This window comes from Populus alba, chromosome 3 (genome assembly GCF_005239225.2).
Source record: "Populus alba chromosome 3, ASM523922v2, whole genome shotgun sequence".
NCBI lineage: Eukaryota > Viridiplantae > Streptophyta > Magnoliopsida > Malpighiales > Salicaceae > Populus > Populus alba.
The window spans coordinates 15,047,456-15,108,403 of record NC_133286.1 but is presented as its reverse complement, the minus strand read 5'-3'; the positions used below and the strand labels follow the sequence as shown (position 1 = coordinate 15,108,403).

The following is a 60,948-nucleotide window of genomic DNA, read 5'->3' as shown; positions in this document are numbered from 1 at the left end:
GTTGTTTTTTTTTAAATAATAAACATAATATAATATAAATAGAGGTTAACTATTTTCTCTCTCAATAAATTAGAGTATTTATTGGTTATCACACTTGACAGTTCATTTGCTTTGAATGTGCTTTCAAAAGCTACATCAATAAACAATAACACTATGGACACATGCCCATCATCCACATGGGTTGCCTTCCATCAACGTCCAACGACATATCTGTGGTCCCCACTCGACCTCACCAGCCGGAGAGAAAAAAGAGCACCCTCGGTGGTGCACAAAACCCCATACCAAGCCATTACAGGGAAAAGAGAAAGACCAAACAAGGCTTACCCACGTGACAAGTTGTGCTGCCACCAATCGATTGGCTAGTCCCTATGTTTCATTGTACGGAAAAAAATGACGTGTCTTTAACCTTGTACGGACCAAAAGGGTGCCCCGTTAGGTGCCCAGATCTTACATGCTACCACCTTGGGAGGTGTTTTTAAACTTGTCTGAGAGAAACTGGCAACCGACAGGAATGTTCATGTCTTTCCTTTCACATGGGCGGGTTGCCTCTTAGTTGGGTACCGGGAATGGGAAGTTGTCAGTCACTCTTTAGGCCAGGTGTCGCCACATGACATTATGGTATCAAACTTTTGGTGCATCTAGATGTGTTGTTTAATAGAATGGGACTGATAATGGGGATCACATGTTGATAATTTTTTGCTTTTTACATATGTATTATTCCCTCTTTTCTTATTTGGGAGGCGTCTGTGTTTTTTCCTGAATTTACCAAAAGAAGAAAGAGATCAGGTTCTTGAGAAGTTGCTCTCCTCTTTATTATTTTTTTATTGATTTATATACCCACTAGGGTTATCTTGCTAGAACTAGGGTAATCACTCATCAAATATCTCAGCTAATCCTTCCCTTGATGATATTCTTTCTAGGGTTTGTGTGATCCTTTCAATTCTCCGTATTGGGTCTCTTGAGATTTGAAAGTTCACAAGCAAGATTTTCCTTGTCTTTCTGCTTCTTAACTGTTGCCCATAAAGGTTAGTTGTCAGGTATTTCCTAATTTGTTCAGATTTAGTTATCCCTTTCTATTTTTGGAAACCATAAGCGGGTCTTGCCTAGTTGTTTGCAATCTTTGATATCAATCAGTTTCACTTCACAGATACCCCAAATCTGCCATTTTGTTTTCCGGTTCTTTCCATCTTCATTTCTTTCTTTCTTTCTTTTGATTTTATTTCTTTTTTTAGGTATAATAATGGTGAGAGGGAAGACTCAGATGAAGAGAATAGAGAATGCAACAAGCAGGCAAGTGACCTTTTCAAAGAGAAGGAACGGACTGCTAAAAAAGGCCTTTGAGTTATCAGTTCTTTGCGATGCTGAAGTTGCACTCATTGTTTTCTCCACTAGAGGGAAGCTCTATGAGTTTTCCAGCTCTAGGTAAAGTACTTGATTTTCAGTATTTTTATTTTTTACATGAACATGTTTATACTACCGTGTGTGTTTTATTAATTGTTGTCTCACGGATTCTTTTATGTAAGCATGTGATGATGCGTTGAATTGTCCATCTCAAGAATTTGTCCTCCTGTCTTGTTGAAAAAATTGATTGAGTTTTAATTCTAAATCTGTACAAGCTCCACTAGCATGGCAAAGCAAGTACTCTTACAATAGTACGAGCTCTCAGACTTTACCTGTCAAGATGAAGGGTTCCGATCTCACCTATTCTTTTCTTTATTCATCAAATCTAACCTGGTGTTTTTATTCCGTTGGGTTTAATATTGATTTGTCATAATCTTCTGATTTCTGTGTCCTACATATTATACGATCTCGCCTTAGGGTAGGGCATACTTATTAGATCTCTCGAGGCCGAGCTTTAACTTCCATTACCTACTGTGTCCATCAATGCCGTCAATCTATGTTTGAAGATATGTTAGAGATCAGTGTGCTTCAAAACAAATATTTTCCACTAGGGTTCATGTGCATGACCTATTGATTCCTTCGTTTCGAAACTCACCCGAAAAAAACCGATGATGATGAATTTTTTCCTTGGTGTTTTTGCCACATATACTAATTAATTATACAGATCTCCCGTGCGCTATTCTGTGCTTCATCAAGAAGTATAAACAGTTTACGTACCCAAGCATGTCAGTGAGTACTGTTAGCATGGAACCGTAACATATTTTCTTTTTCATGATAAATTAATTGACGGTGATCCTGTAATCATACAAGTCTACTCTAGCTGAGCTCTAGAAGAGAACTTGAAAAAGGGTTTTAATGACCGATAAAGACTGACAATAAGTTTATAATTATCATGCCTGAGAATATATAAAAAAATGGAATTTCATCTTTAACCAGGTTAAAGGAAAAAAAAAAAAACTTGGAATCTAGCTGACTGTTGGAAGATGGGGTGGGGTGGGGGAGCTTGAGGGCTCTGAGATAGAGGTGTACTTTGTGTTCTTTATCTTTCACGGTTTCCTGCCCTTTTATGTGTTGTATTTATATTGCATTGCTTCTGAAAAGAAACGTACTGCTTTCTCCAAGGTAAGCACTGTGATCACTATATATTGGTAACAGTTTTCTTGTTCTTGATGTTACTGTACTCGAGTGTAATTTTCTGATTAGCGACCACATGATTAACCAGACCTAGTAAATTAATAATGAGGAATTTAATTATCAACTCAAACGAGACTTGCTTCCCGATAACTTGGGACAAGCCACACGTATGCTTAGTGAACGCTCATTTCTCCAAGTATGAATATATAACTTCTTTAATTAAATCAATGGCATGTGTTTTTCCTTATTGCTGGTTGTGCTTGTGCGCGAGAGAGCCTCTCGAGAAGATATGTCATGTTTATTAGTTCTTCACGAAACAGTTGTTGCTAGCTTATTCAAGATATCTCTCCTGCTTTATTGGGTCAATAGCTACGGTGTTAGAGTCGCCAAGGAGCAAATGCACGTAGCTTGTATCAAGTGATGCTTTCTTGGTTTTGTTTTTGCAATAGGGTTGGACATCTGCCAAAGAAACTGATCATATCCAATCCAGAAGTTCAAAATGTTATTTCTAGGTGTGTCAAAACGACTGATTATATAGGCTGTTAATTTATAGGTGAACATAAGAGAATCGTGCTACTCTGCCCATTCATAAACAAAGCTTCTCTTCTGCGATATTTTATTTAATTTTCATGATGTATATAAATATGGAATTGATTAATAATTAAACAAACAGCACCGTGTTTATAATTAAGGTGCGCAACAGGTCAGGTCATGTGTTTATGATCCAATCATTCATTTTAAGATCAAATTTTAAATTTTTTAAATACATTGAAACTCAAAATTAACAAAATCTGAAGTGTATATTAGCTAGGTTAATGCATATGATCCCTACCATGAGATGATCTTTGTTATAATTAAGCTATTATATTGATTATTCAACTAAATTCTTTTATTGGTTGCTGCATCCTAATATAATGTCATTACTCCACAACTCAACTCAAGTTAATAATGGAAGGATCGTTCCTTTTATAAAAATGGCCATTACATCACTGTGTGCATTACCTAATGAAGACCCAAATTCTCTCATCCTTTCTGATCAAAGATGTCGTTATTGCACAGAAGTGAGGAAAAATCATTTTAGTAAAAGCAGTTGTGATTGCTTCTGTCTCATATATGATGTATATTAACTGTGTATTTACTCCATTGTAGCCAAACAACAAAGCCCAACATATCCTAAGCATATCCTTTCCTTAGCACAAGTTGTATGGTGAGCTATCTTATGCTTTAGGTTTCAGAATAACCAGTCTTTTCATGCTTATCTTGATTAAGTTCTTGCTTTATTAGGATAGAAAAATAGTTTCATTATGATGATGCTCTTGCAAAAAATAGTGTACGATATTAGGTGCAAAAATAATTTATATCATTCAGGTATTGGAGAATGTAGTACAGACCGTGCATACTTGAAGCTTCATCTAAGAGCTTAAGTGGTATAGGACTTGGGATATGGTAGGAAATTAAAGGAAAGGGTAGAAAATAAGATAGATAACAACTTAGAATGAACTAGACAAACCTTTGAACATATCCAAGAGAGGCTTCTTTGAATCCACAAGGAAATTAGGGTTAATGAATTGACACAAGAACAAATAAACAAGAGAAGATCCACTCTCATTGCAACAAGTCAAAGTCTGAACTTTTTTTTCAAAAAAAAAAAAATGATTTGATGGTAATTGATGTCATTTGACTAACTTGTACATCACTCAAAACTAAATATATATCCACTTCAAAAGATTTTAAGGATTCACGTTTTATATTTGTCAGTGCTTTCGAAAGAATAAATCTTATTAGATGCTAACTTTAAAGTTTGACTTTAAGAAGTTAAAGAGGAAGAAAACCTTCTACACTATCAAACCTATCCTTTAAGATGAATTGCCTTAACCTTTTTAATTCAATCATAAAACTGCCTTTAAATACAAAGAACAAGTGTGCTATAAATAAAAACAAAATCCTAATTAAAATAGGAAATAAACCAATACTCTTACCTTGTATTAAATGAACTCATGCTCCAAAATAATATAAAAACTTCTAAAACATGATCTAATTAAGATATTTATAAAATTTAAAATAAATTCATAAAACACGCTGATATTGTTCTTTCAATACTGCACATTATAATTACAAAAAAAAAAAAATTCCTCAAAGAGCAAACCTCTAATGCCACCCACCATTAGATCCTATAAGAACTTTGAAGTTAAATGTACTTGGGCTAGAGAAGTACTAGGATGAGTGATCTCTTGGAAATTAATGTGCACCTCAATCCACACGCAAGTGTACAATCGCTAATGAACCTTGAGTTGGCAAGCTCGTCCTCTTGATTTGGTTTTGAAGAGTAGCTACTCGTGGATGGTGTCTAGGAGTGTGTCCAGGACAATAAAATAACCATATAAAAAAAAACCACTACTAACCAAAACCTCGGAACACACAAACACACCTATCCTTCACCTTCAATCAATCATTAAATTCACCTCATTCTCGCCTCCACCTTCACCTTCATTGCTTATAGCATCCATGTTTATTCCTAAACAACTATAAAACTCTATACTATTAATGTGGAGACAACCCTTCTCTCAAAACCTAGACTTGAAAAATCATATCAGATAAACTTTTACCACAAGCATTGCCCAAAACAATTTGTTTCTTAGACTTTACCTAAAATCTCTACAGCATCTATTAATTGTTTTTCCATGATGTATTAATGCTCGTCTTGAAAATAAATTCAAGGTTCTAGCTAGTTTTTTCTTAGTTTTAGAAATTCTGACTTTTGTTGAATTTTACTCATTTTCCTTGTGTTTAAACTAGCCAGATGTTTCATTCAAAAGAGAAAAAAACCGAGCTAGATGTTGATTTTCTCATTACCGAGAATTTATTTATGATTGCTATACTTCACCACCATGTATTACATTGAACCTAAGTTTTTAAATTTGTTTAGTAAGATTTAAATTAGTTGGTTATCTTTGTCTAATGCGCACTTTTAGTTGAGATGTAACTGTTTTATTTTCTTTTTATTCAATGAGAGAGCTCATAAGCATTGGACTATTTATATATAGAATAACCTTTCGACTTTCAGGTAGCAATCCTCATTAATTTTAATTGCTGTGGCGTTATGTTCGGGATGATAACAATCATGTTCTCATCCTCTACTAATTTCAAAACTTTACGCATTATGGTGACCTGAGTGTGTATCTCTGTACTTGAATGGATTAATATATGCTAAAAGTATCAATAACCCGAATTCTACTTGGAGGAAAATATGCAACTTCAAGGATTGTTCAACAGCTTTGGAAGTGAACTGAGCGCGTGATCTTTTTTTTTTTTTTTTTTTTTTTTTGTAGTGATGATTTGTATTGGATGTCATGTTTAAATATTTACTAACTGCTCGGTTATTTTCCAATTGTTCTACTATGGATCCTTCAGTATTAATAGAACAATAGAACGGTATCAGAAGAGAGCCAAGGACGTAGGAATCAGCAGCAAGATGGTTCAAGACAATATACAGGTATAAACCAATTAGCTCTCAAACGAATTAAGTTTGTGATGAAATTGAAAAGTAAATGTAATATGAACTCTCTCCCGTTAAGGTCAATATAGCTACAATGACATGGTTGTAATATCATGCATTTTCTATATGAAGAGCACACCATCACCTTTTCTTTCCTGAGATATTCGGGCAGAGAAGGATCTAATGACTATCGTGTTTGATGATCAGATGGCAAAGTTGGCCATACCAAAGTCTTCACTGTGCATGAAAGCATGGCATTTTCTGTATATATTGAACCATGCATGAAAATATTAATTCCATTTTGTTTCCTTTTTTATTGGGTCAGTTTTTCAATCCTAGTTGTTGATTTTGCATGCAGCCTGTGAAGGAAGATACATTTACTCTGGCCAAGAAGATCGAGCTTCTTGAAGTCTCTAAAAGGTTTCAAGGCTCATTTTGAAACTTATTGCGTCTAAATTCATTACTTATCTGCTGTAATAAACAACTAAAAACTTGGATAATTTGCAGGAAGTTCTTAGGAGAGGGATTGGAAACATGTTCCACTGATGATTTACAACAGTTGGAGAACCAGTTGGAGCGAAGCTTAACAAGAATTAGGGCAAGAAAGGTATGTCCCATCAATTAATCAGACCGCACCATACTTAATTTCCTTGAGTGATTAAAGTCAATACCAATTCTGTGTTTTTATTGTAATTACTGGATTCGGCAAGTGTCATTTTGGCTTTTGTTTTTCGGTTGGGGTTTTGAGTGGTTTACTGCTTAATTTGTCTACTCAAAACGTCAAAATCCCACCCATTTGGATACCAAAAGTCATAGATAAATCTGATTCCGAAACTTCATTCTCAAGTTTTAAAAAGTATCTCACGGTACATGGAACATTGGTGTCATTTATCAAAGTAATATTCTTTTCTGGTCCAGTGAGCCTAGAAGGTCTTCCATTTCTCTAGTCTTTCATGTATATAGCGTGAGCACCACTCAAGGGACTACAATTATTTATGAAAACCTTACCGGACATTTGATTCTCTTTACTTTGTGCACCTGCAGAACCAGTTATTTAGGGAGCGGATTGAGAAGCTAAAAGGCGAGGTAATTCCTTATGATTCGTAATGTTTTTATGTGCATGCTTATTTCAAAAATATATTAGATGTTGATTTGTTTAGAGATTCCTGATTCGCTACCATCTTTCTCTTTTGACGCATCTCAGGAGAAAATCCTGTTGGAAGAAAACACGAGGTTACGGGAGAAGGTAAATAGTACTTTACATGTTCTATGAACTCTCAAAAGGACTTTCAACATATATTTTTACAATGCCGACAATATTTTAGAATTTTATGTGAGGTGTCAATATGATATGTGGAGATGAAAATTTTATTCACACGGAGGATGAACTTATGATGAGTTGTGGATGGGGCACAAGAGTAGTTTTTTCTTAATTCCACAGGGACCATTACATGTCAAAATGTCAAATTTGTATGAAAGATCTATTAAGCTAGGAACAGTTATGATTTTTTTGGTGGTCGTGGCCGCCCTCCTTCTGGTCCCCGGATCGGTCGTCGGAAAATAATTCAGGGACATATTCTTTTGATTATGGTGGTAATAATTTTGTTTGATAACTGATTTTGCAGTGTGGGATGCAACAGCTTGACCTCTCATCAACCAGGAAGCAACAACTATTAGAAGACCGACAAGTTACGGAGGTGGAGACAGAATTGTTTATAGGACCACCAGAGACACGGCTTGCCCCAAAACCATAAGACTTGAATAATTGCAGTTTCAAATTTGCAATATAGTTCCAGCTTCCCAAGTGTCAATGGTTTTTTCTTTTTTTCAAATCATTTGCATCTGATAGCTATTGTCGCGAGTCAAATAAACTTTCCCAAATATATTACATAACAAAAAGGAGTTGAACAAAACCATTGTGTGATGAGTTAAAATATCTGTTGGAAGATTACTGTACCATATTGTAATTATATATATATATATTTGTGTGTGTGTGTGTATATATATATATATTTGTATGAGAGAGTCAAAGAGAAGCCTAAAACAAAATGGTTTTTTGTATAATTTGACAAAAATATCGTGGAAGCATTATGTTTTGAGTGAGATGTGAAAACTTTTATAAGAGAGGTGACAGCTGAGTCCTTTATACTATATTAAAATATAAAAAAACTAATCGGGTAACTTGTGTTTGGCAAAGTGAAATGTTTTGCTGTTCTCAAATAAAATTATTCTCTCTTTTTTTAAGGTCTATTTATCATTCTTATATTGATTAAAGAAAAATTTGTGTTTTGACATGTTAGATGCACATTTAAAGCAAGTAAATTTTTTTAAATTTGGGGTCAGGGTTGTTTCGGTTTTTTATATTTTGTTGGCACAATAAAATGAATAATATTGTTCTTAAAAGTTAAAAAAATTAAACTTAACATCCAAATGTTTTATTTGTATTTTTATCAAAACTTTTTAGTTATAATTAATGGGAATAAAAAGTAATTTAAACTTTTATAAAATATAAATATAATTTAAAAAAATTGATGATGTGTCCTCTGCATGTGTTAGGGTGTGGGAAGCTTCCATGCTTAGCCTCTTTCTAATGATCAAGCTTGTGTGCACACCTAGTGAATTTTTTCTCTTCCTATTTTTTTTTTTCCTCCTTACCTTAAATTTCATGTTAATACTTTCAAAAATCAAATGTATTTTTCAATTTATGTTTGTATTACTATTTATTTTAGATATTTTTTTTAGATTTGATCTTTGTTGTTTTAATTACTATTTATTTTAATTTTTAATGATTAAGAATTTGCTTTATAATTTTTTCGTATTTGTTTTCTATGAGATAATTATAATCTTATGACTTGGGTCATTAGTTTTAAAGATTAGCTTGATTTAACTTTAATATTTTTTAGATTATTTTTTAAAATTATATATTTTTTATTTTATCCTTCAACATTAAGTTATTGAACCTTGAACTTCGTTTATTTTTTTTTCTGCATGTGGTTATCTTAGTCTCACGACTAGGCCATGAATACGACATATTAAATCGAATATGGTTTATTTATTTATTTTTTAAGTTTGTTCTTTAATGTTTAATTTTATGGATAATTGAGCGTGGATTTTCTTTGTACTTTTTTATTTATTTATAATATTATCTAATTCTCATTCAATTCACATTAAGAAATTGAAATGAGTACCATTTATCTAGTACATGCCTTTATCTAGTATATGCCAAGCTGTGTGATCACGGGTTCAATAGGAACTGGATATCGGGCACAGTCTCTCTCGAAAGACTAAACAATTTCCATTTTCGATGTAAAATGTCCAGGTCTATGGTGGAGTTAGTATAACATATCATTTGATGAGAAGAAACATACAGGGAAATGGTTTTTTTTTTTTTTTTTTTTTTTAACCAAGAAACGAAAAGATCAGGTATCAGTAATGGATAACGAAGAGAAATGTACCTTTTTTGTAATAATCAAGGGGAAATTGGAATGAGAATAAATATAATAAGCCCAATGGGTCTTGTTTCTAGTGATAAAAACTAACGTCACATCTCTTATTCCTCCTCCCTTGTGTTATTTATTTATTTATTTTAATTGTTTTCAGGATAATATTTTGACTCTTCTCCGAAGTATTGCAGGTATAAGGCCTTTCCACTCACTTATTTGTTTTGGTGAACACAAAAGTATTTATCTAGAAGCGATCCCTTGAAGTCTTTTTAAGCTCTAATTATGCAAGGATTCTTGATTATTGTTTGCTCTTAGTACTCTGCTGTGCTGTATCTCGTTGTTCTTTGACTGTTGAGCTCTGTTGTGTTTGCTGTGATGTTTCATGGGGGGTCACAGAATAAGTAAATTGTTTTAAAGATATAAAGGACACATTGATTTATGTCAGGCCCTTTTAGAGAGATATTGTGAAATATATATATATTTTTTAAGTGTTTTAAGATATAAAGGACATGAGATAATATTAAGAATAATTAATTTTTAAATAAAAAATATTATTTTAACATATTTTCAAATAATGTTTTTTAAAAAATAATAACTACCATATTTTTATATATATATATATAAAAAAACCATTACAAAACCATATAAATAATAATAGAAGAACAAAAAGAAATAGAAAAACAGAACAGTACCTTCTGATAATTACTAGAGAATCCAGCTGTACAAAGACGTTCAGAATTCAAATCTGAAGTATCCAGAATTGTACAATGGTCTGCCATGCTAATGGACAACGAAACAATGTCCTTGGTCCCTTTGCTTTTGCTAGGTTATTCCACGTTGAAAAATAAAATTAAAACGAGAAAGTTAATATTCTTGTTTTATTCCCAGGATTTTTTTTTTTTTATTATTATTTTTTTTTTTTTGTGGTTGCCGTCGTAAACTCACAATTGAAATTTACAAGTTGATTTATATCATATTATTTATATAAACTGTAGCACCCGCGTGATGGAAACGATGTTCCCCTTACCTAAGTGCTACTGGCAAGATTAATTTACCAGGTAAGTTAATACGTTCTCATGTTGTATAGTTTTGTAAAATTTTACCTCCCGCCACCGTTGTTACAAATATTTAGGTATTTTACTATTTTAACGCAGTCCGGTAAAAATACAGAGAAAATAATACAGGTTAAAAAAAATACCAGTATGTAAAAAATAATTTTTTAATATATTATTGGTGATTTATTTTTTTCCCCTACCTTTTCTTTTCTTATTTCTCTTTTATGCTACATTAGCTTGTTTTTTTTTTTTTCTTGACTATTAGATCTTGAATACCATATTTTAAGCATTGAATCTTTATAAATATTTATGTTAATTTATGTACATGTTAATTGATTTGCTATGCAGATTTGATTTTTGAATAAATAACAGCAGTGTTGTTCTCAATTGTTACAAAACTAATATTTGAAATTATAATTATATTAAAACAATATTATTTTTATAATTAGTGTTATTTTTCAAACCAAATCCCGAATGTTTAGCAACAGCAGACATCGGTTGGTAATAAATCGTGACATGCATAGCTGCTAATAATAGCAGTTAATTGCACGGCGTGTTCATCAAGCATTTTTTAATTATTATTCGATATTTTTATTTTATTTTAGGTGGTTTCAATTTTTTGATAAATAATATTAAGAAATTCATGGCAACCTTGCAAGCAATTAGCTCATTTTGATAAATAATTATAATAATAAAAAGAAAGATAAGGACCGCTGACTTTAGCTAGTCTCCCTATATATCACTTATCAAATTTGATATCTAAATATATATTAATATTAGCATGAGTGATTTGACATATTTGGATTCCCATATCATTTTTATTTTAATATTATTATTTTTATCACCATCTTTATGATTAAAGTGTGGTTCAAAGGGAAAACGGAGATTTCCATGATCAGATGTCTACCCCCCCCCAATTTGGTTCTCAGTTTGATTTCTTGTTTCAGAACACTTACGAATAACATAAATATGTTTTTTTTTTCCTTAAAAAAAAAGTCTGTATATTCACAGCAACTCCTTAATTCAAATTGGATACTCATATATAGTCGGAAAACAAAACACCTAAACACGAAGTAGTTCTGGATATTTTTTTTTTAAGTGTTTGGTATTGTAATAATAACTATTTTTTAAAGTATTTTTTTATTTACAAATATATATTTTTAAAATTTAATTTTTATATAATACATCAAAACAATTTAAAAATACAAAAAAAAAAAAATTCAAGTAAAAAAAAAAATTGAAATATATTGGTCGGCAAAAACAAATACTAACAAATGTATTTCTAACTACCAAAGTTTCAATTTTGGGTCAGGGCTGAATTGAACCAGCCGTTCGGGTATCTCTGTCAACCAAAACCACATTCAACTAAACCAACTCGGACGGTGAGTGTGATTGTGTTACACGTGTGATAATTGCATGAGGCCACAACGTGGCAGTCTTACATACAGGACCTACAAGAAGTCTTTTGCTTTAAGAAACTGTCTCGCCGCTATCAATGCTAGAAAACAGCTATTATTTGAGCCTAAAGTCTGTTATTAGCTCAAAAGATAGACTCCATCTTCTTACTTCCTGGGTTGGTTTTTTGGACCACGGCACCACGCCATTGCTTTTCTGTTCAAAACTCGAAATCCTCTCAAGTTAAGGCATGCAAGCAAAGCAAAAGCGAAAAATATCCCCCAAGTTTCAAGTCTCCTAAACTTTCTCTAGTTTTTTTTTTTTTTTTTTTTTGCTGACTTTAGAGAGTTAACGCTGTACTTTGCAAGTATTTTAGCTGAGCGTCCTTCCAATTTTCTGGGGTGCCTCATAAGTCGGAGTTAAGGTCTAATTGCAGAGAGGAATTGGAGATGGGCTCTCTGGCAGTTGCTCCCTTTCTTCCTTCAAAGCTAAGACCCTCTATACTTGATCAAACAGGCTCTCTCTTTCCTTCAAAGAAAAAACTCAAGAGGAAGAACCAATCTATCAGTCCTGTAGGTCTTGCTTCTCTTGGATTCTTTTCATTTTTCTTCTCTTGGATTCTTTTTGTTGTTATTCTTCTTATTGTGTGTTTTGTGCTGTTTTGATCGTATCAGGTGGCAAGGTTATTTGGGCCATCTATTTTTGAGGCATCAAAACTGAAGGTGTTGTTTTTAGGGGTTGATGAGAAGAAACACCCAGGGAATCTGCCAAGGACTTACACGCTAACACATAGTGATATTACAGCTAAACTTACTTTAGCCATCTCACAAACCATCAACAATTCTCAGGTAATCCTGTTTTACTATACCAAAATCCTTTCTGGAATTAAGAGATCATCAAACTTATTCAATCTGCTAATTAAACTATATTTTCCCTTTAAGCTGGAATCTTAAATTGCAGTAAAACCGGGGGGGGGGAGATGGGAAACTTTATGACTGGAAGCACATGATTTCACTTTTAAATCAACAGGATCTGAGTTTCTAGACAAGATAAACGGAGGGAACAGGGGATTTTCAGAGCTGCTTGATTTTGTAGATCCTTTTCTTAATAAGATTAATGAACTGAAGGATAGAAAGGAACTGGGGTTTTCTTGCAGTTGCAGGGATGGTCCAACAAATTGTACAGAGATGAAGTGGTGGCAGAGTGGAAGAAAGTAAAGGGAAAGATGTCTCTCCATGTTCACTGCCATATAAGTGGAGGCCATTTTCTCCTAGATTTATGTTGTAGACTTAGATATTTCATCTTCCGCAAAGAACTTCCTGTGGTATGTTCAATAGTTGTTTCTTGCTTCTTTTGTCAATTTTGATTATAGTAAGTAGCCTCTCGAATCACATGGAAAAAAATATTGGGATGCCTAGGTATTGAAGGCCTTCTTTCATGGAGATGGGAATTTGTTTAGCAGCTATCCTGAATTGCAGGAGGCTTTAGTTTGGGTTTACTTTCATTCCAACATTCCAGAATTCAACAAGGTAGAGTGCTGGGGTCCACTCAAGCATGCCGCAGCACCTTATACTGCTGAATCTGGCGGGGCCCCTGAGAACAAGGAGCAAGCAAGCGACTGGAACTTGCCCGAGCCATGCCAAGAGAACTGTCAGTGTTGCTTTCCACCAATGAGCTTGATCCCATGGTCCGAAATGGTTCCCCAAGAGAACAAGAATAATCCAAGCACCCAGCAGGCCTTTCAACAAGCTCAACAACCCTAAGGATCTACCTATTTGGACTTTGTTTTATTTTCTCACGAGATGTTACGTAACTAGGAGGGATAGATTGTAAATATTACCCAATCTACTACGACTTTGAGCAATGGGGTTGAGACACTTGTCTTTTGTTCTTTGCATCCCAGAATCCCTAGTTATACATGAACTTGCCATTGTTGTAAGACACTGCGACTGGGTTGCAAGTCGTTTATCCAAAAAAAGAAACAAGGGTGCTACGCGTCATGTAAAGGTGATATTTGTTTATATTCAAACAAGCTGCGATCATACATTGAAATTATAACGCCTTGAAAGGATCATTCTGGGATTTGCAAAATTATTTTCTATATGCGAATGAATTCGGATCCAGCAATGCAATTTTTCATTGATAGATGGATAAATGTGGAAGAAATAATTATTTACATAAACTATGAATAAATGGTAAACCGACACCTCGAATCATCTTTTACTGTCATCCGTCGATATACAATGCAAGAAGCATTTAATGGTAAATGCCATGCATCAAACGGGGAGAAGAAGGAAGCTCATAATTTCCCGAGAATCACATGACAATTCATCACCTCCAATGCCGCTTATAGCATTTTCATGTCCTGGGCTGGTTCGAGAAAACCAAACTGATGAACTCCATTCGCACGGAAATAACCTCCAGGTTATGAGCACATTTTCCACCTTCCTTCCCCATGCTAAAACAGCCCAAGAAACTCCGGACTAACAAAGTCTGCACAGCCAAGAAACTCTCGGAAAGCAACAGCTGAAGGAGTCACCGGATTGTAGTTCTACCGAGAGATGATGCTCCAATTTCACTCTCTGTGTTCTACAATAACAGTCAAACCATATACTGAGTTAGTCTTCTGCTGGGTTAGGGTACGCAAAACCAAAATGTTGACATGGCATGTCTACTCTTGACACTTTCCTATCCTTAATCTTGCTAGCACACATTATTGATATGAGGTATAGAAAAGTAGCCACTTACTAGAAAGAACATGCACCTGGGTTTCCTCCCCAAAGAACAAATTTAATTAAGTATGGGTATAAATAAGAGCATGGACTCAATTAATCATTATCACCATTCAATGAAAACTATTACCTGAGATTTAGGGGAAGGGAACACATTCCAAAACCGCAGCGTTTCATCTCCAGCTCCAGTGACAATTGTCTGAATCGGTTAAAAGTTGTTACGGTTAAGAAAAGAAACATTAAAACAAAAGAATTGGTTGGCATGACTGCTAATTTATTGGAAGAAGAAAAGCTACAGTTATCAAGAATGAAGAACCAACTACCTGTCCGTCTGGTGAGATGGCAAGATAAAGAACTCTGTATGTATGGCCTGTCAGAGTTGCCAACTGCAAGAAAGGAAGAAATGTTAATAAAATGAGTGATGAGAGAAAATATGCTATCATCACAAATACACCGACTTCAGTACCTTTGACATGGTGGGGTATCTCCATACTATTATTTGGTTTTGGGAGTATCCATGTGTGCTGACTAGTTCATTGACATTCTTAGACCACACAAGATTGCAGACCTGAAATAGATGAAAACTGGTGTAAAAAGTTTTGGTATGGGAGAGAGAGATGGGGGTAAATTTTGAGTAAAATTAGGATATAATACTCCAAGACTACATGCACGTAGAAGTATGTGCACTGGCAATTTGCCATCTTATGGTATGGGACCACACTTTCTTACTATATGCTCCATCGATCATTGAACACTTTCTTATGTTACTTTCCAAAAAAAGAAAATGCAGTTATGAGTTGCCAGTAAGGATTTTCTAACCATGGACATTTCATATCATATCTAAGAAGTACAGCTACTGTGATTAGCAAACATATATTTTACCTGACTGCCGGTGTCCATGCAGCTGAGATGTGAGTTGGTGGTTGTATTCCAGAATCGTATACACCGGTCAGCAGTCCCACCCCCAGATGCAAGAAGTCCATGAAGATGGGGTGACCAAGCAATTGCTTTTACAGCCGCTGTATGCTCACAGTATTTTAGCACAGGTTGGGTTGAATGTTGATTCCAAACAAAAAGCTGCATATAGATGACAACATATTAGTCTTCCATGCAGGAAACCATGAACACATGTCCAGCGATCATAACAATATGCTGTAGAGAAAAAACTACTCACTCGGTTATCATTTCCACCTGATGCTAACTCACGGTTATCATAAGACCACTTCAGTCCACAAACCTAGATCCCAACAAATTGATTATTAGGCTGAGAAACATAAAAGCAATACACATAATAAAATAGAATAGATAGGTTATAATATGTAATAACAAATGCCCGCTACTAGCATTTACAGAATGGAGACAAATGCAAAGGAAGAATGATAAATCTAGGGAAGCCCAAAGTAAACAGCATAAAATGGTTGACCAAAAAGTTAAATCAGTGTGAACAAATGTAGGGGAGTCCAACCTCTGACTTGTGTCCAGAGAGTTTACTAACAAAGTCTTCTTGTGCTCGTATATCTCGTTGAAGAATGCTCTTATCCCGGCTACCAGAAGACAGCATTGATGAACTCCAGGCCAAGGCCCCAACTCGCAATCGATGACCCTCCATGATTCTAATCCTTTTACAGCGTGAAGCATCCCAAATCTACATATAAGTTGATGAGAATATCATCAACATATTGCTAGGTTGATCAAGCAATGTACTAAAATCTAAAGGTGGTTGGACACAACAACACTATCCACTTCCATTCTTGCATTACAATTAACCGCAACAAGATGCAGTGGACCAAGATGCCAAAACAGTAAGGGATTGAACAATAATACATTAAATAGAGAATAAATATCAGCTGAATTGTGAGGACGTCTTGCTTATGGTATGCATTAGCAGCCACATCATGCATGTAAAAAAGCTACCTAATAATGGTTGGGATTTTGAAAATTATAATTTTCCCTTCTTCATGTCTCCTCTCTAGAAAAAGATCTAGAGCATCCTGCATGCAAATATTCAGTTTGATGATAAATTTCTAAGATATTCTGGAGATGGTGCCCTAGACCTTTGTATGTCTAGGTTCAAGTATGGCCAAGAACATGATCTATGGGCACAAAACACCTAATGCTTCCAATAAACCATACACCCCCTAAACATCTAGTTCAGAAACCCCCTACAGTTTTACCTGCCTGTGGCAGTGAAAACTGTGAATAAAACCCCTCAAGGCCCAGCAAATCAACACTTCTGAGACAGACAGTCTCTTCCAGCCACATACCAAGTTGAAATTTGTTGACCCTAATTTGATCGACACCCATATTTCTTACTATTTACTTACCTCTCACCTATGTTGCTAATGCAATAATCCTTGACCACCACATTCTTTTGAAATATCACTTTCTTTTCTTATCCCCCCTATAGACTCAGCATTTTTTACATTCATTTTGCAATCATAAAGCATTTCTATATCCATAAACCATATTGAAATCAACAAAACAAGTACATGTATCAGAAGCTCAACACAAATGCAAACTATAACTAACCTGAACTTTCCCATTGCTGGTTCCAACAGCAAGATGTGTACCACGATGAGCCCATCCTACTGAACATACACCATCATCATTCCCCAAATCACACAATTTGGTCACCTATATTACACCGTAAACCAACTTTAGAGTAAAAAACCCATCAAGAAAAACCTACGAGGAAAGAAAAAACATTAAACTTCATAACCCACAACACTAACCTTGCTACTACAAGCATTCCATAAATACACACAAGTCCCTAATCCCACTGCCAACACATTATGCGACGACCAATCCACCAAATTCAAATAAAAATCATCATGCAATGCAGGGGCATCCAATACCTACAAAAAACGCATGATCAATCAATAAAACTCATATTTCATCAAATCTCAAGAAACTCAAAATTCGACAACAATTTACGATAACACCAACCTTATAAGGTGATCTAGAAACCTTCCTAGGAGCCTTAATAGCAACATTACTAACACCAGGACCACTTAAACCATCAAACCCGAAAGGCGAAAGCGAGTGCATTGACTGCCTAGTCTCCGTCTTGTACCGGAAAATATTCCTCCCACCCGCCCCTGCCCCCCAGTCTTTCTTATCCGGAGTCTGAGGACCAAAAAGTGCATTCCTGAGTAACGCCGCATACGCATTGGGATTGTCCTCCTTCCCTCCGTCCCCCGGCGAACTACCCGCGGTTGCAGAAGGCGAGGGCAAAGAGATGTTGAAAAGAGCGAAATTCGAGCTGGATCTACAGGGAATAAACCTATCGGAGTAAATAGGTCTCGAGGGGGAAATATAATGATTAGAATTAATCAGACGGTTGACATGTTCCGATGATGACGGTGATGGAGCTAGGCTTTCAAGATTTAAATGATGTTGACGACGTTGCGTCGTGGAAGCTGCAACGTTGAGCTGCGATTGGTTTGGCGGTGACATCGTGGGATCGGCCATTGGGAAGAAACCCTAAGAGAGAGGCAGGGAGAATGGAGAAGATGATGATGATGTGTCGAAGGAAGTAAATTTTCCCGGGAAATAATAGAAGGTGAGTAACAGACAGTGCAGTAATGGTGGGTTTTTTTTATTATTATTTTTTATTGCGAGCGAGCGAGCGTTTGGTTAGGTGTAGTGAGCTTATATAGAGGATTTGGAATGAAAGAAAGAATACCGTTTGATTTGTGGATTTATCATTGTATTTTTTTGAATATGTTTCCGTGTCAGTTTCGGAGAAGGATAAGGTATGTTAGTTTTGGAAACTTGGACAGGGGATTACTTCTTTCAGCTAGGGTTGGGTTGTTTAACCTTATTCGGGAAGAATTAACTGAGCCCACAGACCCTCAACATCTCATTAGCCCAGACCCAACCACTGATAAGTTAGTGATAGGGTGATCAAAGTATTCAAAAATTGGAATATAAAAATTAGAAAGCAATAATTTTAAATTTAAGACGATAGCAATTTATTAGTTTACTAGTAATCATCCCCACTGTGTTGCCACGCTATGATTTTGGTAGGATTTCAAATTAATTTTTTAATATATAAAAAAATGGATAAAAACAAAAGATAAATATGAATATAAATATTTTATAAGTATAGATTATATAGAAACGATAACATAAATATAATAAATTATAGAATATATAAAGAGTAAAGGAAGTGAAACTATTTTTTTTATATATAATTATTTAATTCTACACCAATTAAAATAAATATTCAAAAGTAAAAGGATTTAAATTATGGAGGAAAAGGTATATTTTTTTTAGTCAAAATCCTTATTTTTTTTCTTTTTTTTTTTAAAAATGTCTTTTTCATTAACAACATAAACTTTAAGGTAGTTAAAAAAAATATTTCCAAGGATTATAGTAACTTAAATTCATTAGAAAAAAATTGTGACTAGCAAAAGTTCATCTTGGCACAACATTGTCAATTACATTTAGGTTAGTGTTCTGTTTTTTTTATTAGAACATTATATATATTTCGATTCCGAAGTATTTTGACATTGTATTCCTGGGTAATGTACTGTATATACACACACACTTTGACAATATACACGGGCAGTATATTTGAATTGAAGTGCCAACGTTCTCTCCTGCAAGAATTGCATGAGCAAAAACTTGTGCTTTTAAATTTCATTCCTTGAACTTTATTTTTATCAATGAAAAAATATAAAAAATCATCAAAAAAAATTAAAGAATTCATCCAACCATATTTCAATCACAAAATATATTAATCCTGATTTGTCTTATAAAAAGGAGTTCAATAATTATGTTTTTTCCCCATCAACCAGTTGAAAACGGAAAGTAAATTATGGATCATAAAGATATTTTAAATCCAGTTTGAATTTTAGTTTTTTTATGGTGATTTTATAGTGTTTTGAGATTAAAAACAGGGTAATTTAGATTAGATTTCTACAATGTTCTAAAAGTGTTTTCTAGTTAAAATTGGTTAAAAAAAAGCTTTAAGGATCAAACAATTTGGCCTTATTTTCACCTATTAGAATTGCCCGAATAATTATGGTTGAAAATAACAAACTGTCTACTATATTTTTTTAATATCGAATAAATATCTACTATATCTTTTTTAATATTAAATAAATGATTCAATACAAAAGAAAAGAAAATAACAACGTCAAACGTGTGAGCGTAATTTAGGCCCACGCACGCCAAGCCTAATCTTTTATACTTGGAAAACCTATTTTTAAAATTTTAAATTAATAATTTAATGTTATTTAAAAAAATCATTCTGTTATGTATATTTTATAAAAAATATTAGTTTGTACTGCAATAATTTTTTTAATAACTATATATATATATATATATATATATATATATATATATATATATATATATATATATATATATATATATATATGATCATGTTAAGCAATAAATTGTAAGAATAAATACGCCAGAATATTCAATGAATTTTTTATTCTTATTTTATACATGATCTTTGTGAATTAATTATTTTTTAATTTTTTTAATATGGCCACATAAAAAAAACGTAAAGACATTATTTTTTAAGTTTTTTTTATTTGGAACTTGCTTTTTAGATTATGACTAGCTATTTGACCCGTATATCAACATAAATAGAATATTTGTTATTCCAACTAAAAAACCTAGACGTATAGGTTTTTTTGATGTATTTTTTTGCATAAAAAATATCAAGTGTAAATTGAAAGGTTTGTAAGTATATCTTATTAAATTAATCATAATCTTCTATATCAACAAATAGAAAAAATTATTAACAATAACTATATATGTATCTACTAAAGTCCAGAGGCGGATGGAAATCAAAATTTTGGCATCAAAACATGGTTTATTTAACCAATTGTGTTTAATGATTGTTTAATAAAATTATTTTTTTTATTTAATCAAATGATAGTAGAAATAAACACACATAAAATTGATTGAATAAAATTAAAAGAAAAAAAAAACTATCGCAAGGTAGCACTTATTAGAAAAAAAATCCAAAAATAAATAGTTTTTGTTTTTTAAAATAAAGTTCAATTATATAAAATATAAAAATATTGTAGATGAATAAGAAAAATCTATTAAAAAATTAAATATATACAAAGTACTTAAAAAACAACCACTCTTTTTAAAAAATACTAAATATAAAAATAAAGAAAAAAATAGAGAGAAGGATATTAATTTAAATATAAATTAAAAAGAACTTGTAAAAAGCATGATTTTTACTTAAAAACAAAAATTACAAAAAAAAAAAAAAATCAAGCACTGCTAGACCTGTCCAATTTAAAAGGGCCCAATTGCGAGCCTATTTTCTTTAAAAAGATATAATTGGGGTGGACGACATATTGTGCACCCCAATGTTTTTTTGAAAAAAAAAAAAAAAAACCAACCAACGTGTTACCTGATTTAACCTAGATTCTAGCCACTATTGTTTTGAAAAAAAAAAAAACCAATAAATGCGTTGCCTGACTTAGCTCAAATTGTAGTCATTGTGGTGATTAGAAAATTGAGGCTAATTTTTATTTTTTTTTTTATCAAAAAACTTGTTTTTCAATCAAAACATTTTAGAAATCTTAATAGATCTATCCATGACCTTAGAAAAATTCAAAAAGTTATTTTCAATCTCAAAATCAATCCAAACTCAAATCTTTTTAGACACTCTCAAGATAAAAAAAAAAAAAACCACTTGAATTAAACTCACCTCATCAAATAAAATCATTTTACATTAAAAAAAAAAAAAATACCCCCCCCCCATACTAAGAAAATCCCCATTGTAACAATAAAGATATAGGTTTATCAATAAAAAATTAATTTCAAACCAATCATTTTCCCCTCTATACTGAAATTTCGGGCATAGCCTATCTTTGCAATTCAAATCCATGCCTGTCATGTAAATTCATGATGGCTCCCATGACCCATCCATTAAGCATTAGCTTACTGCGGATTGGTTGTTTCTCCCTATGAGTGTTGTTTTGGTACAAATCAAGGTCTGCTGATGCTTTCATCTTAGTTAATTTTCACCTCTAATCTCGTTGGCCTACCAATTTTCTGACACGCCTAAGCTTAACTCATACGGGTAATAATCAAAATAAGACCACTTCTAAGCAAAGTTTCATCTTAGGTTTTTATTAACATACTTTGAAGAGTTTTTGTTTTTGTTTTTTTTACTTCAATAGTTGAACTTGATAAATAAAATATAAAACATTAAACAACATTAAAACCAAATGAAATAAAAATCCTAGGATCATAGAATCCACAACTCATCAATAAATAGAAAACATTTACCTTAAAGCTCAAGATTTATCGACCTTCAAGCCAAAACAATATATTTTTTTGAGATAATTAGATTGGTTCTCGTATAATTTGATTGATTTTTTTATTTTTTTTTCATGGTTTGAAAAATTATATATATTTTTTAATTTTAATAACTTCATAATACTTTTCATTCTCTTGTCTTAGCGTAAAAAGAGTCAATAAAAAAAACTTATATTATTTATAGACTTGTCATTATTATATTTAATGTAAAGAGTAAAGTGACTCTAATAATTAAAAATAACAAAATTACCACGATTTGGCTATTATTTTGAAAAACTAGTCATTGTCACAATGTCTTAATTGCTCAACAATTCTTAACCATTTCAAGCCAACAAAAATATCAAATTCTAGAGCATTGGTTAAAGGAATTTCTAGCAACAATTATTCATATTTTCAGCAATAATTCTTCATCGTCTTCTACCACAATTTTTCACCACAAACCTTGCAAACACACTGCCCAAAATTAATAACAACCCAAAACTGATTCCTGGTTATCATTTAAGTTTAAGCTATCCGAAACCTTTAGGCTAGTTATTGTCATCAATTTATTCGAAATTTTTATGACGAATTCGCTTCTTGTTTACAAGCACCTCCCAGTTACCCTTACTCCAGCTTTGGGCAGATAAGGACAACGTCGAAAAGCATACCTCTGTTGCAAGAAGAGGTTTCACAAGCTCACTTTGAGATGATACTGCAATTGAAACACAATTATGAAGCTGCTCAAGTGTCATAGAAAGATTAACATACAAAAGTACCAAAATCCAGAAACTGTAGTGGTAAACTCAGAGGCACACCTTTTATGGGTTTCCAATCAGAAATGCGCCTTTTTCCATGGACGCCTGTAAGAACCTGCATTTATAAATTCAAAACCTTTTAGCAAATTACTGGAGCACATTTCAAATTCTAAAACATTTTGACTGGTCATTCTTATAGTAACTTTGATGTTAAGTGGGCCAATATCGACAGCATTTCTGAAGTGAAAGCAAGAAGGCAGACAAAAGTTTGTGTAAGGTAGTAACTATACTGAACGCTACCTGCCACAGTGTTCAAGTATGAGGTTTGACTTTTCCTCAGATCACGAAGACTATTGCAAAAGTCTTTTCTCTATGCTCATTCTAAAAGGTACATCGGACATGTCTGTGCTGCCATGATATTTGGAGACATTATCTTAAACAGCATTATAGTGTGTTGCTTTTTCTTTTTCTTTTTACCTCTCAAACAACTATTACAGTATTAGGCGAACTTTGACTTTAGCAGCTTTACCCTCGCCCACCCGAAAAGAAGAAGAAGTAGAAGAAGAAGAAAGGTTACAATTTTTCATTTCTGAATGCTTAATGAACTTGTAAGAAAATAGACAAACAAGTGAATCAACAGAGAGAAAAAGAGACGAATTCTGCATATTATTTGAAGATTCAAAATTTGAATTGGTTATTCTGATCTAGATATTGTCTGCCGTAAACCAAGGTTATTGCCTCATTACCTTGTATGAATCATAAAGGGATTATATTCTAAAAACAGGATAAAAAAGAGAAGGAATTAAAGGGAGAGTAAACAAATGAAAACGGAACTCAAGAAACAGAGTTTGTCTCTGCACCCATATAAGGAACTCAAAAAGAATTTGGCTAATCTATCCTTCTTCTCAATACAAATTACTTGTCCTTGCATCTAATATTACAAAAAGAATAATGATCATAAAGAAAATGAACAGCTCAAGAATGATAAGGTTTAGACCCATGTTCAATTATAGGCGTCGTCCAAGTAACAGTTGCTGTAGGAGCCCTGACATGTCCAACCATCGATACTTGAAGAGCTTCCTCTTCGTAAGCTCTTCTCTCCATTTCCTCCATTCTTGCTTTCTTCTTTACCTGAACAAACATTGCCACAAAAAGCATCCCCAATAAAAACACACCCAATGCAGTCCCAACTGAGCTCCCAACCACCACTTTCCACAAGCTGATCTTCCTTTTTATCATCCGCATTGATGGTGGTGGCGCTGGCGGTGACTTGATCACCAAACCATAATGCCCATGTCTTTTAGCTCCACAAACAAAAAGTGATTCTGGGCCTTTAATTATCACCCTACCATCATTTTCAAAACTAGCACACAATGGCCTCACTCCCGATACATTGGCAGTAGTTGATGCATTGCTGAAGTCTATAGTAATTGGTTTTTCTCCAGCATGAATTCCGATCTCAAAAGAGTCGCTAACGTTCACATCACTACCAAAATTGTAAGCTAAAAGGCCTAAAATAGGTGACACAAGTTGATATCCTGATAAATCATAGTTGGCATAATATATAGGGGACCAGTTAAGATCCAAGTTTTGTCTAATTACCACGAGTCTCTCAGCACATGGCTGCAAGGTTACACCAATACCTAGATGGAATTCCTTAACTTGAGCACCGTATCTTCTTAGACTGCCACATCGAAACCTCACTGCATCGACTTTGATGCCGGAGAAGTTTGCTGGCAAGTGTACAGTGTGTACCATACCTGTCTTGAAGCGTACGCCACTGGACTTAAGTGCGTAGTCTCTGATGAGTAGATCAAGTAAACGAGCAGATCTGATCCCTTGAGCTTCAACTCTCACTGAAGTTAATGAAAGAAGAATAATCAATGTGAAAGAGAAGGGAGAACCCATCTCAGAATTATGAGATAGGTTTAGATGGAGCTGTAAAGCAATGCAGTGTGGTGATTATCTTTGCTGATAGATAAAAAGAATTAGAGCTCAATCTCTGGATCAGCTACTTTCTTTACCTGTGGATGTAACAGAAGTGAAGTTGCAAAGAGGAATTAGGAAGATTTATGATGAAATGAACTTTTGGAAGATTAAAGAAGAAGCAAAAAGGAAAAGAGAGTTCCTTTTATTTTACTTTTTTTTTGCTTTGTATATAGTAGAGAATTGTAAAGAATAAAAGTTAGGTGGTTTTGATGGAAAAGAGGGTTCATGCCAAGGTGGCGATTTCCACAGCATCATAGCAGTAACAAGGAGAAATGTCCCTGCAAGTGAATTGTGAGTGCTATATGTATCAAACCATGCCTGAAGATTTCTTCTACTTTTTACGTTACTGCAGGATACGAGAATGGTCAAACTGTAAGCAAAAGTGGGTTTGGCAGATGTTCGATATTTACTACTTGCTCTCTTTCAAATGTGATTGAATCATTCAGCGGGGCCCTTAACTTTCTTTTCTTTTCTTTTCCTGTTCTCCCTATTGATTCCCATGCCAAACCTTCTTCTCTTTCTTCAAACCGCCTTTTCAATTTGATTTTTTTAAAAAACATTAATCCTCGATGTTTTTTTTTTGTTTAAATTTATTTTATTTGATATAATTTATAAAATTAGAATTATTTTTTAATTTTATTATTCTTTATATTTTTTTATCTATCAAACTTCACTTTCATTATTTTAATTACTATTTTTTTTTTATTGTTTTCTCATTTTTTTTATTTTTTAATTTCTTTGCCCATATTCTTTTATTTCATTTAATATTAATATCAAAATTGGTCCTAATTATTTTAATCACAACTTTTTATTAATCTTTTTCTTGGATTATTTTATTTTTTTAATTTCATTCCTCTTTATTTTTATTTCATTTAATCTTTACTAGATTTGTTTTTTATTTTTTTGATTGCTATTTATGTTTTTCTTTATAAAATTGGATGACTTGGAATTTTGCTTTTTTATTTTTTTGGGTTTGTCTTTATAAGATAACCTGGTTTCATGACCCGGATTGTGAGTTTTGTAGATAGCCTGGTTTGACTTCAGTTTTTTTTTTTTTTTTTAATTTCATCATTCAATATTATATTATTGAATCTCCAACTTCATGAGTTTTTACTTTTTTTTTAAAGTTTTTTCAATCTTATATATCGGGTTGTAGGTTAGTAAAATTGACTTGAGCTGACTCAAGTTTTTTTACAATATTTTTTTTATTGATTTTTTTATTTCATCTTTTATTTTTTTATTCGATATTATACTATGTTTTTTTTGTTATTAAAACTGATTTTTTTTTAATTTATCATTTAGTGTTTGATTTCCTGATAATTGAGCTTCTATTTTTTTTTTTATGATGTTATTTCGTTATAATTCAATTTTTGTGTTGCTATCAAATAAGATCTTCGAAATATTTTTAAAATATTTATAAGACATATTATAATACTGGAAAATATTAATTTTTTTTAGTCATTAAGTTATTTTTCTTGATTTTTTTTTATTGTAAACCAAGTTAAATAAGCGAGATATGAGTAGTAGTATCTTTTGTTGGTACGTAATGTAGGCTCTAAAAAGTCAAATACACCTTAAAGAAAATATATGTTTTGACCCCCCCCTTTTGAGGAGGTAAAGCGGGTTAAGTGTCAGGTCAGAGGGTAGGGGAGAAATTGATACGGAGCGCGGACTGATGATGACGCCGGCTGCCAAAAGGAAATGAAAAAAAGGGAAAGGCGTGCTCAGGGGAAAGAAATGAGGGCGTCGTCCCCTCTTCAAGGCGAGGCTCCATGCTCTAAAGCCTCTAATGGTGTTGATGACATGTCTCCCACTTCAACAACTCTGTGGGTCTCATGGTAGCTTGGCTAGTCATGACATTCCAGTTTTTTTCTCCAGGTTCAAAAGTCAAATGGTGGACGTCCCATGAATTTATATAAAAAAATTATCATTTAAAAAAAAAAAAGATTTTGCACACCTACAACAAGAAGAATTTGTTTCTTGCAAAGATTTTGCAAGTTCTTTTCTTGTAATATTGGTGTCCTTACATGCTAAGTGATACAATTGGCATTACTTAAAAAAAAAAAAAAGCTCTTAATTAAACTTCTTGTTATTAGCTACAAAAAATGGCATTTCTATTTGCATTGGTGACTAATTTAAGATACTATCGATGACATATTTCTTTCGTAGAGCGACGAAGCTTAAAATCCAAAGTTTATGCTTATGACATACAATCATTTAATTTTTTATTTCTTAAAATTCTTACAAATTTAAATCTATAAACATGTGAGATGATAACTTATGACAAATATATTACTAATATAAATATAACACTAGCATGCATGTTAAGTATATATCCAAACTTATGATTAATATTAATTCAAAGTTTTAGTACATGCATACTAATAAATAAATATATATATGTTTAAATTAAAATAACAAAGGTATTTACTTGTTGAAATACTTTAAAATAATGAAATTTTTGTTGTTGCAATGATGAATTATTTGTCATTAAAGTTTTATTGCTTCTTACTTGTGTAATTAAAATGTTTGCAATATGCTTCTCAAGATTTCGACAACGTCATCGTAGTTTATATGTACTTTTTAAAAAAAATATTTGAATTAAAGATTATATAAATCAAATATCTTCCTAATGAGATGAATCTAAGATTTAGATCCGGAAGGAATATCAAAACATAAAAGGATAAGAAAAATACTAAAAATAAGGTGAAGAAAAGTGTGTAAAATCTGAAAAATTCAAGCTAAATTTTTTTATATATATAGTTAATTATAAAAGATAAATGGTTAAATAATTAATTCTCACCATATCAACATTTAATTAATCATCATAAATTAAGAATTAAATATAAAAAAAATATTTTTTGAATAGAAAAACCAGAAATTTTTTGAGATTAATTTTTCATTCATTAATAAATTATTTAATTAAAATAAATTTTTAACATGGAGTGCAAGATATGTTATTATTACAAAAGGTCCAAGTTATAGTGCTACTGCAAAAAATATTTACAGAGCAGATGTAGACATTTAGGTAAAGGTTAAGTAGAAGTTGGAGAAACCAATTTCAAGTACTTTTAACGCGTTAAATGTTTATATGTATAATGAAGTATATGCTCCCTTATATCTAATTATCTATAGCTTATTTTTCACTCGTAATTGAGTCTTTTACAACTGGAGGAGATTAAAGTAGGGCATGTGGCTGAAGATTTCATGGACCGACTTGATAGGCAGAGGCCTAAAAATACAACCTGGAAGGGAAAACACACATTATTGCTTTAACAAGCCTTAATTATTATTTTTTTTCAGCATGTGGCTAACTAGGGAAGACTATTTAAACTATAATTTTGATATTGAATAATTAGCTGCAAATTATTGTTTTTTTTTTCCAAATAGTATTATGAAAAATTGTTAATAAACATTGACTCAGACATCAAAATTATATATTAACATTAAAAACCAAACAAGTGAAAGCTTTAATTTTAGTAAACATATAATTTAAGGGATTGATATGTAATTAATTAGGTGCGTCTCATTCTTCTTTGAATACTTGAATTCGAACCTTAGAGATAACATCTAATTTGTTTTTATTAAATTCATTTGAATATATATATATATATATATATATATATATATATATAAAAGAAAATAAAAAAAAATCTAAAGAGAGGGGAGGGGCTTAGGCTTAGCAGAAAATAATTGGCCCATGAACAAAAAGTGGGTCACCAAAGACGAGAGACCTAGGTGAGAGCCCATAATACAGTTTTCAAAACTGTAGTCTTCGTCCTTACCTCTTCAAACTTCAAGGTGAGGAAAGAAGAAAGCAGAGAGGGTGAATGGAGAAGAAGAGCAGCAGAGACAGAGACGGCGAGATGGGTGGTGGCGCAGCCCATGCCAGACCCCTTCCTCCTCCCAGTCGGGCCCATCCTCCACCTCCTCCTCCTCGTCCCCGCATCGAACCTATCGATCGTGAAAAGGTCTACCTTAGCCTATAAGTACTGTTTGTTCTCTCTTTCAACAGTGTATATTTTTGAAGTCGTGGACTGATATTTATGTTTTTTTTTTTGTTGAAAATGCAGACTTGCCCTTTATTGCTTCGAGTTTTCACTAAGGTACTTGCAATTTTTTTTTTTAATGGAGATTTCGACTTCGATTTTTAGTGTTCTATAATGCTAAGAAAGGCTTTTTTTTTTCTTTTCATTTTTCTCCGCTCAAAGTAATTTAAAGCTACAACTGCATGCATAATGTGTTTTCTGAGATGGGTAAATAACCGAAATTGCCTTTGTTTTTTTAAATTCTAGGGTTTAGTTGTTTAGCATCTGGTTATGCCTTATTTTGAAATTAAGGCATTTGATGATGGATTAGAATAATGGAGAATTGGAGTGATGCAATCTGTGTAGGTACTAGGGTAGAGAAGCTGTGGATTCTAGTGAACATTCCAGGAATTGATTTAAATGCAGTGAAAATTCCCCCAGGAAAGCTTAATACCAAAGCCATTGGAATTGGTTCGTGAGATATATTTCATGAATTTTAAAAGAATTTGGATATTAGGTATTATTGATGGTAACTTTCCCTTCCAAAAGAATGCTCTAAAAGAACTGGAGGCAGGTAGTCAGTTCAAAGAACATTATTTCTTTGAACCAACAATGTATATAGCTTTGGGTGATTATATTGTAGTGCAAAGGAATTTGCTTTGCTATTACCTTTAGCGTGAAGTAAGGTTTAGTTAAGGGGTTTCCCGTCGTTTTCTTTTTCTTCCCCTTCTTCATCAAGCTCTTCAAGGATTATTATGCCATTTAATTTAGAGTTAGTGTGAGCAATCTCACCTTTGGATTCATAAGAAATAGCTTGGAATCGGATCAGAGATCAGTAATAACACAGCCAATTTTTTGAATTGTGATTTATTAATGAATAGATACCAAGAACTTGTTGTTGAAATAACCACATATTATCTGACCTCGTGAATAAGCATCAAGCTTGAATGGAATCACTTCCTAAATTGATGAATTCACTTTGTATCTGATTTTCATTCTAATTTTCTGCAGATTGGAAGTCATCATAAGCCAGAAGATTTTGCTGTGAGAGGCAAGGAACCAAAAGACGAGGTTCAAATTTATACATGGAAAGATGCAACACTTCGCGAGTTAACTGATCTTGTATGTTGGTTCTTATCCTTCCTGTTTACCCCCTTTCTAAAATAAGATGGATAAAGAAAAAGAAAAAACAAAGACCTTCCCATCGATGGTTGAGAGAGCAATTTTTCTGCGCAGTTAATTCTAGTTTTTCTTTATCAGGTCAAAGAGGTTGCTCCAGAGGCAAGGAGAAGAAATGCAAAGCTGTCATTTGCTTTTGTTTATCCTGATAAACATGGCCGTTTTGTGTTGAGAGTGGTATGTGCTTCTTTTTTAACTGATGTTTCTATTTCCCCAAATCCCCTATTCTTTTCCTAGTTCTGAACTATCTCATGCCATGTTTTACCTGCCAGAGTTCTGGGCATACAGCCCCACTCATTAATTCAAACAAATCACATACTACAAAAGTTAATTTAAACACACATGTATAAAGAAATTTCCCAATTGTTTATAGAAAATTGTCTACCTCATTGCCTTTCACTTTATTGTTTTTAGGTGGGGATGACACATTCAAGTGGGAGACGACCAGATGATCTCAAGGCATTGGCCGAACTCAATTTCCAGGTAAAAACTAAAATGTTCTAGTTTGCAGAATCATCCAAAAGCTTAATATGGGGTTTCTCATTGTTTCTGTTCCCATACTGTAGATCGGAGATTACTTGGATGTAGCAATCATGTGAGGTGGAAGAATTTTTATGAATGAAGTACCAATGCGATTGTGCGACTGATTTTCGAAAGGCTAGCATTTGTTAGAGTTTCAAGGTGGATTGATGCTATTGTACCAGAACAGGTGTCCATATACTTCATTTTGCTTGTGTTTGGAATATGAATGCTGAAGGGATGTTACAATGAACTTCTGTAAGAATGCTAGTATTGCAATATTATCACATTATGGTTTGTCTATAATAATAGCCTTCCCACAAGTTGTACCAAATTTTTTTAAAACATAAAAAAATTGTTTGGTTTTTTTTTTTTGGCATGGTTATGATCCAGTAAATTAAATTTGAAAACTCGTATGAGACCTTGTATTTTTTGAAACTATTTTTAAAATTTAATACCATAATAAAAACACAGAAAATGCAAAATTAACGATATTTTATAAATTGTAAACATTGTTTCTTCAAAAAAAATTCTATTATAGTCTTAAAAACAAATTTAAAATGAAACATTCAAGCAAAGTTTTCTTATTTTTGTGTATAATTGAAGAAGAAACAGGTATTTTGTATATGATTGAAGAAAAAATATTTATAAATATGATAAAATTATATAAAAAATGTATTAAAACTCTTGAACAACACAAACAAATTTTATGTGTAATTAAATATTAAGATTTTTTTATTCATATTAGGCATATAATAATTAGAAAACTAAATTAAAATTCCTATAAAAACCCATAGTATTTTGTGAGAAACTTGACAAAATTGAAAATAATTTTTATAGTGTATTTAAATCCAAATCCAAAATAAAAAAAAAAAAAAAAGTACTAACATCAATTAACGAATACCAAATACTTGTTACTTGTTCTAAATGAATCCATCCATAAACATAAGGATACATTTCACGTTTTAAATGGATCCATTACAAGATTCAAAACGAAGGATTTGAAAGAAACATTTAATGGACTGATTGTGTTAATTTCAGCTAAAGTTGAACTTTAAGATCTTTTGGAGCATAAAAAAAAACTTTAATATATTTAATCTACGTGTAAAAGAATCTAGTCCACTCTTATTTGGACCATGAAGTTTCGACAATAAAATTATTAATTTTATATCGGTTTTGAATAACCTAATTCTGTAATGTTTTTATGTGTTTTATAAATTCCTAATTAGTTTTAAATTTTTTATTATGTGTGGGAACATTAATTATTTATTTTAAATATTTATTATTTTTATTTTATTTTACTTGTTAGGTGAGGAGAAAAACATAATAAAAAAATCTAAGTTAATTTAGAAAACACAAGGTGGTGATAAAAAGTAGCATTAAATGCAGCATCCTTGTTGAAATTAACTAAATATGAAGATTACAATGAATATTTGTCATTGAGGAGTTCAAACCGGTGATATCAATACGCTAAGAGTTGTTATTTAATGATTAAAAAAATATATTAACCATTTTCACTGAACAGTGAAACTGACCCAAGCCAGTTTATGTTTCAGGGATTCTTCAAGTGTATGGATTCTCATGGATAAATGATGAAGAAATACTTGAAGTTGCGCTTGACGTTCCGGCACTGTTATGCTTACAAACTGTTGGCACCAAGGAAATCGATGAACTTGTGAAAAACATTAGATTTTTCATCGTTCTAGTATTGGTTGTTAGCTGTGCCCGGAAAAAAACCCAGCCAAGCAGCAACTGTGGTGTTCCTTTGCCGGAGATAACAGCAAGAGAATAATTCATTATTCCAGCACACACTCAACGGATTATAGAGCTCTTAACATACAAACTGCTCTCAGCTTCTAATTAACAAGCCTGTGATAGGTCGATGTATGTATAAAACATGTACATACTTGCATATACAATATTAGCACAATCACTAGGATACAATCCAGTGCACACAGCATCTGAAAATCTCCCCTCCACGGTTGTTCGCCAAATGTCTGCGTAAGGCAAGCTCTTCGCTGCCAAACTTAAAAGTTAGTAGCTGTTGTACTGTATATCCCTTAAATGGACAGTTCCTGCATTCGACAGCCATGAATATTACCATGATGCACAGCATATTGTCTCATCAAGGATGAAGACTGAAACAACGTTTTGAGTCCTAGCTATTTATATCAAGTATCAAGCATGGGACACTTTAGAGTTTAAGCAGACTGGAGGGTAGACGGTATTTACCTCAAATCAAGCTTCGCTTCCTTCTGGCAGTGTAATCAAGCGTGTTTTTGAATCGTAAACCAATTCAGTTGAGCAACTGAAGCAAGATATTGCAGCAACGTTACTAATCAAAGTCACAAGGTCCATTGAGCAATGTGGTCAGCAAATAACATGGAACTTACTTCGAGCATTTAAGGGTGTTGGAGGTTCCACCACTTGGAATAGACAATATGGTTCCAAAGAAGGAGCCGTTCTCCGTGCCACAGTTGGGACAGGGGCCCTATAAACATGGCATTCATCAGTAATATTGCAATGTGCAGCTTGTTGACACTATGTGGCTGCTGCTTATTAGAGTCTTGGGAAAAGAGATATTAGCGCAAATTTTACCTTCAAGATCAAAATGTCTTTCACAATCGCATTTGTTAGTGTCAGAGCTAACCAAACAATGAGGGGCACCGCAGCAAACCAGGTGAAAAGGAAACTGAACGGCTCTGGGAGCTGCAGCGCATCAATTAACAAAATCATAGAAATGTCAAAGATCAATTGAAGCTCCAAGTAATGATTTTATTTTATTTTTTAAACTTTTTGACAGGCCATTTGTAAGTGCAAAAGTATCTCTCTAGTATGAAAGAAAGACGAGCAATCAATCCAGTCTCACCGGTGATCAGTGCTTTAATCATAAAGTCTTGAGAGGAAATTGTGATTTACCTCCAAAAGATAAGTGATTTCAAAACCAGTGAGATCATCCAAGAAGAAAAACCTGTCAAGACAACCCAAGGAAAATTACATCCCACCAGTTGCTAGAAAAATAGATCAAAATCTTCAAGTAAAACTTCTGCCAAGATTTGGAAGGAGCCTCCTTAATTTACATTCAATAAACAATCAGAAGGAAGGTAAGGCTTAATTAATTATTCATTGTATTTTTTTTATCAGATTCTACCCAAGAGCTTTAGTTCTTTCAAGAGACAGAAGAATATTTGTTACTTACAAGCCTAGTGCAACAACAGTTGCCGGGACGTTCAGCAGGAACAGCTTCAAATAGTCAACAGACAGGTCACTATAAACCTGTGGGAAGAAAGTTGACAGAACATGTTAGGTTAATTCCTGCTTGTCGTTAGGAACACATGCAGAGATTACTTGTCCAGAATACAAAGTAGTGCGCATGGTCATTGCCCAGAATTAGGAGCAGAAGAAGTAACGAAATATTTATAAGACAAACGCACCTTTCTACTACGAAGACTGCATCTTGGACCTTCAACAACTATTTCGCTGCCTTCTGTCTGTATGACAATTATGACAAACATTTTATAATAAGAACTAGCAGCCTAATCTCAATTCAAGCAGCAAACATTTTATAATTATAACTGAATTCTTTCAAACTTTTTGTTTGCATTCTGTCAAGCACAGGTATAGTTGAATTTAACATTGGTGTGGTGATTGTTGTGGAAAAGTACGCAGAGACATGAAAATAGCCAAGTGAAATTAATAACCTTTAATTTGATCTTCAGTTTATCAAACTCTTCATCACTCAATATTGGATTCCCTGATACATAAGCAAGAGAGGCTTCAAGAAACTTCTGTTCATCAGAACCTGTGATGCATTATAGAAATACAGCAAAAGCCATTAATTAAAAGGAAATAGGTGTTAAAAACTTTTCCAATTCAGAAGGACTAGTTCCATAAACAAATAGGGCTGCTGGGACTTGATTATGAAAAGCCCGTACTTAGCATAACCACGCTGCTTCCTTGCCACATTAGTTCCTCCTTGAGATTATCAAATTCTTCATTTGACATTATAGCTTTCCCCTCATAATAAAATGCCTACAAAGGGCACAGAAGTAAACTTCATCACACCTGTTCTTTGTACAGTCATTATGCACTTGAGAGAGGAGAACACAGAGTAAATAAAGGAAAAAACTGATTCTCCCTACTTGTAGCGCTTGCAGAAAATCTTGCTCCATTTCACCCAACGACTTCTTGCCTTTCTTGTCTATGCTACAATATTGCAGGATCTTACCATCATCCGTGTCATCTTCTTGGACTTGATCTGAAAAAGAATGCTGGGAGTCAGCAAATGCTCCTTTGCCGCCTTCTTTTTTATTTTATATTGATGAATTTCATTTATAATCAAGACATCAAGTCAGAAGAAATGTCATTAAACTATGTAAACACAAAAAAAATGGTTGATCGATTAATCTCTAATAGAACAAGCAAACAAATCACTGTGATAAATCAAAAGTAATATAATTGACAAAATCTAAAAGCAACATGCATGGTTCAAAGAGAGGATGACACAAACCAGTTTGCTGGTCAGCAGTGGCCTTGGTAGGAGGAAAAAGCGTTCTTCCGCGAAGAGAAAACTGTTTTCCGTTGAGTTGAACCCTGGCAGAGCAAGAAGGAGATGATAAGGATGGCAATGATGAAGATGAAGAGATGATTGGTTTTTGAATAGGAGCAGTGAAGACTCGAGGAGATGTCAAATTGAAGGCTAATTTGCTAGCCATTGAAACAGAAGGGAAAAAAGAACAGTATGGTTACTCTGTGGTGTGGTTTCTGGTGAGAGCTTGTGTCGTGGATTTTGGTTAACGGGGGTGTCGTTTTTGTGATATAAGAATTGGAAAAGGATAAGGCGATGGATAAATGTGTGGAGGGAAATGTAACGGCTTTTTCAAAAGATCAAATACTGTGTTTTTGTTTAGCCAATGCAGCTTACAAAATCTGCCATGTCATTGTTTCGGACCGACTGCCATGTCACTGTTTCTGACCGACGTGTGCATGGGTGGTTTGATTACGTGCTCTTATACGTGTCGTCACGTGGAGTAATGGGCTCGTTTGTGGGATTTCTTTTTTTCACATGGGGCATGGATGGTGGTCATGATCTAGGCTACGGTTACGTACTTTTGGTTTGGGTTGGGTTAGGTTGAGTGCTTTCGGCTCTAGCTGTGTTTCAACTTCAGCCCAAAATATTTAGCCCATCCTCCTACATTGTCAGCATATCTATAGACAAAATTAGAAGACTTTATTAATTATATTAAAAAAAACACACTATTCATGGTACTAGTTTATATATATATATATATATATATATATATATTATCCTTGAATTTCATCATTCATCGTGGTTTGCTTTGCATATTATTTTAATCTTGTGTTGAGAGTTTATTAAATTAATTTAGTTAATTTGAGCTTCTTTTTTTTTTTTGTAATTGAATTTTTTTTTAATTTCATTCTTTAATATTAAGTTGATTAGAAATTAGACTTTATGATTTATTTTGATTTACTTTCTATTAAGCCATCCAAGTCTTATGACCCGGATTACGAGTTTTATGAGTTAACATGAATTGAATCATGTTATTTTACTGTGTTAATTTTTTTTCAAAATTAATTTTTTTTAATTTCATTTTTCAACAATAGATTGATTAGAAATTGTGCTTCATAATTTGTTCTAATTTACTTTATATAAAGTTATTCTAGTTTTATAACCAAAGTCATGAGTTTGATAGGGTAACCCAAGTTATTTTTTTTTGTTTTCTTTCTATTAGGTTATCTCTGTCTCATGATCCAGATTATGAGTTTGAGAAGTTAACTTGGGTTATTTTTAAATGATTTTTTTTAATTTTATCATGAAACATTGAGTTAATTGAGAATTGTGCTTCATAATTTGTTTTAATTTATTTTTTATGAAGTTATATTAGTCTCATGACTCATGTCGTGAATTTTATAGGTTAACTCCAATTGACTCGGATGATTTTTTTTATAAATTTTTAATTATTTTTTTATTTTATCTTTTAATATTGAGTTTATTGAAAATTAGGCTTTATAGTTTATTTTTATTTACTTTATATGAGGTTATTATGGTCTCATGATCCAGGTTGTGAATTTGACATATTAATCTAAATTGATCTGGATTGATCCAATACATTATTATCTCAATAGTTAAAAAAAGTATGTCATTTTGAATTTTTTTAATCAAACAATGTTTTTACCAGTTATTCATTTCATTTTTGGATCCATCAAGTCAACCAGGTTATAATAGGTTAATCCTCACATGGTTTAATTTATTTTTTCTACTAAAAAAAAATTAAAAACACTTAATTTTTTTTTTATTTTTACATTAGATGAAAATTGATCTGACACTTTGATATATTCATGTAGAAAAATCTCACTAATTTTAGTTTATATTGCAATTGTAATATAATTACTAACCCTAATGCTATGGGTAAAATCGAATTTTGCTAAAAGTGAAACATAGATTTCTTGATATTTGGTAATAAAGGGGTTAGGGTATTTTTTTTTTAAAGGGGATTTTTTTTCGAATTATTTTGTGCGTCAACAAGACTCTTAATAATTTTAAAGGCTAATGTGAATAACTCTCATATTAGCCTAGTATATATATTCAATAAATTCATTTAGTATTAACTTATAGACTTAATTAAATCTAAAAAGCCAAGAACATGAACATACCTATCATAAGGTTAGTTGCTAAATCATATATACATGTCATAATATCTCCAACATAAATTTTAGATGAAAGTTATAAAAAAGAATCAAACATGAAATTATGGAATATATTGAACATGAAACCTTCTCTTTTCTACTTTTTCAAGTAGATTTTAAATTGCCACATCAAGTACATAGAAATAAAATATAAACAATCAAGAATGTTAAGCCGAAAGATATTCTTCTTGCCAAACAATTGAAGATTCTCAAACTCAAGAATCTTACATATTTAGGCTTAAATATTGTTGGTACAAAAGATAAGAAATTAAATCACCAGCATAAAGTATTAGATAATGTTTAGTGTGTTAGATAATATTGATAGACTGGATTGGACGTGATAGGAGTGGACAAATAATTGTTGTGTCCTCTTGTGTTCGATGTGATTTAGATTGGACGATATAATTTGCTTTGTTTTGTGTTTGGTAAACACTAAAAGAGAGTCAAGTTTTAAAATTATTATAATAACTATTTTTATTTTTATGTTAACTCGGATCAATGATCAACTCGACCTGTGATCCGAGCCTGGCCCCAAGTCGGCTCTCAAGTTGAGTTTTAAAACTATGATAATAATTATTTTATCCTTATATTGACCCAAATCAATGATCAACCCGACCTGTGACTCGGCTCTGGCCTCGAGTCAATCCTGGATCGGATTTTTAAACAATGATAATAACTATTTTTATACATACATTGATCAAGATCAATGGTCAACTCGACTCGTGACTCGAGTCGGCTCCTAACCGAGTTTAAAAATTATGATAATAATTATTTTTATCCTTCCATTGATCCGGATGAATGAGATTAACTATTATCATAGTTTTGAAACTCGACCCGGTCATTGACCCGGTCAAGTGATCGGGTCACGGGTCAGATGGGTTCACCCGGGTCAACCCAAAAAAACTATATATAAAAAAAAAACACTCTCTACCTTACCTATTGGCCCGATGGCTTTGGATACTCTTTTTCACCCGATACGAAGTCCCCCTCTCATCAAAAGCTGTATCATTATCACTCTCTACCTTACCTATTGGCCCGATTGCTTTGGATACTCTTTTTCACGCATTATCCATGTCACTTAACCAGGTTTCGTCTCTTTTTTTTTTTTTTGGTTTAATCTCCTTTTCCCAATCGGAAGTCGACCATGGAAACCCCTCCAACCGAAAGAGCAGGCAAACTTCACGATAACTACTTGTGCCCAGACAACGAATGATACGAGAGAGTTCTCGCTACATACCACTTCTTCAACTCCTAGAGGGCACTTGACATTTCGTTGCTGCATAAACATGCATTGAAATCCCACCCTCATCATCAAACGGACCTCTATCGTGCCAAATGATCTACGAAGTCATTGGAATAACATTCCAAGTCAGGAAAGTGGGGTTTCAATTTTCAAAGACAGCAATTTTCAATTTTCAAAAAAACACTCTTTACCTTACCTATTGGCCCGACGTCGTTTAATGACAGGAAAAACAAAAAAAAAAATTGATCGGGTCTCATCTGGGTCCCGGGTCGACCCGCCGGGTTTGGCCGGGCCAATTCCCAAGCGGGTTTTGACCTCCACCCGGACCGGTCCCATGCCCGAGTCGGCCGGGTCCCGGGTCGACCCGCCAGGCCGGTCTGGGTTTTAAAACACTGACTATTATACATAGAATTGAACAAATTTATCATACTTCTTTTAATGGAACAAAAATTTTTACACTAAAATAATCTTTGATAAAACAAAAATTAAATTTTATAATATTCAAAACGCAACGAAACAACTTAACAAATAAATTATTCTATACAGATCGTCATACCTAACCCTACCTTATTAAAGTACTAGATTAACCATTTATACATATAATTGAACAAACTTATCGTACTTCTTTTAATAAGATAAAAATTTTTACACTAAAATAATCTTCGACAAAACAAAATTTAAATTTTATAATATTCAAAACATAACGAAACAACTTAACAAATAAATTATTCCATGCAATAGTCATATTTAACCATATTTTATTAAAGTACTAGAGTAACCATTTATACATAAAATTGAATAAACTTATCATACTTCTTTTAATGGGATAAAAATTTTTACACTAGAATAATCTTAGACAAAGTAAAAATTAAATTTTATAATATTCAAAGACACAATGAAACAACTTTACAAATAAATTATTCTATACACATCGACATACCTAACCCCACCTTATTGAAGTACGTTTTATGTGAAAGTGCATATATGAGAAGTGAAGAAGAAAAAGGATTGTTAGTTAGGACACGATCGAGTTCCCTTCTCCACTCGTGCTTGAACCCTCCAGTCCAGTCAACCAATCCTGCATATGCTAATAAGCCTGCCTTCGCTGTGGTAATGAATCTGGTATTTGACCTCTCATCACGTGATTATCCACCGCCCCCAAACTAATCAATGTCTTCATTAATATCCAAATAATCGAAGCTTTTCGAGCTTTACAACTGGCATAAAGAAATAAAGTTTCCAAACAGAACTTAACCACTTGCTGCCTGGTCGGTGATTAGTAATTAATTGTGACATTAATTAATCCATCCTATTAATCAGAAAATCGAAGGGGTAATACTGGCCAGTCGGGTTCCAGTACGATGTGTATCTGCTGACTTAGTTTTTGATCGACAAGAAAATATGTGTTTGGATTTTGCTCTTAATACCATGCAGGCAGTGCAGTGCTCGCCCTCCTTTGAGATTCTCTCGCGCACCCAAGGAAAAGCAAGAAAGTCTAGATAACTTTCAAGATCAAATTACACCTTTTATTAATCTTTGCTTTGAAATTACAGGACATGGATTTAATTCTTTTTTATTAGCAATAAATGTCTAATTTGTCTTCTTATATTTTTTATGTTTGAAAATTAAATTATTTCTGGTGGTCAAAGGGACACTTTTAATTAAAAAAAAATGAGCAAGAGGGTATATGAGAAAAATTATTGATAAATGAGTTCTCATGAAAGTGAAAAAAAATCTTAAAGGGTATGTGGAGGAATACGCCCAATATATAAAAGTAGATGGATATATTATCTCAAAAACTAAATAATTTGAAATTAATAAATATAGGAAAAACCAAAAAAAAAACAATTAATCACAAAGAACTTCTTTAGTAGAATATATATCATAAAACTTGAGAGTTAATTTCTCAAGATTTTGTTTCTAATCCTACATAGTTCAATTTTCACTCAGTAACAACATCATATTTTCCATTTTCAATATGATAATTAAATAAAATCAAGATTCAAATGAGTCTAACTCTCAATTTTTCAATCGATAACCCTCTCTATCACTTGTTCTTTTTTCTCTGAGATTATGTCATGAAAGAGCACTATCTATATGATCAATGGTGTTTGAATATTTGTAAGAACTCAAATTCTTACTGACGTTGAACTTAATCATCTCATCCTCAAGTTATCATTTCAACTATACGAGATTTCAAGTTTTTTTTTTTTTTAGAATTATTATTCAGGATTTGCTAACAGATCTTAATAGACAATTTGATATAATGTTTATATGTAATACATTGACGAGGATGTGTAGGAGATGCATCGACAACGGCAATTTATGATGTTGAATTTTTTTCTTAATATTTATTTATAAATTAATTAACCTTGTTCTTGTATAATCAAAGAACTGGTAAATAGTATTTGACGAAAAGAAATCCTTTAATTATTAAACTTGGTTTACTGAATACAATTCTTTATTATTTTTTTTTAATTTTCATTTCGTTAATTCTCTTTTATATGATATTTCAGGAATAGTATTCAAATTTATTCACATTTTCCTTTATTCACATTCATCTCGCGAGTCGAGAGACTCAGGCACAATTTTAATGTTGTCGAACTGTACATCTGGAAGTAAACAAAAAGAGGACTGGTAGAAATACTGTGGCATTCGAGATCCCTCTACCCCTCGTCCTTTGACCCTCCAGTCAACCAATCTTGCATGCTAAATCGGCCTTTTTTTACTGTGCTAAAGAGTCTGGTACGATGTCTAATCACGTGATTAACCGAACCAGATGAATTTCGACTATTAACAAAAAAAAAAACCGAACCAGATGAATGTCTCTATCTCTGATCGTTGTCCCTATATAAGAACATAATCCCAAAACTTATCATGTACATTTGCTTAGCGTTTCTTCAAACCTCAGTATCCTATCAAGCGATTTTGTGTTCGCAAGAGATTAGTTTCATACAACATCAAGAGTGCTGTTGCTATATAATGGTGACTTCAACATTCCTGGTTCCAAGAGTTGAGAGTCTGGCAAGCAGTGGGATTCAATCAATCCCAAAAGAATATATTCGGCCCCAGGAGGAGCTAACTAGCATTCGCGATGTTTTCGAAGAAGAGAAGAGCGTTGAAGGGCCTCAAGTTCCAACCATTGATCTGAAGGAAATGGAATCTGAGGACAAAGCGGTCCGTGAGAAATGCAGGGAAGAGCTAGTCAAGGCATCTAAAGAGTGGGGTGTTATGCACCTTGTTAACCACGGAATTCCTGATGATTTGATTGATCGTGTCAAGAAAGCTGGACAGGCTTTCTTTGATCTTCCTATTGAGGAAAAGGAGAGGCATGCTAACGATCAGGCTTCTGGAAATGTTCAAGGTTATGGAAGCAAGCTAGCTAACAATGCTAGCGGGCAGCTTGAGTGGGAGGACTATTTCTTCCATCTCATTTTTCCTGAGGACAAGCGTGACCTCTCCATTTGGCCCAAGACACCTAGTGATTATACGTAAGTTTTCTTTATCTTTCTGAGACAATTAATGCTTCTCTTTTAGCTGTTAATTGCCTGTTACTCAGGCTCAAGATCCATATCCTTCATGGGTTCGTATCCCACATGCTGTCACAAACACGTCCAACTCGACTATGCCTTCCAATTTCTCTTCAGTTTTTCCTTACTAGGAGAAGATAAGGGTGGAAGCAACACAAGTATTGCTAGTAAAGTCAAGTTTTTTCCATGTAACATCATCTCCAAACTTACATTTAATATCATAAAATTGTCTACTTAATTTGCAGTGAAGTCACAAGTGAATATGCAAGGCAGCTGAGAAGTTTAGCAAGCAAAATTCTGTCAGTACTGTCACTTGGCCTGGGATTGGAAGAAGGAAGACTAGAAAAGGAGGCCGGTGGTCTGGAAGAGTTGCTACTACAAATGAAGATCAACTACTACCCCAAGTGCCCTCAACCAGATCTAGCTTTAGGGGTTGAAGCTCACAGCGATGTAAGTGCACTCACTTTTATACTCCACAACATGGTGCCTGGTCTACAACTCTTATATGAAGGCAAGTGGATAACGGCAAAATGTGTCCCCAACTCAATCATCATGCACATTGGTGACACTGTTGAGATCTTGAGCAATGGAAAATACAAGAGTATTATTCACAGGGGACTTGTTAACAAGGAGAAGGTAAGGATTTCATGGGCAGTTTTTTGCGAGCCACCAAAGGAGAAAATCATCCTCAAGCCATTGGCAGAGATTGTGACTGAAGCTGAGCCACCATTGTTCCCTCCCCGCACCTTTGCTCAGCATATCGAGCATAAGCTTTTCAGGAAGACCCAAGATTCTCTACTACCCAGAAAAAGCTAATTAATGGCAGCGCATCCTGTTCTTCAAGGCAATCAAGCTATGTCGTTGAAATGGTTCATCTAGGAGATGACTGTTAAAAATAAAAAAAATTCATTTGTGATTTGTACTTGTTTTTTAATTAGTAATATGGATATTCGGGTTAGTCTGCGTTTACTTTGACCAATGCAACGGACCTTGAAATTAATAATTATATAAGCTTCTAGTAGCTATCATATTAGCAACTACAAAACTCGAACTTGAAATTACAAAAGGAATAAACCTCTTAGTCTCAAGCTCTTATTACTAGATCATTTACTAAATAGTTGTGATTTGTATTTTTAATATGGCACATGTAAGGCTATGTATTTATCTTCTTCTTTTTTTCAATTGATCATTGCGATGCACTTGCTTTGGTTGAATAATAAAGACTTGATTGCTACTTCTTATTTCTTATAACCCACTTTTGTATCTACAAAATTGTTTTAGAAATAAATATATTTTATATTGAAAACTCCTAAAAAAAATCAAAAATTAAAAATTTAAAAATATTTTCCATACACGAAAAGATAAGTCTTTCAATTACAACATATCAAAAAGCTAGAAGAATAATTAAATTGGAATATTATAACAAGATAAGTTGAAGAAAGACTTAACAAAAAAAAAAGTTGAGGTTTAAATACATCAAAATTGAAAAAAATTAATTAAGTTTATGAACTTTAATTAAACTTTCTAACATGTTTAATTAAGGATGTAATTGAAGTAAAAAAAATCAAATTTGAAAGTCAATTGAAAAAAATTTGAAAGAATTAATTAATTTTAAAGACATAATTATACTTTTAATAAGTTTTTATAAATTCAATTAAAAATTTAATTTAAATAAATATCAAGTTTGAAGATCTAATTCAAATTTTTAAAAAAAAAATAATGCCAACTTTTAAATCCAAATTTATCTTTCACATCTTCACTGAACCATATAAATCTCATGCCAACTTACACCTTCATTTTGAGCTAAAATTCCAACTCTTATTGTTCTAAAAACACTTGCATATTCTCTTTCAAATACACTACTCAGTATTGTTCTGCTGTAAAAATAATTTTGTGTCATTTTTTTGTGAAGTTGCAGTGACAAGTTTTTGTCTTTAGTTTCAATGAATAAATGAGATCTTTTCCTCAACACAAATCATGATCAACCCATGAACTCTAGAATCTTCCTATTTCTTTTATAAAAATCCCCCATAACCCTAATTCAAGCAGCCTGGAGGGAGAGGCACTACCATAAACACTATCTCCCAGCCATGATCGCAGCCTCTCCTTAATTTTTCCAGCCTGAAACCAACCCAAAAAAAACAATCCTCAAACGTTTAACCAACAAGCAGCCCCTTCCACCCACGTCAGAAAACCTTCACGACGGACCCGTAGCATTCTATAACATCAAAGAACAGTAGAAAAGAAACAATGAAGGAGAAGGAAACATGTCCGAAGGAAAAGAGAAAAAAAGAAGCCAAAAGGAGTCAATTTTTTTTTCATTCTTCTCTTATTCTAGCCTTCATTCCTCCAATGAAGCAGCTGTCGGTGAGCCTCCTGCACCAACAACTTTTTCTTCTAGGTCCAGCACTGTGAGCAACAAATCTCCAGCATCAACAGCTCCTGCTTCAGCAAAAAAAAAAAAAAAAAAAAACACAACAGCATCGACAACTCCTTCTTAGGCCAGCCACCCTTCCAGCAGCAGCACCGTAAGCTCCTTCCAACTAGGCCAGTAGCTTCCAGCTGTAGCACCATAAGCTCCTCAAACCGTGACCAACAGATCTCTCAGCAACTCGACCGCCATCTAGGATTTGTTTCATTAGTTACGACGTACAGCAGTGGCGGAGAAGTAGCAGCAGAGGTTTCTCTTCATCAGCAACTTCTCTTAGACCATCCAAACCGTGAACCACCGCACCATCAGAAGTTTTGCTTCTCATTCTAAGCTGAAAGCAACAGAGATTGTTCTCCCAACCGACAACAGTTGTTTCCGCTCTGAGCAGCAACAAAAAATCTTCTTCAGCAACAGACCTCATCAGTGTTTCTCTCCGGTAGCTCTTCTGCACCGTGAGTATCAACAGAGGATTTGTTTCATCAGCAACAACAATAGGTATTCGCATCTTCAGCAGTAGCCATGAGCAATAGCAAATCAGTGTAACAGAGTTGCAGAAGTCCAGCAGCCTTGCATCCTCATGTTCTTGCTATTGAAGGTCTAATCCTCAAACTTCTTGAAGCACGAACTCCCATTTTAATTATATGCATCATTTTTGTGTGTTTGTTTTTATGATTTACATGTGCTTGATTTGGAAATGATATTTAAAGAAATTTGTTCATAGTAAGCTCATTTAAATCAATGTTTTGATCTTTCTAGAATAAAAGAGGGAACTTTGTTTTTTTAGTGGACTTGGTCTTCAAGGCCGTTTGGTCCGTAAAAAGGCATGGGTTGCTTGTGTTAAGCTTGGCCCATTGTTTTTATCACAAAAAATGGCCTATATATTTTTTTCTTTAGAATTGGGTTAGTTTTCAGCCCGCGGCTGGGCTAAGCCTATGAAAGGCCTTAAAGCCATATTTGGTTTGATGAAAAATGTATTTTTTGGGTTTTTAAGGTTTATTTTCCAACCAAAGCATTATTATTATTATCATTATTATTATTATTAGAGATCGTTTTGAAAAAAATTTTTTTTAGTCCTTAATTTTTTTTTAATCCTCTTATATTTATTACTTGGAATTATAACTTATACACACGATTTTTTTTTTTTGGTATTAGATAAACCAATATTTTTATTTTATTATTTAAAAACGACTAAAAATTAAAAAAAAATATTTCTTTTAAAAATACATTTAAATATTTTTATTTTTCATATAGCCAAGTTTCTCAAAAATAAATCATATTTGTATGTTTTAGCAAGCTTAAAAAAAGTCACAAAAAAATATAATATGTATCAGTCTCAAAAACTTTAATTAAAGTCCAGTTTTAAATAAAACATTGACCAAGAACATTTAAAAAATACTATTTTGATGTATTAAAAAATATCATAATTATAAAGACTTTATAATTTTCTATTCAAGCATTACTTTTCATGAATTTTATTATTACTCTATATTTCATTAATCAAATATACATATTCATTAATTTAATATAATTTAATATTAAAAATAATTTTTATTATTAATAAATATGTCTTTACATGAATAAAACCAATTGAATGGCTTTATTACAATGATCACATATACTTCATGGAATTATCATGATAGATGTCATCATGTGAAACAATTACATCACATAATTGGATAATCCTTTCATTCAATCTGAAAGACTGATTGCAAAGGTTTATTTGAAAAGAAGGCCTTCAAGTTGGTGAAAACTAGTTGATGTAATGCTTCAAGTGATTCTGAGGCGAAAATAGCACGGTGTGGAGACAGAACTACATTATCAAGTTCAAATAGCTCCCTGGGAACATCAGGCTCGTTCTCAAACACATCAAGGCCGGCGCCACCAGTATCTCCCGTCAACAAAAACTGCACCAACACCTTTTCATCAATGAGAGCTCCGCGTCCAACATTGATGATCACCCCTTCCTTTCCCAGTGCTTCTAACACATCCTTGTTGATTATATGGTGAGTTTGCTCTGTCAGTGAACAGCAAAGAATGAGAGCATCACTGTCTTCTGCAAGGTCAAGGACAGTAGCATGGTAAGAAAATGGAACTGATGGCTTCTTCTTTCGTGAGTTGTAAGCGATGCTACAGCCGAAAGCCTCGAGTCTTTTTCCTACTTCAAGTCCAATTCTTCCCAGTCCAACTATCCCAACTCGTTTTCTTCCCACCTGCAATTACATTTATGTTTCTTAAGAAACAATTTACCAATAATAATGTGCTCATCTATCAAATCCAGTAGTCATACAGCAAAGAAAATGAAGCAATGCTGCCCGTCTTCATATACATATATACACAAATCAACAAAGGCAGCGATGCTTTAAATGCCGTATAATAATATCAACTACGTACAAAAATCAAGATTTGATTCCATCTTCATGAGTTCTTGGAATAAGAATATCTCAAAATATTACTTTATTACCTCATGTTGGTATAATTAACTTTAGAATTCTGATCGAAGTTACATTTGACTTTTTTATTAGGCTTAGCAGTCATGTGGCTGAGGGTTTCAAGGAGGTCTAGATCTTGTTTGTTACGGTGATTATTGTGGTAATAATTATTTTTTAAATTTTATTTTTGATATAATTATATTAAAACAATATAAAATATTTCAAAAACATAAATTTAAAATAAAAAATAAATTTTAAATTATCTTTTCAAACGAAAAACGAACAAGAAACTTAACATAGTTCTGTCAATTATAAACCAGCTTCAAGCTAAAATATGAATTCAATCAACAGATGAGTTTAAAGCAAAAAAAGATAGAGAAACAAGATAATAAACCTTGAAACCAAGTGGGCAGTCTCTCTTAACTGGCCACAAGCCGGCACGAACGAACCGGTCAGCAGTAGATATTCTACGGCAAACGTCAATCAACAGTGCCACGGCATGGTCTGCAGCATCCTCAGCAAATGCTGTGCTGGCATTAGTCATAATAATTCCACGGCAGTCGACATTCCTCCTAGATCAATGTGCCTCAACGCCAAGCAGTGGTTGCCACTATGAGCTCCAAAGAAGGAAGGAGATTGAGGGTTTCTGCACTCAGGGGAGTATTGTAGATGCAGATGAGAGCTCTAACAGATTTTGCATGGCAGGAGAGGAAGGAGCTAGCAGGTTCAGGTGAATCAGCTGGATCGAGGAGGTGGAAGTGAGGCTGTAGGATGTCTTTCAGTGGCGAGTTGAATGAAGGGAGACGATGCAGGAGGACCATAGGGAGGTCGTCATTTGACTGAAGCATTTCTTGATTTGCGTATGAAAGCCATTGCAAATCTTGGGTACTGTTGATGTTATTTCTCTTGATCTTTGTTATACGCTTCCTTGCAATCATGGTGGTTGCGAGGCTGGTGCGTTTTATTCTTGTGTCCTCTTAGTTTTTTCCTCTATTTTCTTTTCTTTTTTGGGCAAAGCCAGGACCTGCAGTATAAAAAAACCACACTACAGTTGTCTAATTGCATTAAAAATGATAGCTGGATCCCGTATCATCTGGTTTGGTGAATTTACTTGAATTTGAGTTATTATTATTTTTTTATTTTTTAATTTTATCTTTTTAATATTGAATTAATTCAAATTATTTTTAGATTTATTAACCAACCAAATCATAATCAAAATCATCAAAATAATTATATATATCAAATTTATTTAAAAACAATTTATACAGAAATAAAAAGGTATATTTACCAATTTGTCTCTTCAGTAACATCTACAACGCAGCATGTAAAAAGGGAATAATGATCATGTTAGCTTTTTTTCTCTCTTTTTAGCAACTTCAACAGGATTGTTAAGTCAACATGTAAAATAGTATTTCTCCCGAAATGCTATTTCTACACATTCTATCGAGAAAGCTGAAACATGGAGAAGGCACAAATAAAAATTGAGCAACGACTATTCCGTCTGTATTTTCCCCTTCTTCCTCTTCAAAAACTGATGCAAGAAAATGGAGCTACTTCAAATCTCAAAGCACCTTGCCCTAGCTTCTCTATTCAGGTGATTAATTGTTCTTGTTCATCAATTAAATGCTCATCAGTCGTGTGTGTGCTGGTGAAGCTGGGTTGAGACTGAAATCGTGCGGGTAAAAGAACGATGGTTGATAGAAAGTTGCTGACAGAGAAGAGAGAGAGAGAGAGAAGAGAGAGAGAGAGAGAGAGAGAGTGAGTTGGTGTGGTTTAGTGGAGGAGGGAAAGTTCGTTGGCTGCCATGGGTGGTTTTGTTGGTTGCTGGTGACTATGCATAGAGGCTGCACAAAAGAGTTGTGGCGTAGCTTCGGCTGAAGGAGAAGATGAAGGAAAAGAAACATGTTTTTATTTATTTATTTTATTATTATTCAAAGTAAACATGGTTCAAAGGTTTATGATCCATTATAAACTATAGCCTCCTTTCATTCCCTCGTGTTAACCTAATTCTTTGTGTCAAAAATGTCTTCCCCTATTCGTTCTTTTTTTTTGTTGCTTTGGCATTGATGTCTTCCCGAATTGTCTTCCTTATATTTTGTTACTTCGTTCATACTCCATTTTAATCCCCCTTCCCATTCATTGTTCTCTTTTTTTTTATTATTATGATTCTCTTTCATCTCTTAGAAAGTAGATGTAGAAGAAATAGTTAAAACTTAGAGTTCATTGAAAGATAATTAAGTGCGTGATTTAAATAGTGTATATTTGAATGATTATGTTTTTATTAAAATTTTTAAAATGTTAATTTTTTTTTAATTTTTTTTTTTATTTTAATAAATAGTTATTTCAAATGCCAGCTGCAAGCTGCCAAGCTCTTTATATTTTTCATTCACTTTAGTACGACGTAAGTTATGATATAATTTGCTCTCAACTCTCAAAAGTGATCTTAATCAAATAAATTTGGATGCTCTGATGACAATCTACATACATAATAATTTATTGTGAAAAACCAACAACAAAAAGTAGTAAGACAGTATTTATCTGTTGAAAAGATTGCTTACTTATACTACTATCTCACTAACGTTCTAGCACTCGTGATTAATAGTACGAAGAATTAACAGCATAGGTGTTATATATATAATCAATCATCAGAGCTTGAATATCTGAGCTCTGAGTGTATACAAATAATAACATAACATTTTATCGGAGCTTTTGAATATGATGCTTATATAATTTTATGGTAAGAAAATGTTTCCAAGAAATTAGTAACACTGATATGGAAAATTGCTTAAGTTTGATGGAAGGAACTATAAGAATCAAGGTACTCTTTAGATATTTCATTTCTCAAAATCAAATTGAATGTCTCTTAAATTATTTCTATAATGAGTTAAAATTATTAAAATATTTTTTATTTAATGTATTTGTCTCTAACTATTTTAATCTTTGATCAGATATGTTACATATAAATAAACGCATTCAATTTTGAACACATCAAGTCTCACATTAAACAAAGTCAAAACAAAAGGTCAAAAAAAATTAAATACAACAAAAATGTGTGTATACCAGTGCAGTGTTCGAAACTTCTACATAATCTTTCATTTACTCCGCTTTGATTCTATTAGTTATAGGAAACAAGATAACTAAACTTATTGATATTATCAGATAACACCAATTAGTCAGAAAGGACTGATAAATGATAAACTCTAAACAACTATATTACTGTAAGTAAGGAGGAAAGTTGGAGAGAAAATATTATAGATAAAAATCTCTTTGACAACCAATTTTAATTTGATACTTTTAATTTGAAATTCAAAGGAACAAAAACAAATAGATAATCAGGAAAAGTCTATGTTTGAGAGCAGCAATTAAGTTACAAAAAGATTACAACAAAAGTCAGAGAACACAAAAATCTAGAAATAGGAATTTCAAAGAGAAAGAAGAGTAAAAATTGATTTCGAAAAATAAATATTTCTAAAGTGAATATTATGATTTTTGCCAAACCGTATTTGTGTGCATTAAATAGAAACTTGAGTGAAGAAAATTAATATAACAATTAAAAAGAGTGTTTTTTTGAGTTTTTATTCCCATTACCACTAGTAGGAGTTCGTTGATTGTATTTGTAGTTTAATGATTTATTTTAATTAATAAGGTGTTGGAAACATTATTCGATGAAAATTGATATTTTACACTTGTGGATTAGTTAATTTAATTTTACTCTTGAATATAGCAAATTTTCATAGAATTTCTTTTTCAAATTTTACTAATAACACAGTACTTAATAAAAATAGGATTAACAATTAACTTCAAAAAAATATAAACGTATTAATTGGATGAAATAAACACAAAAATACATTAATAATACTAGGGAAATCTAAGATAACCTATAATAATTAATCTATAATCATAAACATGTTTCTTACTTCAATCACCGCTGTCTGTTTGTCAATAAATTATTTGTTTATTAAGTCCTTTTTATGAATCTGAGACCCATAGTTTGCCTCTATACTCATTGAATTAATTGATTTAAATTTTAAAAAAACAATTTGTATATTAATTCATATTTTATTCATGTAGACATCTAATTATAGAATGAAATTTTAGTTAAATGCTTCTGGTCACTGTATAGTCTCAAATAGAAAATTGTATTATTTATATTTTATATCCATGATATTTAGATTTCCATCAATGTTTAGAATTGTAAAATTCTTTTATTGATTTATGTGTCTTACTTTGGTCGCTTGTATATTTTATAATTTAATATATTATTGATTATTTTTCCGACTGATGCTCTGTAAGGAGATACCCTATGAAAATTGCGCATTAAATACTTTAAATACCTCATCAAAATTATTGAAATAAAATAAAAATAAACATTGTTAACTGTAAATTGTGACATGTTATTTTTTAAAAATCTCATGACCACACATCTAAATTCCTATAATCTATTTTTGTATTTTTACCAATTTTTTTAAGTTAAAGGTTGAAATATATATAAAATATACACCATTGAGCTTGTTTAATTCAATGTTAACATCCCTGTGAAAAAACATATTTTTAAGAACAGCCCAACGGTTCAAATTAAAACAAAAAAAATGTTTAAGGGTGAGTGGTTCACCCCCCCCCCCTGTAAAAGAACAGAGAAGAGAGGATTAGGAAATTTAACGAGGAGAGAGCGTATCCGGGAATTTTTCAAGTGCGAGGAGCGAACCAAAAAGAACAAAACATTTTCATCGATCTATCATTTATCAACAACAACAACACAATACAGTAAGCAAAGAGCGGTATGCAAACTGAAAGAGATGGTGACTCGCACAATCTCCGTCTCAAACATCAATCCGTGCATCAGCCTGCAGAAAGACAATGACATCGAATCTCTCTCTCTCCTCCCTAGGTTTTTTCTTATAGGCTTTTAAATTTAATCACTTGAGCGTTAGAATTAATGCCCCAACCCCAATGAAAGAATGATTTATTCATAAAAGCAGTAGCTATAGATTAAGGTCTTTTTTCGATATTTTTTTTAAAGGGAATTTTCCTTTATTTCCATTATAAATAATTTAATGCGCCAAAAAGCCGCCCCATGCAAATTGTTTTAGTAATCTGGCGAATAGGCATTTAGGATGAAAGGGAAATGGCATAGATACGAATCCCACCCACCCACCCACCCATCCCAATTGTTTTTTATTAGAAGCGGCAGGAAAGAAGGACAACCAATCTCCCCACTTCCCTCTTTCCACTAAAGCGAGTGTAAATAGATTTAGTAGTTGGGTTTGTGTAATTTATTACTCCTTACAATAATTGTAAAACATGACTTTGGCTTTTAACTTTAGGGATACTGGCTCCGGCAAACATTGAGAGAGCTGGGATTGCAGTGCATTGGGGGATTTTTATGGTTTGAATCTATGACATTTATGCATTTTTGCTTGATCTGTAAAGGCTTTGTCATGGGGAGTGTTTTATTTGGATTTGCATACGATTCTCATCATTAAACGTATAAAGACCTCTATTTGGTATTCTTTTTGGTCCCGACTCAAAACTTGAACTTTTGTATAAGGTGAAAAGCTGTGATAGTCTTTTAGTCCTCGTGTGCCAACTAAACTACTTGCTGAAGTCATGTGACATACATGAACTTTGGAATTTGATTAAAGAGCGAAAGGTCTGTTTGTGAAAGCATTGGTGGGGTGTGTCTTAGTGCTTTGCTTGTTTACTTCAGATCGAGTGATCTTCTAAACAAAAGTTTTGACCTGGTCGAGGAAAGAAGTTGTCCTTTACGCAACAAATTACATTTATTATTACCAGTTGTGAGTACTTAATTCAGTTTTTTTTCAGCCCACTTGTTTTGGGTAAATGCGTCGCGTGGCTGTGAAAGTGATGAAAACGACCTCGGACTAGTCTTTTGTGATGCCCTTATGAACGATTTGATGGGGGGTTTGGGTGAGTTTCTCATGTTTCTATTGCTGGGGTGCTTGTTTATCGAGTTTTGAAATAGAGTCACTTGGCAGGGGCTGACGCAGAGGTCTTTATAGCAAAGTGGGGGTTCTTAGCATTTATCGCTGGCACAAAATTTTGTTTTGATTGTTGTTCTAGTGGTTTCATTGAGATTTGGTATTTGTGATGAAGTTTAATTTTTTTTAATTTTGGATGAAATTCAGAAATTCAAGTTCGAATACTTTGCGCAAAGGAAAGGTGGGAAGCTCTTCTAATGCATTGAATTGGATGGTTGAGTTCTGTAAGATGGGCTTTTTGTTATTTTGTGCATGGTTGGTTGTCTGTGTTTTGTTTGTAATCACTAACGACATGCGACTCCAAAATCTCTGAATGGTCGTATTGGGAAGTGCGATTAGATCAGCTGATGGAGAAAAATATTGAGAATCTACAGAGGATGAGACAGTGGCCAAATCATGTCTATAATAAAATTGGTGCAACCTGCAAGGAAGATGGAGAGTCGGATTGAATTTTGGTGGCATTCTACTCAATATGGTTGTCATATGTATTAAATTGAGACTTAAGCTATTAATAGAGTTGTGTATAAGGGCCATGCAGCGGTGTAATTCTAAATGGGATTTTATGGTTGATAAAACTTGACTTGTTAGTGACCTGCAAAATAACCGTACCAGGGGCTTTTCTCTCTATCCAAAAAGAAATACATTCAGAACAGTAACACCATGAAAAAGAAGAACTGAGAAAGTTGCAAGCTGCCTTATGGCCATTGCGTAAGTGTTCCTTCCAGAAAGCAAAGCAAGATTAGGTCCCGAACCATTGCATGAGAGCATGCTGGAATGGTGAATGATGTTATTTGATCTTGCCCCAGCCATGTTGCCTTTGGTCTGGCATTGATAGCGTTGAGGTTTTCCCGATAGGAGTGCCCTGTACACAGCTAGGTGTATGAATAGACCTCTTATGGGTCCTCCTGGGTATGGTTGGTTGTACTGGATGTATACAACATGATTAAGTTATGTCGCAGCGTTGTTGCTTGGTATTCAGAATTTGTATTGATTGGAGAACCTATACATGGATGGATTTGTAGGGGTGACGGGGTGGTCCAAGAAGCGATTCATTTTTCCTTGTACCTTATAAACGAAACAGCAGTTTGAGTTATGGCAAGTTCCAGAAAAGTTCGGATGTTTTCTCTCTGGCTAGAGGGCTTTTCATGGCATTATCTCTCCTGAATTTGGAGACAGTATACTTGAAGCTTTTGATGGACTAGTGTAAGTTTGTTAGAGGTGAGCTTGGTGCATACAATCTTGTGTATATTGCTCATTTGTTCTTGGATCTGGTTGAAGCGAATTGGACTTCCATGGAGATTTATTGATGAAGGCATGGACAACGGACATTTGTTTCTTCCTGAACTTTGAAGGGATTTCATCATGGTGTTTTCTTTTGTTACTGTTTTTGCCAATTGATAAGGGCTATTATTCAATCAACAAAATTGTCAATTAACAGACAGCTTCTAGTCATGCCTATTGCTTTTGTTTGCCTGTGCTTCTGAAATTTCTATTTATTTGGAGCATTATTCAAAAGCCCTTTAGATTCAGCTTCTTTGTACCTGATGGCATGAGTGTGCACAAACATATTGTACAGTGGTCCAGCAACTGGGTGTAAAGAAGTCAGAGATGTGTCCTGTGCTACTCCGTGTTTCCGTGTTTACGGTAAGTTTCATGCTTCTCTTGCTCTAGTTTCTGTAATATGGTACGTCTTCATGTAACATTCTGGCCACGGAAGGCTTGTAGTTCCACTACTCTGTAGTTTGTTGATGAAATATCTTTTGCAATTACCTGTTGAGAAAAAGTGTTTTTGGTGGTTGCTTTAACTATTGTGTAATCTGTATCGTGCTTTATCATCATTCTTTCCGATTGGAGGTAATTTCCTTTTGTTCTCTTTTTGTTGTGTTCATGCTGAAGAAAGAGAACATTTGAAAGAGAGTGCTTCCAGTTATCAGATTATGGCAATGACCGATTCCCTTGACATCTCCCTGTGAATGTCTATGTTCCCATATTATGCTGGTATGGCAATCAGTGAGTTCCCCACATTATGCTGGTGGGGTTAGCTGTGGAATAACTAATGTTGGAAATAAAAGGAAAGAAGCAAGAGTTTACTGCTGCAAGAAAAAAATGAAAACTTTTCTAATTCTCTCTTTTCATCTTAAATCCAAAGAAAAAAGAAAAAAGAAAAAACTGGATACAGGACATCTGAATTGAGTTTTAGTTTCAGAGTCCAAAATTATACCACCGATAAGAATCCTTGCCTGCGTGGCATCCATAGATGCATCTTTTCCTACTTGAAACTTACAGCAATTGGACTCCTAACAGTGTATTTAGAAGACGCCCATACTATGTATCCTTGAGCAATTTCACTGGTTTTGCCACCATATTCAGTGCGGGAGAACGCTACTGAGTATGTTGCCTTCTGATTCACCTTTGAAAAGTAGAGTTTAGAAGGCTTGACAGTCACATCCACTCCTGGTGGGGAAACGTTTGTCACAGTCCTTGTGAATGTCTGCGAAGGTCCCAACGTGGCAGCAAATGAAGGGTAGTTCAGCTCACCTTCAGGAATGCTTGGTTTTTCTGAGCATTTAACTTGCTCATGCACAATTATGCTAACTTCGTTATCAGCGTCGACCAGACCGCGTAGGTAAGGAATGTAATCATCAGGTTGGATGCCGTAAACTAATCCTGGGTTGTTTGCTCTTGATGGATTAACGTGGCCTGCCCCAGTGGCAAAGATGTCAGCAGGTTGAAGTGTTTGGTCGACAATGAGTTTGCCTTCCATGTTTAGGGTATCAGCAGTAGTCATGATGGCCGATTTGATAGCAGCAGGTGACCAGTAGGGATGAGAGCTCTTGAGCAAGGCGGCGATGCCACTAAGAATTGGGCATGACATTGACGTGCCAGAAATTATCTTGAAGGTTGATTTTGAGTTCGTATTGTTGTCAAGAGGGAATGGCCATGCAGCTAAAATGCTCACTCCAGTCCCAACGATGTCAGGTTTCAGAATTCCCGGGCTTGCCAGGCTGGGGCCTCGTGATGCGAAGGAAGCAACAAAAGGAGATGACGGGTCTCCAATGACAGTTCCTTTAAATAGATCGTTGCCATCGGTGCCAGTGTTGAATTTATATACGCTTTGATCTTCAGCCCTGCAACAAAGCTGACATGTGTTGCAGGAAGAACATGAACATCAGCGTTGGTGCTGAAGCCATCGGCTTCTTCATTCATGAGTATCATGGCAGCACCGCCGGCGTTTTTCACTTCTCCCCCTTTAGCAATTCTGCCTATTCCCCCTCCTCTCTCGCACAAGACTATTTTTCCTTTCACATCCATACCTTCCAATGCTCCCTCACCACATAAAGAGGAATTCGGTTTACCGCTCATGCCAGCATAAACTAGAGGTAATAGCGTTGAAGGGAAGTTACTATGTTGGGAGAGGGATTCACCATCAATTTGTTCACCATTTCCAAGCCTTGCAGTAGCAGCAAATCTTCTATCTACAGTGCTTGCTCCAACTGTTGGTATCCACGGGGCTTCATTACATAATGTGCCGTTGAAAGGGCCAGAATTTCCAGCTGAACAGCTTACAAATATTTCCTTTTGAATTGCTGCAAATGATCCTATGACAATAGTATCATTAAAGAAAGGAACTGAATCTCCATCAAGGGAAAGTGAGAGCACATCAACACCATCCAAGACAGCTGCATCAAGCCCAGCTAATATATCACTTTCAGGACAATCGTCCCCAGGGTCACCAAAGCACACTTTGTAAATTGCTAAATGAGCGTGAGGCGCGTTTCCAACTGCTGTGCCTCTGGCATTTCCTAGCACTTCAGCATCTTTTACAAAGGCACCAGCAGCTGTGCTTGCTGTGTGGGTGCCATGTCCATCTACATCAATTGGTGGTTCAGTTGCTGCTGATCCCTTCTTGGCTTTGGCCGCAATATTGACCGGCCTTGCACCAATGAGTTTGTTGTTACAGTCTGAAGCGTTAAAATCGCACCTCCCTTTCCATTTGGCAGGAGGTGGTGGCATTCCTTCATCACTGAATGACGGGTGGCTGGGGAAGATTCCACCATCTAGTACTCCAATGATCACTCCCTTTCCAAAATTCGATTCTTTCCAGAATCCCAGTTCCGGATGCAAACCCAAGAAGCGGGGGGTACGTGTTGTTTGTAGATGTAATATCCTTTCAGGCCGTGCTGAAAGAAAGCCATCCTTCTCTTCCATGCTTTTCACTTCCTCCTGTGTCAATCTTGCTGCAAAACCACTCATTACATTTTGGTATGCGTAAAGCATGCGTTGTTGCTTCTCCGAGCTTTGCTGTGCTAACTGGTAAGAACGACTGGTACCAACTCTCGAGATCTTCAAACTCTGCCAAAGTTCTGCCTTCTGGTTTTGCGACATGGACAATGTAGTTTAATAAGGTGGTCTTTTCGGTTATTTGAGTTGTGTGCTGAGTAGCTTGAGCAATCTCAGGACATAAGTTAAGCATGAAAATTAGTAGGAGCTGTAAGGGAATGATAGCCATGGTTGTAAACAAGTTAATCTTCTTCATGAAACAGAAGGAAAAGATACAAATATTTATGGCAACTGGTTTGTGTTCCTATAATCGGTTCAAGACCAACATATATAGTAGTAGGGAAAAAAGAGAGAGATCCATGGCCGGCATTCAGAAGAGTTTGTCAGTGTGAATCAAGCTTTGCTACTGCAGTATCATGGATTATGGAATGTCCTGCTGCATTTGTTTTTTATTGTTGCCTCTTAGTTTAAGACGCAAACATGAAACGTCTTTTAGTCTGAAAAACTTTTTTTTTTGGATAACACAGATATTTAAATTGAGTGAAAATAAAAAACTTGATAATTCCACCTAACATTCATATTTTAATATTTAAGAATAAAATTGCAAAGTGTTCTCCTATTAGTATTATAAGTATTTATAAACTCTTTTACTTAAAGGAGTCCGCTCTTCACAAAATATATTTATAAATACTTTATCAATTCACGTGCATGGATATATATTATTCTACCATACTTGCCGCTTAAAAGAAAAGGACCTTCACCTGCATGCAAAACATGATACTCTGACCTGGTCTTCAAGTTCCCGAATCTATTGCTTTCCATGCCTCATTCTGATGATTTCCTTCTCATTGCGTTTGTCTCTGTTAGACAATTGATATTTTTTAACTCTAGTGTTTCATGTTGTTTAATCAAGTATTGTCTGTTTTCTTTTCTTTCATTTCTGTTTTGATTTTGTTAAAGTAAATCCCTTGTTTTTCTGATGTTGTTGCTGAGATTAGTGGCAGCATATTCTCCACTACAGTTAGTGGCTAGTGACAGCAAATTGTCCACTACAGTTAGTGGCTGATAACTAGGGAGGTTTGTTGTATTTAAAGACATGCAGTTAATGAAATACTCACTGAGACATTTTATCAAACACCTTGTGTGTAATTCGTGTTCTTCAATACCAGCATTGTTGTTCTTGATTGTGCATCCCTTCACCTGCACAAAACACAGCAACACAATTCTTAACAGTGGTATCAGAGCATCTCAGATCTTACAAGACCAAAACACCTTTTTTTTCAAAATCTCAAAAATGACATCCAACAACTTACTTTTAAACTCCCTCATTATATTTACTGGTGAAAACTACCATATTTGGTCAGTGAAGATGCAAGCTTTTCTTGAAGCTTATGATCTTTGGGAAATTGTTTCCGAAGACAAACCAGTAGCTCCCTTACCAACAAATCCCATTATTGCTCAAATCAAGTTCAGCAGTGAGGAAAAGGCAAAGAAATCCAAGGCGAAATCAATCATCCAAAATGCTGTGACAGAAAGCATTTTCTACAGAATTATGGCATGCAATTCAGCCAAAGAGGCTTGGAACAAACTAAAAGAAGAATACCAAGGCAGTGACAGAACAAGACAAATGCAAGTGCTGAATTTGAAGAGAGATTTTGAGGCACTTAACATGCAAGCAGATGAAACAATCTCTAAGTATTCTAATCGAATTTCACTAATTATCAACAACATCAGATTACTTGGAGAAGACTTTCCTGACAGTAGGATTGTGGAGAAGGTTCTTGTGACTCTTCCTGAGAGGTTTGAATCCAAAATCTCCTCTCTAAAAGAATCAAAGGACCTCAGTAAAATCTCATTAGGTGAACTAATGAGTGCTCTTCAAGCACAGGAGCAACGAAGAACAATCAGGCAAGACAGATTGACTGAAGGAGCCTTTTATGTGCAAAAAAAAAACAACAAGCTGGAAAAGGAAAGAAGTTGCCTAATCTGAGATTCAAAGGCAGAAATGAAGGGGGCAACACTAGTGAAGCTTCAAAACAAAAGAAGTTTCCTCCTTGCACTCACTGCAAAAGAAACACACATTCAAAAAAATATTGTTGGTGGAGGCCAGATGTAATTTGTGGAAATTGCAAGCAATCAGGGCACATCACAAAGGTCTGCAAGTTCAAAAAATCAGATCCAAAACCTCAACAAGCTCACCTAGCAGATGAAGTTGATACACAGGAGGAGCAATTCTTTGCTGTCACTTATTTCTCAATAAATGATCCAGCTGATACTTGGCTTATTGACAGTGGATGCACACATCATTTGTGCAATGATGCTGGAATGTTCAAAACCCTTGATGAATCTTACAAATCCAGAGTAAATGTTGGCAATGGAGAATTTCTAGAGGTCAAAGGCAGAGGGTCAGTAAATGTTCAAACAAGTTCAGGTATCAAAATCATTCCTGATGTGTTATTTATACCTGAAATCAGTCAAAATTTGTTGAGTGTTGGACAAATGATGGAGAAAAACTATTCTCTTCAGTTTAAGGATCATAAATGCATTATCTTTGATCCTTCTGGAGAACAAATGTTCTGTGTAAAGATGAAAAATAGAAGCTTTGTTGTTGACTGGGATAAAGTATCCAATCATGCATATGTGAGTGCTACTCAGGATGTTTCAAATCTTTGGCATAAAAGATTTGGACATTTCAATCAAAAGGGCTTGTCAATTTTGAAACAAAAGGAAATGGTTGAAGCATTGCCCACATTGAATGGTGAGATTCAATTGTGTGAAACATGTCAACTTGGCAAGCAATCAAGGCCACCATTTCCTAAAAGGCAAGCATGGAGAGCCAGCCAAAAACTTCAGCTCATCCACACTGACGTGTGTGGACCTATGAAGACAGCCTCATTATGTGGTAACAAGTATTTCATTCTTTTTATTGATGATTATACTAGGATGTGTTGGGTGTATTTCATCAAATTTAAGAGTGAAGTATTTACAATCTTTCAAACATTCAAAGCTTTAGTTGAGAATCAAAGTGACATGCTAATTAAATGCTTAAGATCTGACAATGGTACTGAATATACTTCAAATCAGTTTCTTGAGTTTTGCAACAGCAGAGGCATTGTGCACCAGTACACTACACCATACACACCACAACAAAATGGTGTATGTGAGAGGAAGAACATGACAGTAATGGAGATGGCTAGATGTCTCTTACTTGAAAAGAAAATGCCAAACAAATTATGGGCAGAAGCAGTCAATACCTCTGTTTACTTGCTGAACCGACTTCCAACCAAAGCACTGGAGGATAAGACATCATACGAAGGTTGGAATGGTGTTAAACCTACTGTAGATCATCTTCGAATCTTTGGCAGCATATGCTATTATCATATAGCTGAGCCAAAGAGGAGCAAACTTGACAACAAAGCTCAAAAGGGAGTTCTTGTGGGTTATGGAATAACAACCAAAGGATACAGAATTCTTTGCTTACAAACAGAGAAGGTAATTCTCAGCAGAGATGTGAAGGTTGATGAAGCAATCACATGGGATTGGGAACATCAGAAAAATATGATTTCTGATCAACCATTCACCATTCAGCCCCAGCCAGTAGCTGATGAATCAGTGGATGATTTTACAGTTAGAGGCACAAGATCATTGGAAGATATTCACCTAAGATGCAACATGGCAATCCTAGAACCAACCAGCTATACTGAAGCTCAAGAATTTCCAGCATGGAGGAGAGCAATGGAGGCAGAAATGGAAATGATCAACAAAAATGCAACATGGCAGCTGATTGAAAGGCCTAAGCATCGCAAGGTGATAGGTGTAAGATGGGTTTTCAAAACAAAACTCAATTCAGATGGGTCAGTATGCAAACACAAGGCTAGATTAGTGGTAAAGGGCTATGCTCAGCAATATGGTGTGGACTA

General features: G+C 34.0%; 8 protein-coding genes and 1 pseudogene across 12 annotated transcripts; 4 read left to right on the top strand and 5 right to left on the bottom strand.

Annotated features, from left to right (window-relative positions):
• The first annotated feature begins 646 nt into the window (after positions 1-646).
• LOC118028541 (agamous-like MADS-box protein AGL19) lies at positions 647-7,982 on the top strand. 5 transcript variants are annotated; one of them, XM_035032150.2, is made up of 10 exons: positions 647-786; positions 921-1,025; positions 1,233-1,422; positions 3,685-3,742; positions 5,947-6,028; positions 6,390-6,451; positions 6,539-6,638; positions 7,076-7,117; positions 7,236-7,277; positions 7,657-7,982. In XM_035032150.2, exons 3-10 carry the CDS (start codon positions 1,359-1,361, stop codon positions 7,783-7,785), a joined length of 579 nt encoding a protein of 192 aa, XP_034888041.1. In that variant the 5' UTR covers positions 647-786; positions 921-1,025; positions 1,233-1,358; the 3' UTR covers positions 7,786-7,982. The 5 variants fall into 5 exon arrangements, with proteins under 5 accessions (XP_034888041.1, XP_034888042.1, XP_034888040.1 ...); XM_035032151.2 differs by having other exon boundaries at positions 921-1,037; XM_035032149.2 differs by lacking the exon at positions 3,685-3,742 and having other exon boundaries at positions 921-1,037.
• A 4,037-nt stretch (positions 7,983-12,019) lies between these two features.
• LOC118028540 (protein STAY-GREEN homolog, chloroplastic) lies at positions 12,020-13,821 on the top strand. The gene is made up of 4 exons (XM_035032147.2): positions 12,020-12,496; positions 12,599-12,772; positions 13,081-13,248; positions 13,343-13,821. Exons 1-4 carry the CDS (start codon positions 12,374-12,376, stop codon positions 13,685-13,687), a joined length of 810 nt encoding a protein of 269 aa, XP_034888038.1. The 5' UTR covers positions 12,020-12,373; the 3' UTR covers positions 13,688-13,821.
• Positions 13,822-14,043: 222 nt separating this feature from the next.
• On the bottom strand, positions 14,044-18,271 carry LOC118028539 (B-type cell cycle switch protein ccs52A). Its single transcript, XM_035032146.2, has 10 exons — positions 17,603-18,271; positions 17,389-17,511; positions 17,186-17,290; positions 16,122-16,301; positions 15,831-15,893; positions 15,539-15,733; positions 15,123-15,224; positions 14,980-15,042; positions 14,787-14,855; positions 14,044-14,513 (listed from the first exon to the last, which is right to left on the bottom strand). The coding sequence occupies exons 1-10, from the start codon at positions 18,125-18,127 to the stop codon at positions 14,460-14,462; spliced, it is 1,479 nt and encodes a 492-aa protein (XP_034888037.1). The 5' UTR covers positions 18,128-18,271; the 3' UTR covers positions 14,044-14,459.
• Positions 18,272-23,526: 5,255 nt separating this feature from the next.
• LOC118028542 (uncharacterized) lies at positions 23,527-24,935 on the bottom strand. Its single transcript, XM_035032154.2, has one exon. The coding sequence runs from the start codon at positions 24,598-24,600 to the stop codon at positions 23,668-23,670; it is 933 nt and encodes a 310-aa protein (XP_034888045.1). The 5' UTR covers positions 24,601-24,935; the 3' UTR covers positions 23,527-23,667.
• Positions 24,936-28,454: 3,519 nt separating this feature from the next.
• Positions 28,455-30,716, top strand: LOC118028543 (histone deacetylase complex subunit SAP18). Its single transcript, XM_035032155.2, has 6 exons — positions 28,455-28,652; positions 28,755-28,787; positions 29,721-29,831; positions 29,970-30,065; positions 30,303-30,371; positions 30,455-30,716. The coding sequence occupies exons 1-6, from the start codon at positions 28,512-28,514 to the stop codon at positions 30,485-30,487; spliced, it is 483 nt and encodes a 160-aa protein (XP_034888046.1). The 5' UTR covers positions 28,455-28,511; the 3' UTR covers positions 30,488-30,716.
• Positions 30,717-32,182: 1,466 nt separating this feature from the next.
• LOC118028544 (PGR5-like protein 1A, chloroplastic) lies at positions 32,183-35,216 on the bottom strand. Its single transcript, XM_035032156.2, has 11 exons — positions 34,918-35,216; positions 34,550-34,665; positions 34,343-34,439; positions 34,109-34,209; positions 33,842-33,898; positions 33,607-33,683; positions 33,327-33,378; positions 33,006-33,116; positions 32,801-32,898; positions 32,640-32,715; positions 32,183-32,482 (listed from the first exon to the last, which is right to left on the bottom strand). Exons 1-10 carry the CDS (start codon positions 35,120-35,122, stop codon positions 32,646-32,648), a joined length of 984 nt encoding a protein of 327 aa, XP_034888047.1. The 5' UTR covers positions 35,123-35,216; the 3' UTR covers positions 32,183-32,482; positions 32,640-32,645.
• A 6,018-nt stretch (positions 35,217-41,234) lies between these two features.
• On the top strand, positions 41,235-42,844 carry LOC118028545 (leucoanthocyanidin dioxygenase). Its single transcript, XM_035032157.2, has 2 exons — positions 41,235-41,849; positions 42,134-42,844. The coding sequence occupies exons 1-2, from the start codon at positions 41,236-41,238 to the stop codon at positions 42,702-42,704; spliced, it is 1,185 nt and encodes a 394-aa protein (XP_034888048.2). The 5' UTR covers position 41,235; the 3' UTR covers positions 42,705-42,844.
• A 3,102-nt stretch (positions 42,845-45,946) lies between these two features.
• On the bottom strand, positions 45,947-47,603 carry LOC118028763 (glyoxylate/hydroxypyruvate reductase HPR3-like; annotated as a pseudogene).
• A 7,249-nt stretch (positions 47,604-54,852) lies between these two features.
• On the bottom strand, positions 54,853-57,250 carry LOC118028546 (subtilisin-like protease 4). The gene is given in 2 exon segments (XM_073408060.1): positions 54,853-55,822; positions 55,825-57,250. Coding segments are annotated over 2 exon segments (2,115 nt in total). The 5' UTR covers positions 57,134-57,250; the 3' UTR covers positions 54,853-55,016.
• Between the last annotated feature and the right edge of the window lie 3,698 nt (positions 57,251-60,948).

Excerpts from the sequence above, each read along its gene's own strand:
- LOC118028541 (XM_035032149.2), top strand. The coding sequence starts at position 1,241 with ATGGTGAGAGGGAAGACTCAGATGAAGAGAATAGAGAATGCAACAAGC. Across the intron at positions 6,452-6,538 it reads CTTCTTGAAGTCTCTAAAAG|GAAGTTCTTAGGAGAGGGAT; the intron begins GTTTCAAGGCTC and ends GATAATTTGCAG. Across the intron at positions 6,639-7,075 it reads CAAGAATTAGGGCAAGAAAG|AACCAGTTATTTAGGGAGCG; the intron begins GTATGTCCCATC and ends GTGCACCTGCAG.
- LOC118028540 (XM_035032147.2), top strand. The coding sequence starts at position 12,374 with ATGGGCTCTCTGGCAGTTGCTCCCTTTCTTCCTTCAAAGCTAAGACCC. Across the intron at positions 12,497-12,598 it reads AGAACCAATCTATCAGTCCT|GTGGCAAGGTTATTTGGGCC; the intron begins GTAGGTCTTGCT and ends TGATCGTATCAG. Across the intron at positions 12,773-13,080 it reads AAACCATCAACAATTCTCAG|TTGCAGGGATGGTCCAACAA; the intron begins GTAATCCTGTTT and ends GTTTTCTTGCAG.
- LOC118028539 (XM_035032146.2), bottom strand. The coding sequence starts at position 18,127 with ATGGCCGATCCCACGATGTCACCGCCAAACCAATCGCAGCTCAACGTT. Across the intron at positions 17,291-17,388 it reads GGAATGCTTGTAGTAGCAAG|GTGACCAAATTGTGTGATTT; the intron begins GTTAGTGTTGTG and ends GGTGTAATATAG. Across the intron at positions 15,225-15,538 it reads GCATGGACACCGGCAGTCAG|GTCTGCAATCTTGTGTGGTC; the intron begins GTAAAATATATG and ends CATCTATTTCAG.
- LOC118028542 (XM_035032154.2), bottom strand. The coding sequence starts at position 24,600 with ATGGGTTCTCCCTTCTCTTTCACATTGATTATTCTTCTTTCATTAACT.
- LOC118028543 (XM_035032155.2), top strand. The coding sequence starts at position 28,512 with ATGGAGAAGAAGAGCAGCAGAGACAGAGACGGCGAGATGGGTGGTGGC. Across the intron at positions 28,788-29,720 it reads TGCTTCGAGTTTTCACTAAG|ATTGGAAGTCATCATAAGCC; the intron begins GTACTTGCAATT and ends AATTTTCTGCAG. Across the intron at positions 30,066-30,302 it reads GCCGTTTTGTGTTGAGAGTG|GTGGGGATGACACATTCAAG; the intron begins GTATGTGCTTCT and ends TATTGTTTTTAG.
- LOC118028544 (XM_035032156.2), bottom strand. The coding sequence starts at position 35,122 with ATGGCTAGCAAATTAGCCTTCAATTTGACATCTCCTCGAGTCTTCACT. Across the intron at positions 34,666-34,917 it reads CACTGCTGACCAGCAAACTG|ATCAAGTCCAAGAAGATGAC; the intron begins GTTTGTGTCATC and ends ATTCTTTTTCAG. Across the intron at positions 33,379-33,606 it reads ACTGTTGTTGCACTAGGCTT|GTTTTTCTTCTTGGATGATC; the intron begins GTAAGTAACAAA and ends TTGTCTTGACAG.
- LOC118028545 (XM_035032157.2), top strand. The coding sequence starts at position 41,236 with ATGTACATTTGCTTAGCGTTTCTTCAAACCTCAGTATCCTATCAAGCG. Across the intron at positions 41,850-42,133 it reads AAGACACCTAGTGATTATAC|TGAAGTCACAAGTGAATATG; the intron begins GTAAGTTTTCTT and ends CTTAATTTGCAG.